General features: G+C 31.5%; 3 protein-coding genes across 4 annotated transcripts in view; 1 reads left to right on the forward strand and 2 right to left on the reverse strand.

Annotated features, from left to right (window-relative positions):
- LOC127735034 (uncharacterized) overlaps window positions 1–701 on the reverse strand; it is a 13,733-nt gene extending 13,032 nt beyond the window's left edge. Inside the window, exon 1 of the mRNA XM_052245120.1 lies at window positions 72–701. Within this exon, the coding sequence (XP_052101080.1) occupies window positions 72–329 (258 nt within the window). The 5' untranslated portion in view covers window positions 330–701. The remainder of the gene's footprint in view (window positions 1–71) is intronic.
- A 6,574-nt stretch (window positions 702–7,275) lies between these two features.
- On the reverse strand, window positions 7,276–17,024 carry LOC127735035 (uncharacterized). Its single transcript, XM_052245122.1, has 6 exons — window positions 16,942–17,024; window positions 14,794–14,893; window positions 14,194–14,402; window positions 12,569–12,695; window positions 10,097–10,303; window positions 7,276–8,235 (listed from the first exon to the last, which is right to left on the reverse strand). Exons 2-6 carry the CDS (start codon window positions 14,885–14,887, stop codon window positions 8,096–8,098), a joined length of 777 nt encoding a protein of 258 aa, XP_052101082.1. The 5' UTR covers window positions 14,888–14,893; window positions 16,942–17,024; the 3' UTR covers window positions 7,276–8,095.
- A 3,591-nt stretch (window positions 17,025–20,615) lies between these two features.
- LOC127735036 (condensin complex subunit 2-like) lies at window positions 20,616–43,665 on the forward strand. 2 transcript variants are annotated; one of them, XM_052245124.1, is made up of 17 exons: window positions 20,616–20,734; window positions 25,504–25,745; window positions 26,798–26,885; window positions 27,762–27,848; window positions 28,479–28,608; window positions 29,455–29,528; window positions 30,886–31,141; window positions 31,889–31,977; window positions 32,429–32,567; window positions 32,735–32,831; window positions 33,826–33,953; window positions 35,523–35,755; window positions 36,962–37,072; window positions 38,343–38,507; window positions 39,344–39,448; window positions 39,787–39,960; window positions 40,480–43,665. In XM_052245124.1, the coding sequence occupies exons 2-17, from the start codon at window positions 25,504–25,506 to the stop codon at window positions 40,534–40,536; spliced, it is 2,175 nt and encodes a 724-aa protein (XP_052101084.1). In that variant the 5' UTR covers window positions 20,616–20,734; the 3' UTR covers window positions 40,537–43,665. The 2 variants fall into 2 exon arrangements, with proteins under 2 accessions (XP_052101084.1, XP_052101083.1); XM_052245123.1 differs by lacking the exon at window positions 20,616–20,734 and adding an exon at window positions 21,082–21,225.
- The last annotated feature ends 28,424 nt before the right edge of the window (window positions 43,666–72,089 follow it).

Consider the following 72,089-nt stretch of genomic DNA (forward strand, 5'->3'; position numbering starts at 1 on the left):
CATAAATAAAGATCTGAAGAATGCAGGTTAATATGAGACAAATCAAATGTGCATTTTGCTTAAATATATACCTGGTTTTCATCTCCTGAGAAATTAACTACGTCCTCCTGTGCGTCGGATTCCAATAACAAAATAGTACAGGAACCAAAGGAATGCAATGATAGTTCTGACTTCTTCCTCCTAAAAAGATGAACTTTTGATTTCTTTGGTACAGGAACAAGCACTGTACACTCATGACATGTTGCTATCTGCGGCAATTCAGAGAAAAAATACACTCGACTCGATCGAGGCCTTGGATTTTTCTCTGAGGAATTAGTCTCTTTGCTCATTTTATCAATCTCCCTTTCACAATTTATTATTCCTACTTGTGTTTTGGATCACTGTTAAATAAACCAAAAAGAGAAGTTCAAAAATCAAACTTATATTTAACAAGCTAATTAACAAATGTCACTTTTTCCTGTCGTATTTACTTCCTGTTTTTTTTTTGTATATGTCAATGTTCCGCAACGCTTCTTTCATTTATTATCAATTTTGTAATTAACAATACTATTTGTTTAGTAAATCGTCATCACATAATCTAAAAAAAACTCTAAACAGCAGTACAAGAAAATGTTGATAAATTATGTTGAAATAAGCCAAAAATAAATTCAATTTTGTTAAAACAAAAGTTCATCAACAAGTTACATCCATTTTATATGTATTACTTCCTTATCTACAGTCAAACAGTCTGATCAAAATCACACTTCTCACTTGGTATCTTTTTATATGTCGCGCGTGGGCCCCACGCAACATATCAGAAAACGAGAGCGCTTAGAGGTTTGATTTTAATCCAAATGACAGTCAACCAGTGTCTTCCTGGAATGCCTACCCTACATTTTATGAAATTAATATCTATTCATCGAATGCCGACAAAAAATAAATTGAATAAATGTTTGTTTTAGTGAATGGGGGTGTTTTAGAACAAAATTTAATTATTAGGAAAAAAGTAGATTAAAGATAAAATGTTAAATAGCACTATGGCGCGGAATCAAGGTCATAGTTAATGATTTTAGCATATGCTTAATCGTATTTCAGCATATGCTAAATTCATTTTATCACATACTAAATTCGTTTTAGCATGTGCTGAATTATTCAGCATATACAGAAATATTCAATTCGGCTAAAATAAATTCAGCATATGCGAACGTGGATTCAGCATTGAATAATTATGACCTTGATTCCGCGCCAAAAAGCACCTTATAAATTTCACCTTTTTCAATAAAAATGAAACTGAAATGGAATGGAATAATAAAGAAAATGGTATACAATTCAAATTTTAAAAAACCCATAAAATTGAAACAACTTAATGAAATAAGTGCATATATAGATGTTTTCAAAATGTAATAATCGAAATGAAGGCTATTACTGTTATAAAAAAAAGTAAAAAAAAATTTTCTGAAATGTGATTCATGTACATTTTAAATATATGTGTGTTTTATTTATTTATGATTGTGACACGTTCTTTGTTACACCACATATAGAGGCCCTACTGGTTATTGTATCTGATAAATAGACCAAACCACAAAAACTAAACATTGTCCACTGAACCATGAAAATGAGGTCACGGTCAGATGAAACCTGCCAGTCAGAATTGTACACCTTACAAACATTCCATACACTAAATGTAGTTATTTCATATCGGTTAAGAATTAGCTTCTCTTATTGGATAACAAGAGGCCACATGACATTCTTTATTCTTCAGTAATAATTTCTATCGGTCTTTAACAGACTTTTACATGTTAATGACCGATGGGGCGTGGTTTCTCTGTTGATAGAGATGTCCCTATAATAAAACATTTTTCTGTTTTCAATTTTATATTGAAGTTGTTGAATTGTTTACCATATGTTTTCGTTAATTATAAAATTATAGAAAAATTTTGTTTTCATATACAAAAAAAAAAACTAACGGTATAATTTATAACAAAACAATTTACGAAAAACAAATATGACAGAATGAATCAACAACAACCACTGTACTACAGGCTTCTGACTTGGAACAGGCATATAATGTAGCGGGGTTAAAAATGTTTGTGAGCGCTCAACCCTCCCCTAACCTGGGACAGTGGCGTAGCAGCACAACATAAGAACAAACTGTAAGTTCAATTGCAGTTGCAATTGGCTAAACTCAAAGATCGGAATGAGGGACAAAACCCACTAACAATAAAACAATAGACGCAAGGCACCGAAATAAGAGTACTCGCAGTTACTGAAAGCTAGTTCAAAGCAGATTACTAGTACAACTAATAAATAATCATGTTCTCCCAGGCTAAAGTATCAATCAGTACACATCCAACGGACCATTACCAGTCTGAGAAATGCATGGCTTTTGAATAAAGTATTATATATACATCCGATTCTCTTTTTCTCAATCCACGTACCTACACAAGCAACTACTGTCATTTTCATTCTGGAGTCAAGGGCCTTTTAAATTCACCATTTTTTTGTTTTTTGATTGATAAATAAACCGCCAAGTTCCGTATTCGTGTTTGCTGCATTTGTAAATTTAAGATCTGGTAAATCACCGTCACAAATTGAACATATATGACAGCTATGATACATGCACTAGTAATTAGATTTACATAACACTAAACTTAGTTAATAATAGACTCCTTTTAACAAACACCTGTGAAACAAGTGGTCTGCCAATAGACCAATTATAAGATGACGCGAGTTGTGAATATGTGCTTAACTGCTTTTAAATTAGGTGCTCTGACAGAGCCCATCGCACTAATTTTATAGTATATACCTTTCCATTGACTAACCGTTACGTATATCAGACTTCTCCAATATATATTAAAATTACATTGTCCCTAGGAGTAAAGCTGTTTTTAATCTATTAGGTGTTCAAACAAGGAATTGTATATTTAAATTTAAATATACAATTCCTTGGTTAAAACAAGTAAAAATGTGAGCTACTGCTCATTTATGATACCCCTCCCCCCCTTAAAAAATGTACACAGGAAATTGATTGGTCATAAATCTAAAAAAGCATAACACAATAAAACATGCTCACATGAAACTTGACATCAACTTTAAGGAAGCTCTTATTTGTAGTTCCCTAGAAAAATGCAACGAAAAACTCATGCACATGACTATTATGTATTCGAATTTCAAAATATTCAGTAAACCGGAAATTGACGATCGATTAATCTGAAACATGGTATATAGCATGATCATATGATAACTGATATCAAATTTCAAGAAGATCTTATTTGTAGTTCCCTACAAAAAAACGAGGAAAATTCATACATGGCCATTATATATAAGAATATATTGAGACTACTATAAGTCGCAGGAATATATCAGTATTCGGAAAACAGGAAGTTGACGATTGATGAATCTAAAACCGCATCATACTGTATAGAGTGATCATATCAGGACTGATAACAAATTACAGGAAGATCTGATTTTGAGTTCCCTAGAACTAGAGACTCTTAAGAGCCTGTGTCACTCACCTAGGTCTATGTACATCTTCACTAATAGACACTCTCCCAAGATTGTAAACTAGATTATAATTGCTGACTAAAATCTCTTTTTTGTCGTTCTTGTATTGCTGATAATTTTTTCGGTTCAGTTTCTCTCCATCTTCGACAATTTTTGCCTAAATCACAAAAAGGGGTACAAAAATCCTTAATTAAGGGCAATAACTCCTATAAGAAACAGCTGACAATTTCATCTATGCTGTCCTTTCTGAAGATCTTGTAAAGTTGATTTTTTTTAATAAATTTACGGGCCAGGTGAGCTTTCTATTGGACCTATGGGGCAGGTGAGCTTAAAATGTGACAAAAAAATTCGTACACGGCCATTATATGTAAGAAAATAAGTATTTGGTTAATAGGTTTACGATTGATTAATCTGAAACTGCATCACACGGTATAGCATGTTCATAAGAAGATTGAACAAACATTTTAGGAAGATCTTATATGTAGATCCTGAGAAAATTGCAAATGTTCATTGGTCCAACAGACAGATGGACGACAAACAGAGGTAAATCTGTATAACCCCTTACCTCCTTTGGAACGGGGGTATAGATATCAAATGATCAAAGGATTAAATATAGGTCACCAGTCTGTCTTGATTTCAATAAGCCAAAAAAATCATTGTTTCCTAATTCCATACCTACCCTCAATTTGTATGTCTATACTAACACATATTATGGACACAGTTGAAGTCAGACATTTTTATTAAGAGACCTTAAAGCCCAGAACATTTCCCTATGTACATGTAGTCTGGCTTGAAATATTTTGAAAAGGAAATCATCTTATCTACCAACATGTAGCTATCTATTTTTTTTTTCTGAAAGAAACCAGGAAACAAGTATATATATATATACATTGTTGGGCTGATGTTTAGACGAGTTGAATATACAGAATGTACACAGCCATGTATCACCATCACTGCTGGTGATCCGATGGATAAATCTGTTGTAGAGTTGTCACTGGTTCAGACGTACTTATATATATATATATATATATATATTTATAAACAAGTCTAAATTGAAAACGACGTTCAAACCTATATATTTATATATATATATATAAATTGCCTAACAATGTAATTTTAACACACTATTTAGAATGTAAATATTAAATGATTAAAATATTTGCAATGCGATAAAAAGCAAAGGCAATATTTCGCTAGACAAACTAGCTTCATCGAGCGTGCATCTATCCAGGTGAAATCGGATGCAGATAAGAAACTTTTGCAGCTCATTGTAGTGATTTTTTGCTGCTTAAGAAGGGAGCATCTTTTTACTACAGAACACCCAAAAAATACCACAGAACTTAGAAATGTTAATATTTCAGACATTGTTATTCGTCAATAAATATTTGGATAACAGATAGCATTCATGAGGGGCCTGATAGGGGGGTCTCATCACGATTCACGAGTTGATTTTTTTGTCAATCACGATTCACAGAAAATAAATTTCCATGATCACGGATCACGAAAATATAAAAAAAAAAATCTGTAGAAAAACGGATCACGATAGCGAAAATGCGCCGATCACGAAGCACGAAAATAACCCATCAGGCCCCTCATTCATCATTCAGTATAATGTAAAATGAATCTTGTCAATTTATTCGACCACGGTGCAGGCGTTGTTGCCACAATGTCACAGAAGCAAGGGTTTGAAACCCGCTGAGGAAAGAACAAAAATTTGCTAACGCAAATTTAAAGATCTAATATTGTGTTAAATTTGAGACGAGTTATATACAGTGTATATATATACATCCATTGGATCACCAGTGAAGGTGATACACGGCTGAAAACACATATTATATTCATAATAACTATAAATATCAGCACAACATTGTTAAATCTGCAAATTTCCGGAAGCAAATTTTTGTTCTCACCTCACCGGGATTCGAACTCATGCTATTGGGATATCGAGACAACACCGCCTACACTGTGCCCAGCACTCTAGACCACTCGGCCACCTAGACTGAACTAAAAATTCAGCTTTCGATGGCCTAGTGTTACTTTTCCACGTCAGTAGAATCTAGAACTGTAACACAGTACATGATATATAAGGCATGAAGATGGAATATATAATTATATATAAGTACATCTAAACAAGTGACAACAGATCCATCCATTGGATCACCAGTGAAGGTGAAACACGGCTGAAAACACATATTATATTCATAATTACTCTAAATATCAGCTCAACAATGTTAAATCTGCAAATTTGCAGAACACTTGTTTAGAAGTGGAAAGGTAACACTAGGCCATTGAAAGCTGAATTTTTAGTTCAGTCTAGGTGGCCGAGTGGTCTAGAGTGCTGGGCACAGTGTAGGGGGTGTTGTCTCGATATCCCAATAGCATGAGTTCGAATCCCGGTGAGGTGAGAACAAAAATTTGCCACCCCTAACCTAAAATCCTGGATCTGCCCCTGTGGACCAAACCAATTTTAACTGGTTTTTGTCCAATGTCTGGCGACTTTGGGAATGACTGTCAAATCAAAATTGCAGTATAATATGGTCAACTACACATGATGGCAAACAATCCTATGAGGTATGAGCGCTTTCTGTCAAATGGTCTCGGAGGAGTAACATTCACAAGGTTACACTATTACAATTCACCAAAAAAAGTCAAAGTCCCACAACTCCTGTTTAAATGGTCAGATCAAAATATGATCAACTGCACATGATGACAAACAATCCTACAAAGTGTGAGAGCTTTCTGTCAAAAGATCTGAGGAGTTGTGTTTACAAAATGACACTTTACAATTTAAAAAAAGTCCCATAACTCCTGTATAAATAGTTTGATCAAAATGACAGTATATGGTCAACTACACATGACAGTAAGGTGTCACTCCTTCAACCCTTTATTCATGTAATTTGTCATATTCTATTATAACAAAGGTATTTTTTTCTGAAGTTAATTTAATAATGGATAAGCTTATGACAAAGTATCAAAAGGCTTGCACATTTCATGGCATTCTGTTTGGAAATCTGTAAAATAGATATAAATATGGCGACCATACCCCTTCCAGCTTTCCTTCGTAAAAAAATCCCTAAAGCAAAGCTTTTGTCCACGCTAGATACAAATCATAGGCAATAACTGAACTTGCCCAGGTTGTAAAATTCCTGAAAGACTTCAACTGAAGTACAAAGCTGGATTATGGCAACCCAGCCCATCCTCCCGTCTATTTCGTAAATAATTACCTACAGCAAAGTTTTTGTCCACATTCGATACAAATGAAAGGCAATGACCTAAGGCTGCCATGGCAAAAAGGCCCAAGTGGGCAATTCAAAGAGGGAGTATAAATGAGTTCAAAGTTGATGTATGGTTACACTTCCTGCTCCCAGCTTCAATTTGTAAAAAAAATCCCTAACCGGTTTGTGAAATAAATACAGTTAAGTTGGCCATACATCTGGTCTTTTTATGAAAAAGGATCATCTTACAAATTTTTCAAGCTTTTCACCAAGTTTGTGATAGAAAAAATATTTTCACAGATCTTTCAATCTTATCAAAATATATAACAAGTTCATCTTACAATTCACTTAGTTGATAAGTTTTGTCTGATTAACTGTGTTGAAGTTTCAAAATGGTAAATACAATAAATCAGCTTTATTTTCATAATTTATTACTAATTTACATACTATATACAATTTTTACAAGTGTATTAAAAATAAACACATGAAACACAAATAAATGATAGAAAGTGAAAATAAAACCATTTAAAAGTAATTTTTACAAATCCTTATTTCACCTGATACCAAAGAGATCATCTTTTAAATAAAAAAAGTTTTTTTCTAAAAAGAAAATTTTAAATTTTGGCCTGATTTACCACTCAACTAGCTATAGAAGTTTTGTAATTAAGTAGATTACATCTACTGGTTCAAGATTATGCTAACAATAAAACAATTAAATTTATGTTGTCCTGTCTGTGATAACTCCAAACAAATCATGAGATGCCAACTTTCTGGTGGCAAGTCACTATGTGTCTGGAAAATCATAAACTGACTGCTCTAGATATGAAAGTTTCCTATTATCAAACAGTAATAGAGCAGAATTTGCATATAAATTGGGTTTACTAACTTACGATCTTTATTTTATTTCATTTATCTATCAAAAAAGGGGAGGGGAGTTTTTTTTTAAATTATTCAAAACTGTAAATGCAAAATTTGTGCTCTCTACAAGTTACAAGCTAGAGATAGCCATTTATCTACCAAAGCATAATCAGTTGATAAACTATAAAAAAATAAAAATAAATGAACAGTCTCAAAATGTCACAAAGGACAGAATTTTGACAGCAGTAATACACACATCATAATTAAAGCTTTATAAAATAATCTTCTTTCATTCCTTTTCCCTAACAAAACTCACTTTCTCACTTAGACACAGCTATACACATTCATTAAATATTTACATTGCAGAAATGTTTGTAGAAATATAAAATTTCAATCTATCATAGCAACCTTATTACATCACGACTAACAGATAAGTTGAGTATTGCAAAACAAATGCCCAAGTTCAGATTTAATATTCTGTTGTTATATTTAAATCGTGGATCCCGTAGCAATTCATGAAAGAAAATGTATATGCATGTTCACATTCCTTCCTTGAGTTGAAGAGGTCCAATGTTCGGCAGTAAGTCTATAGAATTGTCTAGAGATATTGAGGGGAGAGGTACATCTTCAAAATCTTCTGGTTCTAATAAATCTTCAAATCTAATTTCATCTGAATAATCTGAAACAGAAGATTAAACAGAACATTTAAATTTTGCACATCTGCAATTCAACTGATGATTCTTAAATATTTTGTCTACAAGTTGTTTTTCTTTCCAATGTCACAGATGCAATGAATCAACCAACACCAACTATCCCCAACTTATCAAATTTAGTTCATCAAGTTAATTTTTCTTTAAAAAATAGGTTTTGAGGTAAATATTACACAGCTATCAATACCAGTCATCAATGTACTTACATATTCAATAAACAAATTTAGTGATGTTGAAAATGAGATGACAACAAGAAAATAAACTGTTGACACACAGACTGTCTTGCCTGTATATAATTTTGATAGTAAAATACAAATGTTGAAATTAAAAAAGCAATACTTTTACATGTAAATTATGCAAAATACTAAAAGTCAAAGAACAATGACTTGAAGGAACAGAGAATTAAATTCTGAGTTATAATATATGTCAATGCCAATACAACTACCGATATATACTAAATATCATTGACTCATCATTAGTGGTTCCCCATAATAGAATAGAGAATGGAAACTGGGAATATGTCAAGAGAGGCAACAACCCGACCAAAGAGCAGAAACAACATAAACTGACCTAATCAAAAACTATACAAAAGTTTTAAAGTCACTAGACCATAACTAAGGGGCAGGGGCCAAATAGTCTCCATGGAAATGAGATGTACCAAAGCTTATACAACTGCATATAAAATAGAAATGACTTTATCATAAGTGATTCCCCTTAAGGATGCATTCTTCTGACGTTTCAGTCTCGTTGAAATCTCGTTCTGGAATTATTTCCAAAACATGTGATACAAGTGGAAAATATCAATGAATTTAAAAAATATTATAATCAAACTTAACTCTGTGAAAAAATTGTGTATTTACAATAAGTAGTTTTTGAGTAATAAAATTTTAAAATTTTATAACCAATCAAGTCAGTCTCATTAGCCAAAATGTTGAGAAAATGGGTGAGGGGTACAAGAAATGATTTTACCAGATACATGTACATCCCATATAATTTTTTTCTTTTCAAATTTCTTAGATATGTATTTTTTCAATCATTTATAACAAAGAAGTTGAAATAATATGCTTTTTGTTCTAGAAAAAAAGAGAAAAATCCCAAATTTACAAAATTGACAATATGGTAAATTTGACACGAAAAATCAACAAAATTTTATAAAACTTTCTTATATTAACACCTACCCATAGTTTTTTTAAGTTAAATTTATTCAGATTGGTCCACTTCATCTTTAGTGAAAGTATGAAAAAAAGTTTAATTGTGAAACTGTGATTTTTGTCATGATAATAGCCCAAAAATGGATGAAAAATGTGAAAATCATCAAAATTGGGTCCTTTCAAATGGCTGTAACAAAAAAGGAAGTACACCACCATATGATTTTTTCTCCACTCATTATTTTTTTACAGTCATATTAACCCAAAAATCAGGTTAAGAAAAAAAGTTTAATTCTAGACATTTTTGGCTCCTCAGAGGTGTACATCCTTAAGCTGACCCAATAACAAACTTTAACATGTAAACTATACAAAAGTTTCAAAGTCAATAATAGACCATGACTGAGCCAAATAATATCCATGGAAATGAGATGTGACAATGCTTATAGTTATACAACTGCATACCAAATATCATTGATTTACCCTTAGTGGTTCCTCTTAAACTGACCTAACTTTTTCAAATTGTTTATTGCTACCGATGGAAACAGCATACCTAAGTCACGCTTTTTGACCGTGTCAAGGTGAAACAAAAATTGATGGTAAAAATTCAGTTTTTTTATTCATGATCCCACACCATATAATAAGCCATATATAGCTCTAAAAGTTTAAGAAAAATGTCCGATACCTGATTTTTCTGTTGAATATTTAGCTAAAGATGCTACCATCATTCTATCTTCTTCCTCCCTCATCCTTTGCCTCTCTAACTTCTCTTCTTCCTCATCACTTGAGTCAGGCAGTTCCCCAAACAAACAAGGTGGTCTCCAACGTACTAACTTATTAATGTATGTACTAATTCTGTCAGCTTTTGGCCAAATGTCCTCAAAATCATCCTCTAAATACAAATGATATAACAATGTAATAATTCACTTTTCAATCTTTCAGATCACTGTCTTAAATATCAATTGGATGACAATGTATTTCTTAATTTCTTCAGATTAAAATCAGAGACATAAAAAAAATGAAGCATTGTCATTGTTGTCATCCAGCCAAATTTTTAGCTACTAGTCACATTTATTCTGATCTCATTTGTAATGTTTTTTTCTTTATACAAACTCTGCAAGACATTTCATGACTACCATTAAAACTTTGTGTGATTTTGGCCCAACAAGAAATTAGGTGGTAGGATAAAGTGTCTATAAATAAAAAAGAGAGAAAAGATACAATGGCACAATCTAAAATCATGTCTAATAAAATAGACAACATAAGAATTGAAGTGTAGAATTTTTCATTATTATAACTAACCAAGAGTGCACATGCTGAAATGTCTCGCCTGCTTTACTTGAATTTTTTTTATAGTCTGTAAATGAAGATTTTACTTCAAGTATCACATACAGTAATCATTGTCAAGGATCCATGAAAATGAGGTCACGGTTAGATGAACTATTCCAGACAGACATGTACACCTTACAATAATACCATACACCAAATATAGTTGACCTATTGCTTATAGGAGAAATTAAACAAACATACCGTATATACTTAACCAGGAAGGTCAGATGAAACCTGCCAGTCGGACATGTACACCTTACAATCAGTTAACACACCAAAACTAGAGGCTCTAAAAGGCCTGTGTCGCTCACCTTGGTCTATGTGCATATTAAACAAAGGACACAGATGGATTCATGAAAAATTGTGTTTTGGTGATGGTGATGTGTTTGTAGATCTTACTTTATTGAACATTCTTGCTGCTTACAATTATCTCTATCTATAATGAACTTGGCCCAGTAGTTACAGTGGAAAATCTTTTGTAAAAATTTACAAAATTTATGAAAATTGTAAAAAATTGACTATAAAGGGCAATAACTCCTAAAGGGGTCAATTGACAATTTTGGTCATGTTGACTTATTTGTAGATCTTACTTTGCTGTACATTATTGCTGTTTACAGTTTATCTCTATCTATAATAATATTCAAGATAATAACCAAAAGCTGCCAAATTTTCTTAAAATTACCAATTCAGGGGCAGCAACCCAACAATGTGTTGCCTGATTGGTCTGAAAATTTCAGGGCAGATAGATCTTGACCTAATGAACAATTTTATCCTGTCAGATTTGCTCTAAATGCTTTGGTTTCAGAGATATGAGCCAAAAACTGCATTTTACCCTATGTACTATTTTTTAGCCATGTAGGCCATCTTGGTTCGCGGGCGGGGTCATCGGACACATTTTGAAAACTAGATACCCTAATGATGATTGTGGACAATATTGGTAAAATTTGTCTTAGAAGTTTCAGAGGAGAAGATTTTTGTAAAAGATTACAAAAATTTACGAAAAATGGTTAAAAATTTATTATAAAGGGCAATCACTCCTTAAGGGGTCAACTGACCATTTTACCCAGTTGACTTATTTGTAGATCTTACTTTGCTGAACATTATTGCTGTTTACAGTTTATCTCTATCTATAATAATATTCCCGATAATAACCAAAAACGACAAAATTTCCTTAAAATTACAGATTCAGGGGCAGCAACCCAACAACGTGTTGCCTGATTGGTCTGAAAATTTCAGGGCAGATAGATCTTGACCTGATAAACAATTTTACCCCATGTCAGATTTGGTCTAAATGCTTTGGTTTCAGAGATATTAGCCAAAATCTACATTTTACCCCTATGTTCTATTTTTAGCCATGGCGGCCATCTTGGTTGGTTGGCCGGGTCACCGGACACATTTTTTAAACTAGATACCCCAATAATGATTGTGGCCAAGTTTGGTCAAATTTGGCCCAGTAGTTTCAGAGGAGAAGATTTTTGTAAAAGTTTACGGACAAGGGAAGCAGGACGACAGATGCCAAGTGATGAGAAAAGCTCACTTGGCCCTTTGGGACATGTGAGCTAAAAAGGTGACCATTGTATTGATCCCATATACCAAATACATTTATCCTATTACTTATTATAAGTGAGTATTTCATATGAGAAAAAAACTCAATTTTTTTCAAGCAGTCACAGAACCATGAAAATGGACAAATGGACACATTGTTACAGAAGGCATCTGCATACAAGGTATGAAGCATCCAGTTCTCTAACTTCTAAAATATAAATCTGTAAACCAATTGTTTACACCGTTTACACCTGATTTGTCGCAGGCAAGACAAAATACCAACCTTCTTCTTTAGGAATGTGCATATGTTCTATATCCTCAACCAGTCTTTTGTGTACAGGCTCTGTCTTTACTGTAACTTTATTGGTACTTATCGACTTTTTCCTCAGGTTTTCATTCACTGACGGTTTCTGAAATATATTTCAAGCATTAATATTTTTTCCTCAGGTTTTGATTCACTGACAGTTTCTGAAATATATTTCAAGCATTAATAATACCTGTATGTATACATATCATTTATGATAATCTACCTGCCAGATAAACTACAATATATTAATTATGCATGCATTAATGTTATTTAAAATAAACTACGAAAACAATCAGATGTCAACGAAAGGTCTGTTGAAACAAACTGGAAATCTGCAAGTCATTTTGTTTTTTTTAACAATTTCCTTGCATAGACTTTTTAATCTTGTCTCATTTACTATTTCAAAAATACTGAGCTTTATAGGGCTAAAAATCTTTGCTATTCAAGAGACCAATGATGTATTTTGCCATACATAAAAATTAGTTTACTGTAGTATATTGTAGTAAATATCTTGGTAAACCTCATCACGGTTAAGAAATATTGATGAATTGATTATTTGCTTATTGTATAGTAGCAAATATACTTGAATTATTGAATGGGGGTTGGGGGATTTGATGGGTGGTGGTTATTTTAGACATATAGCCTTAATAATTATATGAAATAATCACTTTAAATTTTATGCATGGCGGGGTTAAATAAAAAATGCCTTCAAACACCCCACTACATTTATTTCTGGAATAGCCCTCTGCATATTCAGGACAAGCAAACATCCCCCTACATTTATTTCTGGAATAGCTCTCTGCATATTCAGGACAAGCAAACATCCCCTACATTTATTTCTGGAATAGCTCTCTGCATATTCAGGACAAGCAAACATCCCCCTACATTTATTTCTGGAATAGCCCTCTGCATATTCAGGACAAGCAAACATCCCCCTACATTTATTTCTGGAATAGCCCTCTGAATATTCAGGACAAGCAAACATCCCCCTACATTTATTTCTGGAATAGCCCTCTGCATATTCAGGACAAGCAAACATCCCCCTACATTTATTTCTGGAATTTTACAGGAGTTCTTTTGATTGCAGAGATTTTTCACAACATGGAGTATCATATCCAAACAGTTACAGTTCAAAAAACATGTCATAAAACTAGATAGTTCTGTGTAAAACCAGGGTTCTCATTAAGTATTTTTGTATGTAGCTTCCTGTTGCTCAGTCTTTAGTTTTCTATATTGTGTTTGGTATACTGTTGTTTGTCTTTTGGCCGTTTTTCATATTTTGCCATGGCGTTGTCAGTTTGTTTTCGACTTATGAGATTGGATGTTCCTTTTGGTATCTTTCCCCTCTCTTTCATAGAAGTGAAAATATAAGGGTAAGGAAATAAAACAAAATTTAGATTAATTCTTTTAATTTTGGCTTTGAGGAAATGATGATAACTGGACTCATACAACAATGTACAAACTTCAAGCATCTCTGACTCATCAAGTCAGAAAATAATGAGTGCTGACAGATTTTCATGAGTCCAGGACTCATAGACTCCTCTTAGTGAGAACCCTATATAACTGTTGCGCCTGATCCTTATCTACGTATCTACCATTACCTGCATTATATTACCAGATCGACCAGTCAGGGGCTGTATGTTAGTTGATTTCATTTGCAGCCCTTTGTTCTGTAGTGGAAGTACTGAAGGTTTCTGCATAGGTTTAAGACCAGGTCCATTATTTACTGCCTTCAGATCTCTGTTTACATCACCTAGGGCACGTCTAGGTGTGACAAGACTCTGCTCATTACCTTTATTGAACACCTTCCCTAAAAAATGTTATGACAAGTCATCAGTTAATTTCATATATAAATTTTTCAGACTAAATTTCTTCAATTTATTCATAAAAATTAGGTTCAATAAAAAATATTTTGCAAATATTTGTGTATTCATGTTTATATGATTTGTGCAGTATATTTTTTGTTTAATACAAAAATCCTCTTAGAACTGAAACTGCACATAATGTTGAAGTACCATATCAAATACAATGTTCTCAAAAAGAAAATTGTCATACAGACAGACACTTTTCAAAACTCTGTAAAATTTTACCATTCCATTTTTTGCCTTTTTTATTCATAAACCATGCAAATGATGTTAGGTACTTTTGTTTATCAATATTCGACTTAACCCATCACTTAATCTCTCTTTTATAATTCTTACCTAGTCCACCACCTATCTGTCCTTTATTGGGTCGGACTCCAAATGATCCTGCATTCTCTTTATCAACATATGGTTGGAAGGCAAGGGATGCCATAATAATCTGAAACACGTAAATTTATTACATTATCATATTTGCAAAATTAACAATAAAAGAAGAATGTGTATGAGGACACGAATGCCCCCGCTCAAGCCTTGCAATTTTCCAAGTTAAAAAGGGGCATAAATCTAGAACAGTAAATAACAAGCTGCCCAAATTCCAACTCTGTCTGCATGTTGTGGTTCTTAGCATTGTGTATGAGTTTCATAAAATTTGGATGAAACAAACTTGTTAGAGTGCGGAAACTGAAAAAATTGCAATTTTCCAATTCATAAAGGGGCATAAATCTAGAACGGTTAATGACATACTGCCAATATTCAAACTCTGTCTGTGTGTTGTGATTCTTAGCATTATGTATGAGTTTAATAAAATTTTGTTGAAGAAAACTTAAATTAGAGTGTCGAAACGAAAACATTTGCAATTTTCCAAGTTATAATGGGACATAACTCTAAAACTAACAAAATATGAACTCTATCTGTGAGCATGGTGAGTTTTAGTTCTCAGCATTATGTATGAGTTTCATAAATATGGATGAGGAAAACTTGTTAGAGTGCAGAAACGAAAACATTTGCAATTTTCAAAGTTATAAAGGGGCATAACTCTAGTACAGTTAAGTGACTCACTGCCCATATTTGAACTCTGTCTGCAAGTTTTAGAGCATTGTGTATGATTTCATAAAATTTGGATGAGTAAAACTTATGTTAAGAGTACGGAATGAAAATGTGAGGGAATGAAGAATGGAAAGACAGATGGTCAAGGGTAACACTTAATGATCCTGTTGTCTATGGCGAGGGGCACATTAAAAAAAAATAAATGCACTTAGTGCCACAAACCATTTGATTATGACTGCTATATTATGTGTGTTTATAGATATAAGAAGATGTGGTATGAGTGCCACAATTTGTAAAAGAAAACCATTATAGGTCAAAGTATGGCCTTCAACATGGAGCCTTGGCTCACACCGAACAGCAAGCTATAAAGGGCCACAAAAATTACTAGTGTAAAACCATTCAAACAGGAAACCAATTATATTATATTATACATTATAACTGAATTCAAACATCTCTTTCCATTATATAATAAGTACAGGTGATAACTGTATGTTTGTACTCAGACACTGATAAACCCACTAGTGATGTCACGTGGTAACATAAAACTCTAAAATATACTTATTCCCCTTTTGCCCCTAAGCAATAACTTTTTTATACATAAAAACTTGTTAGTTATTCATTTTATAAATAATCAAGAATAAATGAGATTTACTTCCATTGCGATTGATATAAAAATAAACGGAAAAGGTGTCCATGTGACACAGATGATGCTCTCACTTGCATATATATATATATATATAACGTTACAAAGGGACATAACTGAAGAACTGTAAAAGTGATGCAACCCAAATTTGATCTGTGTTTTGTGGTAATAAACATTGTGTTTAAGTTTCATAACATTAGGTTGAGGCAAACTTAAGTTAGAGAACGGAAACTTATTTTGGGACGTACTGACAAAGGTAACACTAAATGCCCCCTGTGCAGCTGAGGGGGTAGTCCAAATAATTATGACGTCTTGAAAGGCTATTTTAATTTATTCTGTGACGCCTTCCTACGTCGTCCAAATAATTATGACGTCTTGAAAGGCTATTTTAATTTTTTCCATGATGCCTTCCTAAGGCTTTTTTAATTTTTTCTGTGAGCCACCTTCCTACTCTGGACAGTAGGAGGGCATCACAGAAAAAATTAAAATAGCCTTTCAAGACGTCATAATTATTCGGACTATAGAGGGGGCATACAAACATTTCTGAGAAAAAGCACCAATTTGGAAGATCACATATCTTGAATATGTGAAACACTTTTGTCCTTAGACTAAAATACGTACAATAAATGGTATACAAGTTAAAAAAAAATATAAGTGTATGATGAAAAGCACCATTACTGGTCTTTACACTTAATAATCTATATTGTCCGAGTTGTAAACACAAATGTCATTTCCCAGTATTAAAAAATTAAGAAATATTCAGCATTTGCTGTTAAAATCAAATTAAAATACTGTACAATCACTGATTTTTTCGATCTTCAATTTTTGTCCTACTGATCCGCTAAGCTTGTTGTTTTTGAAGATGGCGCTGCTAAAAATATCAACCAATGAAATCAACGGTTTTGAAACAGAAGGTAAAATAATTTATGTACTGCATAACTCGAAGTCGGGCCCATATCGCGGAATAAAAAATTGTTATGTCGGATTGAAATTCATACCACAGGAGAAGTAGATCTGATAATACAGATTGCGTTTTACATGTTTTTTTAGAAGAAAATCACACAAAAAAGTGGACAAGTGTTTTGATACCTTATTGAAGAAAGCCATGTGGTTTCCTCAAGGATTTGTATAGTAAGAAGGTCTTACTATACAAATCCTTGCTTTCCTAGACTGTTTATGACGTCTTTACACTTAATCCATTGAATAATGTATACCGATTGATATTTTGCTGTAGATACATGATTATTTTATTAGTTGTTATTTACTTTCAAATAGCTTTCAGTAACTACGAGCATTATCCGATCGATACTTTGTGTCTTAGTAGTTTGTGTTCTGTATCGGCGATCTAATGAGTCAGGCCCTTTTCAAATGAGTTTCATACTTTGTTCTTTGTTGCCCACGCCTCTGTTGTGCTATTTCCAATAATATACTCATTACTGAAACGAATTTTATTGTTATCGGTGATTTTTTTATGTATCTTTTTAAATATTTGATTAAAAATTAAATAATTTGGATTGGATAACAGATACAGCGCATACATTATTACTACCCATTGTCAGTATCCAATTATATTTTTATAACAGTGTCAACCATGACGGGAAAGGGTCGGTATTACTTATTTTTTTGCATGATTGAAATATGATTTGTTTAAGAACATTGCCGTGAACAGCATTAAATTGAATAATATTAATCTTTATTTAAAGAGGATAAACCAATTAATTTTCACTAATCTTAATTACTTGGGGACCTCGTAAAGTAAGTACAAAATGCTATATACATTACACAAATAATAGATATAAGAAGATGTGGTATGAGTGCCAATGAGACAACTCTCTATACAAGTCAAAATTTATAAAAGGTCAAAGTTCGGTCTTCAACACGGAGCCTTGGCTCACACGGAACAGCAAGTTATAAAGGGCCCCCAAAATTACTAGTGTAAAACCATTCAAACGGGAAAACCAACGGTCTAATCTATATAAAAAACGAGAAACGAGAAACACTTATGAACCACATCAACGACAACTACTGAACATCAGATTCCTGACTTAGGACAAGTGTAAACAATTGCAGCGGGTTTAAACGTTTTAATGGTACCAAACCTTCACCCTTATTTGAAACAATAGTGTACGTAACGTTAAACATAGAAAAACACACTATAAAATATCACTTGAAATGGCTTAACTCAATCAAAAGACATATATTAACACCAGTGAATATACACCGAACAAATAAATTTGATCTATGATACAATGCAAATACAAAATAAATAAACTAATTAGGGAAGAATATTTAAAGTAACATGTTATACCGCTGTGAAATGTTAAACAATCTAAAAAAAAACAATATACTTTAACAAAAATATCAGCCATTTGCAATTACTTTTTAAACACAGGTAAATAAAAATAATTTTGTTGTTAGGTATACGTGTACAGTTCAAATAGAGAAAGGAAATATTTTTACAAAATAAATAATTTTGATGCTCATAGTACGAAGAAGTGAAAAATGATAGTAATACCAAACACTTATCAAAGCTGGTATATAGACCAGATATAACCCTGAATAACATTAAATAACAAAAAAGCATTACAATTAGTATCAGCAGGTCATAAACAAGAAAGTACAATTTGAGAGTACTCGCAGTTACTGACAGCTAGTTAAAAGCCAAAAACAATTAATAATAAAAAAATCATGCATCAGAGAATCTTTGTATCTATGAAAGAATTTATTAAAAGTTTTACGTAATTTATGGTTACGAAATCCCTGACTTCATAATTTACCAGTGATTATGTTCGTTAAAATCTATGACATCACTACACACACGGGCATAACGAACGAGTTGGGATTTATAAACACCGTATGATGGAGCCAAAGGAACATCGCCGTCTAAAAAAGGAAAATTAACAATAGGGAATGAAAAGTCGTCTCTTTTGTCGTAAATTTTAGTATGGAGTTTTCCTTTAGAGATTGAAATATCCAAATCTAGAAAAAGACAACTACTGCTGTTTATGTTAGATTTAGTTAAAGTAAGTTCTTTTGGGTAAATTTCTGTAGCATATTTAGAAGACTCTGGATTATTTAACGAAAAAATATCATCTAGATAACGGAAGGTATTGTTGAATGTATCAACCAAATGTAACAATGACGTGTCTTTACTGAGTTTGATCATAAACTGAGATTCATAGCAATACAGAAATAAATCTGCTATTAAAGGGGCGCAGTTAGTGCCCATAGGAATACCTACTACTTGTCGATACACTTTATCGCCGAAACGTACATATATGTTGTCCAGGAGAAAATTTAAAGCTTCAATCATATCTTCACATTTCCAGTAAGTGTATCGAGCATACTTTCCTTTTTCGTTACAGAAAAAAGCTTTAAACGAGTTAAAGCAAATAAATTTGTAATGATATTTTTCAAAATGCATGGATATTGAGAATCAATGATAAAAAAGTAACTACGTCTATATATTTATTCAAGATAAAAGGCATGAATTTGACAGGTACAATATATTACAATAGCGCTAGACATAGTTTATAGACACTAACTGATTTACATGTTTACTAAAAAATTGAATTTAAAAAATAAAATTATGAAAATTGTCATGATATTTTGATAATACGTCACATTAAATTATATCACGTCAACACATAAAATTAGAAAACAGCAAAAAGCAGAACAGACTCCCGATTAGAATAAAGATGTCATCAGAAACTTATATTCTACACGAAACAAATAATGAGAACAGCTTACAATCAGAATAATTTATGTCCAACTTTTAAACCGTTGCGTCACCAGCCGACTAAAAAACTTTATCACACTCCATATTTTTTGTTGTTGATAAGCCTAAAAGAAAGTCAGAGCAACAATTTAAAGTAATACATGTATTATTAATAGATATAATGAGCTTTTTTTGCTATGTCGTATACTATATATATAACACACAGCTAGATATTATACAATTTATTATAAATTCATTACACTATGCTGCGTGCAAATGATGATTGAGAAATAGATAAAAAAAAAACACTTAAATAAATCCCTGAGTAGTCAACTCATTAATAACCGCAAGAGATTGATGCTTGCAAGAATGTTAGCTAAGATGGAGGAAGAGGATGAACAATCACGAAAGATCGCATTGGAAATGTGGTTATAGCCTAGACACATGCAACTTTTTATCTGTTTACAGAGACTTGTGTTACCTTTTACAGCAAAATTTGATCTGGAACTAGTGAATATATTTTTATATAAAAATGTACATGATACGTGATGTGTAAATTTACTATTGTGGATTTTCTTTAGTAACCTTTACTCCGAATAAGGAGTTGTGCAATTACTTGCAAAATGTCATTGAATACTTATACAGATACAGATATTGTTATTGTCAGACGTTTCCTTTTGTTTGTTGGTCGAATTTGTATCGTTTTGAACCGTAAAAAATATAATTATGTTTTTCATCTTTCAGAGGCTTATACGGAAATGTCGAGACTGTCTTAGTGTGTCCCGGTATCTCGCAATATCTCGTACACAAACGAGACCAATTCGGATGGCGGAAACTTCAAAACAATAGATTAGTTCTAAACAACACAAAAGGTGACTTTTATAGTTTAACTGGCAAAATACCCAAACAAAATTACAAAAATCCCCACTGGTTCTATGTTATACCACTCTGTGCACCCTTAATGATTGTGTTAAGCCAAATGAGAACGGGTTCATTTCATAATTTTCTGTCAAATTCTGATGAATACCAAAATAGAACCGATTTATGGCGATTACTATAATCATACACATATTCTAGTTAAGACAAAAAATAGGAACACACAAAAATATGAAAACTAAGGTTTATAAAGCTACAGAAGCAGCTGGACACAAATCATGCATGTTAATTCCAAATGTTCAAAATCTTAGTCCCAGTTGTCTCCCTTTTGATGATTCTTCAGTGTTGATTATTGTCTGCACATGTACTGATGCAAAACAGAACTTTTCTTGATCAAAGTCGCAAGTTATATTTTGAATAATGGTTACCTAATGCTTAATATGAGGAATAACCACACATCAGTATTTACTAATTGTTGGGTTGTTCAGTAAGTACATGTGACACTAGTCCCTACATACATGAAACAGGAATACAAAATGTAACCATCAACTATTCCCAAAGAAAAAAGTGCTTTTGTAGTACAGTAATTGTTAAAAATGATTCTGAAATACTGTGAGTTTAAGATTTGTCAGTTGTTTTTACAGTCAACATAATGGGTATAGCCTAGGATTGCAACTTTACAAGTATATTCATATTGATTTCCTTGAATCATTCAGGCTTTTTTTTCATACTTTGAGATTTAAGTCCTGCCTGGGCTGCCACTACAAAATACCATGGCCTGTCACCATGACAAACAAGGAAAAGGATTTATTTGCCATGATACGAAAGTGGAAAGTCCTTTAGCCAATTTGTTACAAATGTATAACTCACATTGGATCATTATTAAATAGTAACTTCCTTGATGCCTTCTCTGGCTCCCCACAACTTCAAATCCAAGAAATTTTATTTCTAGGGACAGGATATGAAACATTTTGAAAATATTTTCTCAGTTGTACGTAGTCATGGTAGTAAACTAAACATGCTAGAAAATATCCACAAGGAATGCATTTTTTAAACATTGTACAATTATGTCTAATATTAAATGCATGTCACAATTTTTAATAATCACACCTTTTCAGTGCATTTTCCTTTGCCATGAATGTAATTTGAACTTTTCAAAATTTGTTTATAAATAAATTAGTTCCTGAACTTGTTTAATATTTGAAATTTTCTACATCAGGGCATTGCCAATTTATCACCAAATGCGATTTTATATTTTATCTGTCAACATTTCATTGGCAAATAATGCATATCAGCATTTGAAACATTTGAGACATGGACATGAAGAATCAAGATCTTATTCATGTGCATAGGTGATAATAAGCATTTAATTAAAAATTGTTTAATTTATTTATGGCTTCCATTTCTTAAAACAATTTTACACTGTCAGCTATAGCCATTAATGGCTGAAATAAACTATTAGCTGATTACCCCAATCAGCACCTGTAGGTCATCAGGTCAAGTGTTTATATGACCTTCAGGAATAGAATTTGACTTTTCTTCACTGGTAAAAAGCTAGGTCGTTTTCACAGGGCGGTCTGCCCGCCCTTTCCCGAGTGCCACCCTGTGCCCTTTTTACAGTTTGCAGGGCGCCCTGCCTTTTTTGAAGATCGATTGGTATATTATTTTGTTCGTATTGATATGATCAGCCAATTACGAAAATTTACCTGGCGACAAGTATATGACTTTGTTTACGACCCCAAGCTAATCAACGGTTACAACAGGTGTCATAATCTGTTGTTATAGGTAATCCGTTTATCGGATGGGTCATTTAATGATCATCAACATTAATTCATTCAAACAGAATCGGTCAGTCGGCATTTGTCTTTGAACTTGAAGAAATGTTCATACAACTTGGGCACAATTAGCAATGTTTACCGTAGTTTCATGGAGAAAACGTCATTGACAGAAAGTCGAAAACCATAATCAACTTGTTAAAAACATTGCTCTTATTGTTTTCCGTGAAATAAATAGCAAATTAAGACGTATTTTTCATTGACTGCCTTCATTTTTTATAAGAAAATAACAAAATCGGCCGCCATATTGTTGATCGTATTTACATCTTCTACGTACTGTTTATTATCCTCCAAAGAAGGAGCACACCCAAATAAAGAAAGATAACTCAATCTTATTTTTTCCTAGCATTGAGTAACCTACTAAGATATTATAAAATATGTCTTCATACTTCTGGCTTTAGAATTTATATGTTTAGGTGTTTTGAGTTATGGGAAAAGTTAAAGAGGGTCTTATTAGCAGGGTTTGTAGGGTGCCTTGGTCATTTTATGTATTTTTTATTTTCAATCCAAATTTTCACTGTTCACTATATCCTAACATTGTGCATTTACAGCTGTTTTGTGCTGTATTGCCATTAAGCACAGAAAAGGCAGAAAGGTGAAACTTGTAAAGTGTGTCAGACCATAGAAACAGAATGAAGCAGGACATTTTTCAAAAAATACTGCATATAAAGCTTAACTGTGCCAAGCAATGATTTAAAACTTGTCTGACAAGCTGCTTGACAAGTTTTCAGCCTAAAAAGTAGAAAGATAGTTTTTCTCTGGGCTAATGATGTTGTTCTTGTATATATATAACCAGTGATTCAATGAACAAACAATGTTTTATTATAATCTTTATTAAAACATGCCTTTTTCATATTATCATATCACACGTTAAATGCCCTTTTTCAGGATTGGCACCCTGCCCTTTTTAAATCCTAGTTGGAACACTGGCTTGTATAATTTTTTTCCACTACATGTAACTGAAATAAATTGCTACTACATGTACGTATACTTGTACATGTAGCTAAAACTTTCAAAATCAATTTCTTATCCTATCATTCATAATTAGACATTGTAGGTAAGATTTCTTTAAAGCATATCATGTCAATTCATATACTGTAGTCTGTGGTTCAGTAACTTCACTGTTGATGCCCATAGATTTTGCTGACAATCTCTCCTTCGGACTTTGTAAACTTTTTAACAATCATTTGAATGCTTTAATTTATAAAACAAAGTTTAAACATAAGGGGCCAAAACGTGTGATCAGGGTTTCCTTCTTTAAAAGTAAAGGGTCAGTAGTCGATAAATTTGTTTTAAAATTACTTTTGGTTGGAATAAGGAAAATAATGCATTATCAGTTGATCCGGTTCCGATATTATACATACCCCTTACCAGTAGTCTGTTGTTTAAAGTGTCAATGGTCATAGTCATGTGGCCACATTTTTGATCATTTCTGTCTCGTATTTTGATGACATTCATTGTAAGTTAGCGGTTGCGCAACAATAACTAATTTGTTGATAAAAAGTCTTTGAATAAATCATCATAAGAACATTGGGGACTCTCAGGAAACCCTGAACAACACATGAAATATATATTTTTTGGCCTCAGTTAGAAGCTACAAATGTATAATTTAACAAAGATTTTAATAAATAAAAGCTGAAAGTAGGATAAAATAAAAGATATTTTTGAATATAATTTTTTTGTTACATACTGTACATGTGGATTCATTTGATTCCTGGGATTTTTGATTTCCTTGAATAATTTGGGTCACCGCTAATAACAAATTTAAGAATTCAAAGAAGAATAACTACACACTAGTGTTGTAATTGTGTAAAGAATGAATGAATTACGAATACAGAACAGCCCAGGGATTTTCCAACCCTCATTTTGGGTCCGAATTTGGGCCTCAATCCCAAAGAGAAATATGCACTTTTTTTCCCAATTTTCAGTCTTTAAACTCCCAATCACATATAGACATCCACGAGAGATTTTGTTGGTGTCGTATCATGTTTTTTGTTTGCAAATCTCTTGAATCTTGTTTGCAATTCATGCAGTTATTCCTTCTCAGAATGCAGGATTTTGCACCTAATTTTTCAAAATTTTCTTTGGGGGGCATGTCCCCAAACCCCCCTAGCCAGTTGCACACGGCCGTGTGCCCTCTGTATAAAGGGACTAATATATTTTCCCCAAAGCCAACAATCTTCCTGTTGTGAACTTCAATGCTTTCCCTCCAAGTCTGTTACCTGGAGAACATGGCTTTAATTATTCAAATCTGTGATTTACTATGTAGTTTTAATTATAAGCACATGAACTTTTACTTTTTTATGATCGGGAAACAGTGAAAATGGACAATCAAATGATTTACATAATGACAATTTTTCAAGATTTTCAATTCTGTGATATTGAAAACTAACATTTTGTTTTTTTAAACAGAAATACTATATAAAAAAACCAGCTGTACATATTTAAGCATTTTTTTTATCTAAGTTATTTGAGCGGTGATCCACAAGTTGACAAATCCCAAGAAATCTTTGTGTCTCTATCATGAAATATAGGATACCCAGAAAAATAATAAAAAAAATTATAGCAATGGTTATCAGGGTGTGAAAATATATTTAAGTTTCATTTGTACTGTCAGCGGCTTTCTTTGGACCATAAAAATGACCATGATTCTGTGCGTTTGATGAATTGATACCCACTACTCATCACATTTTTTTTCATTCAGTAGGGCAGGGTGTTGGACTTAACATATTTTGAGCTAGCTATGACACTGAATTATGTATATACACAACTTTAATAACAGTTGTGTTTGTTTGATACATGGATCAGACATGCAGTAAATAGTTAGATTACAAAAATTAATTGCCAACAAAGTATTAAAGAAAAACCAGAGATTGAAACCTCTTTACATTTACATGTATTATCAATTGAAAAATTTCTGCTTTCTATAGATGCCCAGCAGGTCAGATGTCCTCTCTCCTTTGACAACACCAGCCATACAGAAACGGTCTGGTATTAGCAATACAGTAGGTAGTTTTGTGTCTCCATCAACAAGCAGACATAAAGGAATGGATAGTCCGGTGACTATGTATATGGAAGAATATGATGCTGGTACTGAGAAGCGTGATCGACGTCGCTCCAGAGCATTAGAACTGAAACAAACTGTTGGGAGTCCTGCTTCACCTGCAGAAAGGTACATTGTTGTTTAATTTATATGTCGACATATACATGCCTAATGTATTCCACCTTTGCTATGACAAACCTTGGAACCACTAGTGTAAACTGAAAAGACTCTTATTTAAGGAATAATTGTAAACATTGACTTATAAGAGATTGAGCATGTATAATATGTTGGTTTTTTTTTTTAAATGTGTGCACAAAACAATGATGTTAGGTTTAAATCTTTATTGGTGGACCATGAAATCAATATTACTTTGATTTATTACATATTGATTGAGTAGCAATTATTATTAGTCTATCAACTCTTGAAGCAGATATCAAAATGATGATTGAAAAACCTGTTTGATCAGTTTCTGTTTATATCAAGAATTCATGGTTCATCTAACAGAAAAAGCAAACTAAAGTTTATGCAGTAACATAAAAATAAGGAGATGAGGTATGATTGCCAATTAGACAACTATCAACAAGAGTTCATGTGATGTGGATTTAAGCAATTATTGGCTCCTAACTTGGGACAGGCACTTAAAGAATGTGGCGGAGTTAAACATGTTTGAGCGCTCAACTCTCCCCTAACCTGGAACAGTGGTGTTACAGCACAACAAACAAAAAAATGCTCAAATAGTTAAGCTGTAATTGAAAGAAAGTTCACAGTGGTTGAGCTTTGGTAATTTTCCCTAGTTTTACAAAAGAAATTTGGGCTTGAGTTATCTTTCTTTGCATACAATTTTCATATTTAAAGAAAAATTGCATTGTATGGTAACACAAGAGTGTTTAATTTCATTTATAGTTCAAATTTAAAGCAATGCAAAGGTTATAATCACTTGATAAATGACAGTTTCTAGCTTGAATTATGACTCAATCTTTGTACACAAGATGTAAATAAAAAATTTTAAAAATGCAGACTGACCAACCCTATTTTATCAAAACTGTTGATGTAAACACATAAATTTTTTGGCATAAATAATTATCCATATAACTAGTTCTGTTGTTGTTGTGCAGTAATTGCTATACATAGGATGCATTTGCATTGTGTATTAAACAAATTTTTCTCCTTTATATTTTCAGGCCAAGTTCTGTTTCATCAAGCCATGGATTAACAGCTAATCAACTTTCCGAACATTATACCAACTGTATAAAGCTGTCAGCAGAAAATGTATGGCAATTTTATTTTTTGAATTATTTTCAACCTGAACTCAATGAATAAGTTTTTTTCAAACTATCTGGTTTAAGAAGTTAGTTGTAATTGTATGAAATGGACATATAGGTTTTATTTTTGCAGAAACTGCCTTTAAATTGATTGTGGCAACCCTTATATTGTATATGAATAAAATGATAATTTGGTAAAAATAAATATAACAGCAATCCAACAACACAATCAAACAAAAAAACAATTAGTGGTTGTCAGACATATTTTGGTATTCATTTATATACATGATATACAATGTAATTTACATACCAACATGAAGTGATTATTTTTTTTATACATTTTATTAAGCATGTAAAGAATGCTTTTAGAGTTATTTAATGGGACAAATATAAATGCTGGGGTTTTGTTTTTTCATTGAAAAAAAGAATCATGAACAAATCAAATGTGTTATTTTTAGTATTTGTTTACTGAAGAATCCATTCTTTTGTTAATTAATTTCTTTTCAGTTCTATGATGATTGTTATAGAACCTTTTTATATAATTGTTAGCCGTTCAAAATTGTCTTTTGGAAATAAAAATGTTCTTTGAGCTAAATATAATATCTACTTGATTTTATCCTGTAAGAGCAGTTATTGTGAACAGATATCATAATCATCAAATATTCATGTCACAGACTAAATTAAGTTGGAACATTTCCATAAACAAAATTTAGTTCATATATGAAAAATTTATGCTTTATTTCCGAGGTCAACTTACATAGTATTATTTCAATACCTATATTACCTGCAACAATGCATTTTATAGTTTATTTCTCATGCCCATAAAATGCCCCAAAATGTGATTGCTTTGTCATGAAGTTTTTATGAATACTTTCTTTTCCAGAAAATAAATTCCAAGAATGCCTTTGGATTACATTTAATAGATTATATGTCAGATTTGGTCAAGAAAAAAGAATTAGAAAACTTTCAGGTAACTCAGCTAATTTACAAATACAGAGCTGTTTCTCTAATGGTACCATTATTGATGTAAAACACTACAGATATTGTGATTTGTTCAAAGGTGATCTGGTTATTAGGTAAAGTCTAGAACATATTTAAGGGTTTAGTAGTAAAAATCCATTAGATGGTGTGGCGTCTTTTAAAGTTCCTTCAAAGTCCACCATGTCCTTTTTTTAACAGTCCTTATTGTAGAATGGCTTCTGTTGAGCAATATGCTTGGAAATGAAATGCATTATTATGGTCTTAACAGCAAAAAAATAAATTAAAGGCTGTTTGAATATGAGTGTGAATTATCTTTTTCTTTTACTCTCAGAAATGTTTATGGCAAATCTTGCTCCTATTATACGTTTCTAATATATATCTTGTGTCAAAAGGCTATTTTATGTCAGATATTGTATGGCAATTATTATACTTTTTATGTCACAGTAAATTTACAAATGATATATCTACATTATAATTAACCTTTTTAAACAATTATCAATAAAATTGGCATACATTTGAAAGGTTAAAAATTTTTACTACCGTTGGAATTTCAGGGGCCAAATGGTTGTTATTATCACACTATGGCCTGTTTTTTATTTTGTATTTACTTATTTTTTAGGTTGCCAGTACCACATTAGATGCTAGTGCTAAAATCTATGCAGGGAGAGTGGATGCTATACATGCTGAGACTTATAAAGTATTGTCTGGTTTAGGATCAAGTAAAGACAAATCCAAACAGGATGATGGAGGTTTGTAATATTTATAAATGAAATTTTGAAAAATGAACTGGACTCAAAATTACACTTCATCACAGTTATTTGTAAATAATTTAACTTATTAGGAGACCAGCAAAACATGAATTCAGAATGTTTTTGTGACATTTTTAATACTAAAATGCAATAGGGTTAGTATCACATTATTAGTATGCAGCTTCTCCTGAAATTACATTAATCAATTGCACATTTTTTGCATCAATCAACAATTGTGAAAATAAATGCATACAATAATTTCTGAATTGACAGTATTCAAGACAGTTATATTTTTAGTACAGGTACGGTATATCCGAAATGTGTGATACTGACATCAAATTGCATCTGTTGTCTGTCATTTACGTCTCTTATTTTTATATCTTGTCATGTTATCTGACCTGGGCTACCTAAACACATGTATTTCTCAAAACAAGAAAAATGACAATTGATGAAACACACGCTTTAACAAATGAAGTCATCTCTATCAGTTTGGCCAATACAAAACAATCATAACCTTAGAAGGTATAGGTCACTGTTATTTTGACATATAAATGATATAAAATTCAATGAGAGAGAGAAATTGACACAACATATATATTTATAGTAGAGCACGTTTTTGATGTGAGTGATTTTTTTGTTGTCCAAGGGGAACCTTTTATCTTACATTCGCCAAATAAGATCTAATATCTTAATGCCACTATAATCATTAGTTTCAGATATAAATACATTTTTATTGATAGCAGATTTTGCTATAACTTAATTTCAATATGAATTTTATTTTAGCCCTATCATTCCTTGGTAATTAAATTTCTTTGTAATTCCACACTGACACTTTTTTTCTTTCAGAGGAAGGAGCTGATGAAGAAATGGCAGATAATGAAGATACACCAGAAAATGAACAGATTAAGAAAAAGAAAAAAGTAAGACACACTCCCAACAGATTTTTGGTGGAAACTATAGTATTTTATTTAGATTTTTTTTAAAAATGCTTTATTATCAGTTTAATAGGAAGCATCTTGCCATACATATGGAATATGACCATTGACAGACATAATTTTTGAACAAAGCACTTTTTTTTATAATTTGCATTGTAAAGAACAAGCTTAAAATGCTTCTAAAATTACCGAAACAGAATGTAATCAGACCTAAGGTGATTGAAATTTGTAATCATTTTACAGACTACTTAAGGTTGGAAATTAAAAAAAAGTTAAGATGAAAGAACAACACAAAGACAGATTTGAAGATCAGACACGGATTACAATTCCCAAGATTTTTATTCTTGAGAAGATAAAGAATGAGAAATGAGGATTATATTTCTTAAATCCCTCAACAACTTTTTAGGTTTGAAGTTGTCTTTTACACTGTACGACTTGTTTTATATGTGTATAAACCTCACACTATTGTTTTTTTTGCTTCAAAAATGGTAATCAAGACAGCTGGCTTTGAACATGGTAAATTCAGAAATCATGTGCAATTGTTAATCAACAGACAAAAATATACGAGATTAGTAATTGTGATTTCTTTAAATGCTGCATAAAGATAAGATTGTGAGAATTAAGAATGCAAATTCTTAATAATGTTATGCTTATCCCTTCCATTTTTGATAATTTCTAAAACTAACGGTATGTAAAGTCAACAATATTGTTCATTTTACAGTTGACAGATCTACTTTGGTGTATCCTTCACTTTGTTTTAAAAAGGTGTTCCATTCTGCTGCTTGTTATTTTTGCTACATTTTTGGGTTCTGTCTTTATAATTAGCAGCATATCCTTTTACTAGCATACAACGTGGTGCACATATTCACTCTTAACAATGGACAAGTTTTACTTTGTCCTTTATAAACCCCTAGTGGAACAAGATATATTTATTTTATCAGTTTGATAACTTTCCATTGAACCATCAAAAATGAATTAGGGGCCTCGGTGGCTGAGTGGTCTAAGTAGTTACTACTATAATCACTAGCCAGTCAACACTGAGGTTGTGAGTTCGAACCCCGCTTGTGCGGGTGCACTCGACTCCAATTTTAATTGACTAGAATTGTCAGTTTTCCTATCGAAGGTCAGTGGTTTTCTCCGGGCACTCTATGGCTTCCTCCACCAATAAAAACTGGCCGCCACGAAATAGCCCAAAAGCGGTGCTTAAAAGTGGCTTTAAAACACCAAAAATCAAAAAATCAAATCAAAAATGAATTGAAAGCTTCAGATTTTTTTTACTCATGGAGCATTTGTTTCTTACTAGAAGTACCAAAATGATCACTTACATAAATGTTATTTTCAGAAAAAACATACAACAGTGGAAACAAATCTAAAGAACATTACAGCTGCTAAAGTAGACTTGGCATTTGAAGTAGATCCTATGTTTCAACTGATGTCAGAGGCCTTTGATGAAGGAGGAACCATGGGATTGCTACATAATACGTTAAGGTGTTTTAATGATGATCAGGAACTGGTCTTAGATTCAAGTACTGTTGTAAATGCTGATGATGAAATTCAACCATCACAAAATAAACCTATAGATTTAAGTGATATAAAAGGTTTGTACAATTTAGTTATTGCTTTACTTTATAAGTCTCAATAGAAATACAAAAAGAGTACTGAAATAAAAAGATCCAAATCTGTCCATATAGTTATACTGGTTCACCCCGTCTATGTCCCATAATATTTTCATTGCATCTTTCTCAGATCTACAAATCAGAGCTCCCTGAGAATGGGTAGCAATGTTAATGTGAGCAAGCTATACCCTGTGATAATTTTCACATTCATAGCTCATCAATTTCCTGTTCACAGAGTACTCTCATATTCTGACACATTATGGCCATGTATGAAATTTTCTTCATATTGTTCTCAGGAACAATGAATCGAAAATCCCCAAAATTTGGTTTCGAGCTTCATTTGAACATGCTATACTGTGTGAAGCCTTTTCACAATCATTGTTCATCCACTTTCTGTATACTGAAAATTCTTACACATGATAGTTATGTATGAAATTATTGTTGCATTGTTCTTCGGAACTATAAATCATAACTCCCACACATAAGTAAGCATGCTTAAAATATTGTGATGTGTTTTTACATTCATTGCTTTTTAACTTACTGTTTACTAAACACTTATAAAAAAGGGTATCATGACTGCTCACAGTTCAATGGATTTATACAGAAAAAACCACACTTTGTTGATTTGATCACAATATATAAAAAATTACAGAATACAGTCACATATATGTTTACATGATATATTCTTTTTGGGATGATCCTAATTCAACTTCTCATTTTATTTTATAGAAATGTTTAGAGGTATAAATTTAGAGTCAAAAGAAGTTTGTCCATCATTTTCAAGTTTTACTTTCATGGATTGGGATGAAAATGCTGAGGTAAAGTTGTTTATTCATCTGTTATATTCTCAAGTCTATATATTTTTTATTCAAACTTAAACTATAAATTATGTTGCTGTGACTGTAAAGAAATACATGCTTAATCTTACTGAAATAATTTTTGCAGTAGGTCCACATTTTATATAATCTATTTTTCTATTAGCCAAACCATATGCCATTTAGTGTTGTTACAAACTTTTTTACTGCATGAAAACCATATAATACTTTAAGGCACATATCACCATGGATTATTCATTATTTATCATAATAATTCAAATTATATGATGGAAAAGAAAAGGATATGGTGTATCAGTTCATGAAACATAATCACTATACTCACATGTAAATCTAAAAGCAAAGGACTATAATTCATATTTACTGTGAATATTAGAATAAATTGCAAATTATCCTCAAACTATGAAATTATTATCAATGAAAAACGTTTTTTCAGGACACCACAGTGCACTCACAAGACAATGGAGACCATGCATTTGACATGAATGCTGAACATGAACCCATACCTGAGGCTGACAATGATAATGATGATATGCCTGATATGGCTGGAGATTTTCCTGATAATGATTATGCAGGTAGAATATACATTTACTTAATATTGACACACATACTATTTTAATGAACCAATAAGAACCATCACAGTGCTTGTAAACCTCTTTGTTTTTAACAATTTTACTAATATGTTAAAATCATAAGCCATATACGTTAGATTAAGAGTCATTGCACTTTTATAATATTTCAGAATCAGATACCAGTGTACATGATGAGAACCAAAATAATGGAATCACAATAGGTGATGGTAAAGCTGCTGAAATGGCTGAAACCATTGAAAGTATCAAGTAAGTAGGTTGTATTCATGTCCATTATAGGAATGTACCATGGCATATTAAATTACCGTTAATGATTGAGTTTTGTGTAAACATCTAGCTATAAAACCAGGTTCAATCCACCATTTTCTACATAAGAAAATGCCTGTACCAAGTCAGGAATATGACAGTTGTTATCCATTCGTTTGGTGTGTTTGAGCTTTTGATTTTGCCATTTGATTAGGGACTTTCCTTTTTGAATTTTCCTCGGAGTTCAGTATTTTTGTGATTTTACTTTTTATCCATAATGATATATGAACAAGCAGTAATGTTATTTTTGAAGATTCACAAAATATGGTATAGCTTGTTTTTGAGAAAATTCAATCTGAATATGAAGATTGGTGATTTTTGTATATTTTGTTAAAATATGACATCTATTAAATTCTCTAAGGACTGTTCCAGATTAAACTCATGGGCTGGGGGATGGGAGGCACTTTTTATAGACCCGAACTACCCATAATATAGAGTTTTCATTTTACAAATAATTCTTAATACAAAATTCTAAAGAAAATTCAACCACCCACAATTTAATAATTTGAGTGCCTCCCATCCCCTGCAACAGCCCTTAATGGTAAATATGGTGTGAAAGTAATAAAATTGATGTTAATTTAAATGCTCTGAAAAAGTAGCCTTTGTACAAGCAAGTGATAAAATTTCATTCTAAATGTTTTGATGTAGTCACTATTAACATATTTAAAAAAAAAATGGTTTCATAGTGCAGTTTGGATGAATTTATTAAAAAATATTTACATACTTATTTTAAAGAAAAAATACATTTAAATTTTGTGAAAATTCTATTGATTTTTTATTTCAAATTTTTCACCCATAGCAGATTATTGTAGAGAAGTTAAAGTTTTTATGATACAACAGAGGAGGGGAGGTGACTCATCAGGTTCATATGAGATATAATAGGATGTACCCCTAGATTATAATAAATTCACAGTATTACATTATATTTTTTTTTCAGACATGGAACAACAGGAACCCTGCTGTCAGTTTTAGCTTCGGAACCTTCTGATTACTCATATTTCAATAATACTCTGATGAGAGCTTGGGCAGGACCCTCACATTGGAAAATAAAACCATTATCAAAAGGTATTTATAATCATTATTGTAAGTTGCTTTTATTATTTTAACATTAAAATTGATGTAAAATAACAATGTTCAAATATCAGTTGCACAAAATTCAGGAGTTGATGGTAATAAATGGTTCACTATGAAATAAGTACAACCACCTAGTTCAAAAGGTAAACAGTCAGGGGACTTATTAAAATAAGTGATTTTTAAATCACTTATTTAAGTATCAAATTTGAAGTTTTGTCACAAATTGTGATTTTGTAGTTTAACCAAAATTTTAAACACATAGGTTTAGATAATATCTTTTCATTAGTAAAATTGAAAAAAATGAACTTTTTGCTTCTTTTAAGCAGCAAGGTTTATGCCTTTGATGCAATCATTTAGCTGTAAATTCTATTTTAGTTGAAAAAATGCTATAAAAATGGCTTTACATAATGAACTGATACTTTCTTAACAGATTTTTCCCAGCAGTGGGAGTATTTTTCCTGTAAAATTCAAGGTTTCATCTTATAGATTATGTAATAAAATTCTACTGTTCGTGATAAAAATTTCACTGTTCGGGGGTGTTGAAATTAGTGGGGGTTATTAAAATAATGAAACTTAAAGAAGTGATTTTTTGGAAGAAAATTGAGGTATGATACTTAAACAAGTGATTTTTATGTCATTATCCTAGATTTAGTACAAGGTCATCACCTGACATGACCTGGTCATCCTATCAACACAGATGTTGGTTCTGATAATTTTAGCAACATAATTAGTCCCTGGATCATTAGTATTCTATATTTAAAGCTACAATAAAATTAAATCACTTAGTCTAGTGATTAATTTGTACTACTTAAATAGGTGATTATTAAAGAAAGACAACCCTTACTTCCAACCTTTATGGACATAATGTTACTTGAATCAGTGATTTAGAAAATCACTCATTTAAGTAAGTCCCCTGACTGGTAAAAAAACACTAAAAAAATGATGATAAAAAACACAAATTAATAAAAGCTTGTGAACATTTTTTCCCTTGCAGGGTTTAAGCAAGGTTTATCGAACAAAGAATAAAATATAACATGATGAGAGATAATGACTTGCTAAGAAGTGTTCATTAACTATTTTTGAGTAGCTCCATTTTCTTGTCATCATAGTTATACACTTGTAATATATTACCTGATGATTGAAATGACCCCGATTTTTTTGTAAACTTCCTTACCATGAGTATATTGCAGACTGTATTTTTTTAATGATTTAGTACCAAAAGTGCCTTAAAAATCTGTGGGGTATGCATATTGAAGTAAATTAGGGAACCCTACACACAGGTAATTTTTATACACTAACTGTTGGAGTTGGGGCTGTATTGTATCCTTCCATCTGTAAGTCCAACAGATTTTTTTTTGTCACACTTCACCAAGGAACTATTAAACAGAATGACTTTATATTTAATCAACATTTTACAGTAATGAGTTGAAATGCGGTGAAGCTTGTCAGATATCTGCTTCCTGTTTGCAGATTTTAAAGAAAACAAATATTAACATTTATGTCCACATCTTTCATGCAGCTTGCAATACATATATGTTGTAGCAACACTATTCTTTTCAGATAAAAGATTGAACAACCAAACAGAACAAGGAAAGAAGAAATTAAAGAAAGAACCATTTAAAATGGACTATGAACAACAGATAGACTTTGATAGTTACTTCAAATCGTCTAGAGCAACAATGTTAACAAAAGCAACAATGATAAAACATAGTAAAAAGAAGAACACACTCCCAAAAGATTTACATTATGATGCTGATAAGTTGTTTAGATTATTTCAGAAAGCCAAAGTTATGGTAAGAATATTATGCCCCTACAATGAAAAGATCCGATATGGTGTAGATGCTTATGAAACAAAATTATATAAACTTACTAGAACTGGGAGACATTATCTTCCTGTGGCATAAGTATCTCTTAATGCAGTGATGTCATCTCCTTCATTAAAAAAAAAAGTTTTTGAATGTCTCTATTTTTCTCACAAAGATATATTTAATCCCCTATAAAAGTTTAGTGATATGTAAGTAAAGACTTCCCCTTTCTTATCACTTCAGTAGGTTATATATTTGAAATTCATAAAGATCTTACAGGTTGCACTTCTGTAAATATAGACAATGCAATTTCCCATATGAACTCCTTTTACAGCTAAAACTACCACTTTTACTATGAAGTTTCATAAAAAATTATATCCTAGAATGGAAAGCTCATATGCACTGCTATTTTTTTTAAAGGTCAAAATAAAGGGCTGTGCGGCATATTTTCAACATTTATATGCCCCGAACTTCTTAGAGTTTAAACTTCTACTAAAATTCTGTTCTACCCCTCACTTCACTTTGTGTCTTCCTCAGAATTCAATTTTGCCACTATTCATGTGTATTTATACTGGTAACCACCCCAAGTTATGTCTCTACGAGATGAAACATAGAGATCATATCTGGGAACCAGTAGGTAAGCAAAACAAAATATCTATGAATATTATATATCTCCCCAAAAGAGGCTTGGTTTGTGAAACTGCTGTATTTACAAAGTACAACCTACATAACTCTGTGTCTGCTCTTTGTAAAAAGAATCATCAAAGATATCAGGCTTATGATTTTGTATGTCAAACACGTTTTTCATCTTCAAAAGACTCATCAGTGACCCTCGAATTAAAAGAGTTAAAAGGCCAAATAAAGTTTGAAGTTAAAGGGCATTGAGGACCTAAAATTCCAAAAAGTTTTGCCAAATTCATCAAAGATATGCATTTAGGAAGGTGATAGCTAAAAAAATTATTCTTTTAAAAAACTAATGTATAAAACACAAATTTTTTTTAATGGAGAATTAGCGTTTAATAGACACATCTGGATTCTTCCTGAAGTGATTTTCTATAATGAATGAAAACATAATGAATATCACGACACTGGATTATGGCGATTATCAGAAGCAGTTCCTTAAATTTGGAAAGAATCAAATAGACTCTTATCTCAACACTTGATTATTAATTTATTTCTTCTCTTTTGTTTCAGATAAAGCGACAGAACAATACAAATGACAATGTTGATGTTGATGGGGAAATAGACAACTACAATTTTGATAATTCAAATGATATGGAAAATTATTGTCCGAGGGGTGACGAGGTAAAGTTCAATAAATTTTTGTATTTTTGACATTCCTTAAATTATTGTCACCTTTTAATTCTTCTAGATCAGTGTTCTTATGAAATATCCTAGAACACAGTAGATGCTGTTTCTACTATTTTATTGTTATTATTTGAAGAAGTTTTAGATTGTTTGAATAAATTTACCCTGAAATTTTATGAATTGCATGATTAATAAAATTAAAAAAAAGTTAGTACATAACAAAATGCTGTTATCAAAAAACGCTGAAGGAAAGGGAAAGATGACGGTCACATTGAATGAATTGTAGTGATCAAAAAGAATTCCATAAGGTTATAAGTAGATACATGCTTTATAAACATGATACATAAACATGATACACCATATAATGTTGTGTATATTGAATTAGTTGCTAAAATAAAATGGGATATTTAAAAGGCATTTAATCAGAAGCATATAAAATTGCTCTGAACAAAAACATGCCTGAGGATACCCAAAGACGTATAAATATTGTGTCAAATATGACTTAAAAGACTCATAACTTTGGAATGATATATCAGAACATTTTCAAAATAAAATATGCAAGTGTATATTTACCAATCCCCAAAACAGTGTTGAGTTAGTAAAAATTTGATCCAAGCATACTATAGCTTGTGCATGACATTTAAAAAATGCCTTTTTTTACCTGACTGTCTGGAATGACACATCAGAATCTTTTTAAAATCAAACAGTGTGTTTGTTATATTCAGGAATTCCAACAGTTATGTAAAGTTTTCAGTTATTCAATCCAAATAAACTCAAGTTATTGTACAAAGTGTAAAAAATTTACTAATATCAGACAATCAAAGTCCTGTAATTCTGGAAAGAAAAACTAGAAAATTACAAAAATCGAAAGGGAACCTAGCTTTATCAATCCATCAATAATGTAAATTTTTGAAGAAATCAATCCAGGCATGCTGGAGTTAGTGCACCTGGATGAATATTGACAAAACTTTACACAGTTGTTGAACACTAATTTAGGTGTACATTAAGGAATATAATCCGGATCCTACCTGTTGAATTGGAAATAATTGAGCTTAATGACTTCAACATTGCAATATGTGGTAATAGTCTCTCATAAGTGCAACTCCTCTTAAAGACTGGATGTATATTGATGAAACTTCACACAGTTGTAGAACCTACTTAAGGATGTACATAACAAAAACAAAATCCTTACAAAAAAATCAGAAATCTCATATATTTTATAAATTTCTTCGAATGTTTCAATTATAAATTTTGTGATTATTGATAGCCATGTGATGACGATGATGACGAGAATGGTGAGTTTGGATTCAACTTCACAGCAGATGTCTGCTCTCAGGAAACCAATGATTCCCAGCAAGGAGTAGTGGTCAATGACACTATTTTAGATGGAACAATGTTAACTGGTGATAAGTTACTAGATGTTCCAAGAAAAGTAAGATGTATTCTTATTTATAAAGATATTTCAGATGTTTTTCTAATTACAAATTAACTCATCCCTTTCTGCAGGCACTATAAGTTTAAAGAATACCCTCAGCAACATTTATTCCTAATGATATATCCCCATTTGATTTACAAAAGGGGTAATTGCAGTAAGGGCCTTATTTGGCCCCTAATAACAAGTCCATTATTTCAAGATGAAAATGTTTCAATATAATAAATAAACATTTGAGAAAGTGAACTAGAATGATTAAAGTAGAATTTTTCAAATGAAATGTTGACATTGACACCCAGAAGTGGCAAAAAATTGAGAGTTATGTGAAATTTATAAAATCTGTTGGAATTTCAACCAATTGAGACAGAGGTAACCTAATGCACAGGGTTTTGACAAACTCAGATATGTTATTTGTTATAACAAACATAAGTTAAAATATTTTTTTGTCAACACATCAGCTATATGCTTCAGGTCCTGACAACCAATTCATTTAGCCTGTTTTAATTGAATTTGGACGAAAATTGAAATTGATTCTTCTTGTGATGTCATAAAGAGAATGTGATCCTTAAATTAAAAAAAAATTTCTATCTTATCATTGTTATAACTTTGATTCATCCTGATATAGGTATTAAATAGTAACTTGAAATTTATACTAGAAAGTGGGGCCATTTTTGGGCTTTATCAAACTTAACAGTGTTTTATTTTGCTGGGTTAAATTTTGGCACTGTCAGTTAAACAAAAACATTCCAAATATGGTATGTCATTCAATATAATGTTCTGGTGGCTGTATGATAGATAAAAGATTAAACTTCATTGAATGACATTGAATATTGCAGGTTGCAAAGATCGATATTGGGTACGCAAAAACAGCAAAGAAGTTAGATGTGAAAAGACTGAAGAAAACAATATGGAACATTTTAACAGAAGCGGAAGAAGAAAAGGTAATAATAATACATTCTCATTGTTGTAGCTGGAATTATACTACTAAGCTGTCATTTGTCTTTGTCTACTTGTCCATCATCTGGAATATGTGTCATTGAATTATTTTTGAAGTATGAATTGTATTGTGTAATTTATTTTAGATCTTCCTATCGCTAAATTACAATTAAACAATAATTTGATTTTTATTTATACCATTTAAGCATGAAATTTTTGTTGATGATAAATGACAAACGGAGATATACTTTTTTGTGACAGTGCATGCAACTGTTTGTTCTTTTATCGTTTAATATGTAACATATTTTTCCACAAAGTTATAATGTGAATTTTTTCATTACAGGACAAACCAGGAACAAGTGCAATGCAAACAGATCAACTAAATAAAACCATGGATAAGACAATATCCTTTACCAGTCTGTTAGCAGAACTACCAAAAAGAGTGTCTGGCCAGACAGCAGAGAATCTTAGTGTTCCTATAGCATTTGTCTGTTTATTACATTTAGCTAATGAAAAGGTGATTAAACATTCGTTCTTCATTGCAGAATTAATCAAATAATCTCATAATCCCACAATTAGGGTTAATTTTATGACTTGGACACATCTGTAACCTTCATCCATGTACTTTATGCCAATTTTATCTTAGGTCAGTCAAATATTTTCATAACAAACCTGCAATCTAACTTGTATAATAAACTCATCATAGATACCAGGATTCAAATTTTTTATGCCGGACACACGTTTCTTCATCAAAAGACTCATCAGTGACCAAATAAAGTACGAAGTCGAAGCGCATTGAGGACCCAAAATTCCAAAATGTTTTGCCAAAGACAGCTATGGTAATATATTCATGGGGTAGAAAATCCTCAAGTTTGAAATACCAAAGAGTTTTTTAGTTGAACAAGTTAAAATGTTTGTTTGGATGTTGCTACTCATTATAAAGTTTGGTGTCAATCAATATGATATGTTCATGCGATGTACAATGTATCTTATATTTTGAATCATTGATATTAATTTTTTTATTTATATTTTGCAGAATTTGAAAATTGAAGATAGTGATATGAAAGACTTGATAATTTCTCAGGATGTATGAAAGTGTTTTAAGAAAACACTCAGGATGTATGAAAGTGTTTGAAAAAAAAAACAAATGTGCAGTAACAATTAATTTTGTACAGAAAATAGTGTACCGCTTTGGATTCATCAATTGCAAAGAAAGGCAGCTGACATGTAAAATTAAGTTGCAATTGAAAAGTGAATATCACCAGATTAACTGAATATTTATCAAAGATAGAAAAAAGAAGAATATAAAATATCATGTGATTGGGGGGAGATAACTCAAGGTTCTCCTGAACAATGCTGATCAACTGTGAAAATATACCTACTTTTTTACTGTTTCAAAAAATATATTGTGTAATGATGTAAATGAAAAGTAAATATACCAGAAGCTGATTGTATAAAATTAAGGAAATATTTTGTCATTTTTTTTAAATCTCAGGTGAATCTGCAAACCACTATTTAATGTTAAGATATTTTATGAATAATGTTATTACTTTTTAAATGTAGAATGTTTTTATTTATTTTAGATAATTGAATCATTTTAGATGTATGTCCATTGCATTTAATAGAACTTTCGTATACAGAACTTCTTCCTGTACTATATAGAGATAAATTACTTTTAAAGGGTGGCTTGTATTAGTCATGGATTTGATTGTTATATATTGAATTAGTTATGGTGATGCATCAGCACAGCTAGTATGAAGACAAATATAGTCATTAGCTAATAACTTCGAGTAGTTAAATGAAAATATGCATGTGCTATTGATCACCAAATAGATAAGAAGGGGTCTTTTTAATTATGAAATATATCCCCCCCCCCCCTCCCCCCCAAAAAAAAGTGAAAAAAAAAACTCATCTTTGAAAATGTTGTCATCAGTTTGAGGTCAATAGATTTTAAAAAATGTTATACAATATTTTTTTTTGTTGAATGAGGGAATTATTTTTACAACTGGGAAGTGGGGAGTCATTAATAAGAGATGTAGCAATTTTCATTATGATGTCAAATACAATACATATACATTCATATTTTCACATTAAAAACCCTTCTTTTTAAAATATTTGTTTATAGCATAGTATTTCTTGGTACTTTTCACTCAAGTTCATAAATGGTCCTTCTTCTCGTATAAGTTTACATTCCTCTGATAGTGGAAAATATATTACTGCGGTTCTCAGGTAGATCGTAAGATATTTATAAATTGAAAAATACATGGAATCTTGTGTTTGTTCTTTTTTTTTTAATCTGTTCATATTTTTTTTGTGATATCAAACTGCAGTACAAATGTTATCTAATTTGTTATCATCTAGATCATCCTGTGCTAATACAATCATCAGAGTTATTTTGTCATGGACTATTTTTTCCGTTATCTTTTCTGAATCTATTTGTCATTCAGTGTTCTTCCTCATCTGCATATATTTTACTGTTCATTTTTATATATATTTTAACATTGTATTGCTTGTAAATATCTGTATAGATCTAATTTTGAATGTCAGTGGAGGTAAAATGAATTCCTGTTATCATAATTAGTTCCCATAATTTTGAAATGGCTACATCTTCAGCCAATACTTTTTTTATCTGAGGAGCCAATATATGTTTGACTTGAAAAAACACTTAATGCTTGTATAAGACTGTGTAACACTCTATGCCTGTATATTTATTTTAAATGATAAAATTATTGTTAAAAGTCATTGATTCCCTTTGTTTGACATTAGTCTGGTCTTGTTTCTACTGTTTTGTTTAATACAAAAAAGACTTGAATTACTTTTGAAATCATGACAGTAAAATAAACCGCTCTTATATCAGTACAGGAAAAAAGTATTTTAAAGATTTTTGGTGAAAAAAAAATTGTTTGAATTTACAAAAAATAGGGAAAAAAATTTTAGCTTGTAATTTCTTCAAATTATATGTGTTTTCAGCAATTAATAAAAGTAGGAAAATGTTCTTTTTTCTTCTTTTTCAAATGCACTTCTATCCAAATTGTAATTGACTCCCTGAATTTGAACAAACTGCTGACGTCCGTTAGTTTTTATGTTACGGGTATCAACATTTTGAGGCATTTAGCACGTATTTCCTCTTTCTATACCATTATGGCAACTGTTCTGTTTTTACCAGACTTGGGTCATTGCTTTGACACCAAAACTAGACCCTATTAGCGCATAAAAATGTCTTTATACAACTGTTTCCGCAAGAATTTTGTATTTTTTGACATTTTTCCTGCAAGTCATGTGACTTCAAAAGACTAATTCTCTTCGTATTAAATTTTTCGAAATATTCAATCAATTATCTTTCATATGGATCCAAAATGAGTTTTGGTGCGAATGCTATATTCGATTGAATTTGGATAGTGCCTTTTCCATAAGTTTAGGTCCAATTTGGCGGAACGTGAAAGGGTTAACTCCTTACATGTCATCTTTAACTTAACTTAATAATCTTCTGAGCAGCAATGAGAAGGGAGTTTTTTTTGTATATCACTGTTTTGAAACGATTTGATTGATTAAATGTTGTTTTGTAATCAAATCAGTTAAACAGTTTGATTGATTTAATGTTGTCTTGTACTTAAATCAGTTGAACAATTTGACTACACTTTGTATTGGAATTAGTCGATCAATTTTTTACAACTATGCATTCAAATCAGTTGATCAGCTAGATTAAAAGTTTGAGCATTTTTTGTATGAAACAGACCATTGGTATTTTCATTACCCTTCACCTGCTTTGAAAGAAAGATTGTTACATTGAATGTATTAAGCGATATCATTCAGTGTTAAAAGGTTTTTGTACTTTCTACTTCTAAGTATAGCAAATTTTGTTTTATGTTTTATGATTTAGAAATTGTCATATGACTTCATAGTATCTTACAGAAAATATTGCATTTAGTGTATTCATTTGTAAATAAATGCATATAATCAGTATGTATTACATTCTTAACTTAAAAATAGCTTCATGTGTTTTGCTATCTATATGTATAGATATCAGAGACAATTGTATACAGAAATTAAAATGTGTTTAAAATAAGATATTCTTAACCTAAAATTGTTATCAACCAGAGTACATCATACTCATCACAAAATTATGCAATACATTTGTTTTGGTTGTAAATACATCTTAATATATAAATGTAGGTGCAAAAATAAAAAAAATCTTAAAAATAAAGTGACTAAAAAAGGTGAATATCTGGGTTTTTTTTGTTTTACACCCACTCTTATAGTGAATATAACTCTCACACGTGCTGCTTTATTAATCTTGTCAGTCCTGTCTGTTTGTCAGTACATACTGATACATTGTGCTACATAGTATACAGCTTTGTACTGAAGAAAGATTTTCTAATTGATTTTCAGATATGCTGTACCATAATTTATTTATGGCCAATTTCACCTAATTATACCTACTTAACATGAAATGTTGCTACAACGGTTTGTCACCCTGAATGAGTGGGAATTATTTTATAATTTTTATTAAGCTTTTGGATGAGTTGATTTATACCCTGTTAGAAAATTCAGATCTGCCAGGGAGACACTTAGTGATAAGATCAGTGGGAAAACCACTAATGGTAGGTCAATAATATTTAGTATGCAGTTGTAATGGAATTTACACATCTCTTTTTCATGGAGGTTAATTGGCTTCATTCCTCAGTCATGGTTCATTGACTTGGAATCTTTTGCATAGTTCACTTGTTAAAGTTTGTGTTTGGGTCAATTGAAGGGGACCACTTATGATGGTATTTGGTATGTTGTTGTCTTAGCATTGGCAGATCTCATTTCCATGTAGATCATTTGGCCATGCACCTTCAGTAATTGATCATTGTCTTTCAATGTTTTGCATAGTTGACATGTCAAAGCATAGCTATTAAAATTACATACAGGCGAGACAACATATCTCTGTGTCAACAGTTTATGTGCTTCTACAGTGAATGTTATGTAAATTGTTTCTCCCATGAACACACTCTAAATGGCAAATCATGAGTAAGTTATGATGTACAAAACGTGTTTTTGATTTTCAAGCAATACATGCTGCGTTGAAGACCCATTGGTGGCCTTCGGCTGTTGTCTGCTCTTTGGTCGGGTTATTGTCTCTTTGACATATTCCCCATTTCCATTCTCAGTTTTAATCAAAGTAACACAAACAAAAAATAAGCTTTTCAATGCTTCATCCACTTGCTAACTTTTCAAAGGTGTGCTAAGTTTAGAAAAAATGTAGGAAAGAGACATGACAGCATATGTCATAGCATCAGATCCTAAACTGTAATTGGGAAGAACACTAGAAGTTGCAAATAGAGCATTTATAATAAAACCCTTAGTTCTTGAGAACTATCCTTTAAAGAAATTCTTAAATTTTAGAGTTTATTTTCTCTCTTATGATTTTTCCTTTCCACTTTTTACTCTGTGGAATATGAAGAGAGACTTCAGTGGAATTTTAAAGTGTATATGTTGTACTACTGTGTAGATTATTTGCTGATCTAATACTCCTTCAAGAATTACATGAACATTTCAGCTGTCTGGAGAAAAGTAAGTACAATGATATGCCTTGTTGAGATTTCAACTGTCACTAGGAGGAAAACAATGGGAGATAATAAACCAGCTTAGATTCTTCACCGAAATCAGATTTGCGTTAGGTCGCTTAACAGGTCATTGATGAAGTGTCATTTCGGAAGGCAATTTTTGCAAATATAAAACATACATCCTTTGTTTTTCTTTTATATTTTGGATATTTTTGGTGCAAAATGTTGAAGTAATCATTTAGGTAACATTTAAAATAGTAGTTGTAGTGTGTCATTTGTTTATATAGGTACCTAAGAAAATAATATTTTACAAATTTTCAAACACAGCCTAAACCTTTATGAACCATTCTACTATATTTAAACAAATGGGCATACAAGATTGATTGGTGATAAACGCTAGTTTCAACACTATTGTGCTATTTCATGGCAGTCAGTTTTTATTGGTGGAGGAAGCCGGAGTGCCTGGAGAGAACCATCGACCTTCAGTAGGAAAACTGATAATCCTAGTCAATAAAGATGAGTCGAGTGCAGTTGCGGGGATTCGAACTCACAACCTCAGTGTTGGCAGTCTAGTGATACAGTAGTTCAACTGAGGCCACCGAGGCCCTGCATAAAAGAACAGGACCAGACTGACGAGTATTTTTTTCAAAATCAAAAATTCCTTCCCTTTTATACTATAGTTTGTATTGTTTATGAGCAATTTAAAGCTTCATGAAAACTGGAAAATAAACTAAACAATTTTTATAATATACAACATTTAAGAGTAAGAAAAATATTATATGTTATTCAGGATCTTCACAGATGATATGTGCTTTATTTCTCATGCTGTGTGGAATCGTGGAAAGTTTTCCAGTGCTTGAGGTGTATGCTCTTCTGTATTTTTAAAGTTATTGTGCATTTATTCTTGAGATAACTTCTCTTATGCGTGCCACATTATTCTCTCAATATTGAAAAGATGACACCAATTATTCTTGGCCCCCATTCCTTACCAATTTACATTTTTACTTTCGAACATTTATGGGTGTGCAGGATCAATATACCGTTATTTACACATCAGACTGTACTGGTTACCGGATCTTTAAATACACCAAACCAGGTACTTCATAGAGAAATATATCTGAGAAACGGGCAATATATGCCCTCAATTTTAGAATTCATTCATACATTTTTGTATTATTCAAATTATTAGTCAAAATGTTTTCTTACAGGATCACCAGTCCTTTGCCTTTCCTTTGATACTTAAATTACCAAGATATATTCTACATACTTTGATATTTACACCTATGCGTAGGAACTATTTTGTTTTAAAACTGTCCTACTTTTCAGTATTTTCTTTTTGATCTGATTTGGTGGTGTTACATCTTACAAAGTCGTTCCAAATTATTTTGCAAAGAATTCCGTTCATACCGGTGCTAGGGGCCGTCTCAAACTTTCAGTGATGTGAGAGTTTTTTTGCTCCGTGTTGCAGGCCTCATTGACTTTAAGAAGAAGTAATATATGTCCCAATTATGGCCCCTTTTCAAGTTATATAAGTTCAAATTGTAAAAAAAATGGCCATCATCAGAATGCATCATAGCTAAAACCAGATAGGAAATAGGACTTTATGTCAGCTTTCATGTATGGATAAAAAAATAAGCATACATTTCAATTTTCCTGAGTACTGTAAATTCAGAAATTATTGTGTGCATTTATTATTGCGATTTTGTCATTTTAGACTAATTAGATTAATTTTTGCGATATTGAGAAAAATCCTGTTTAATTCATATAAAAAATTTCAAAATGCGAATTTAAATCATTGTGATTATAACCCTGTTGCATTTTTAGCAATAATAAAAACATCACAATAATTTCTGAATTTACAGTATATAAAAAACAGGCCAATTTCTATTGGTATTTAGGACTGGAAACACATTAAGTGTATGCTTGACCATTAAGGTCTTTTAACAATATTTGTTATTACAAGTAACTACCTTACTAAAATATTTGGTTTGTCAAACTTGTGCACTCTATGATTGCTAGATCTTATTGTGGTTGAAATCCAGTAGATTTTGTCATCTTTCTATAAAACCTCTATAATTGGCTTAATTGGGGTGTTATCATGTACCTGAATGGTTTTCTGGAAATGCTTGACAAAATTCATATAAACTGATTTCTGATATGTTTATGCAGTAACATTAAACACTTTTTATCTTGAAATAATGGGCTTCATATTTATAGCCAATTATAGGACCTTTATAGAACCTACACCTTTGGCTGAAAACTTTTGTTTCCAGGTGCTATCTCTTGAACTACATTTATATGTCAAACTGATATAAAACTTGGTTTGATAATAGCCTATCTGATGAAGAACACCCCTATTGGTTTTGAGTTCACTGGGGTCAAAGGTCAAAAGCAATGTGTATGCTGAAATTGGAGCAAAATTTTGGTATCTTGAAGATAATGACCATTTGTCCAACTTTCACTTAACTTCACTTGAAATTCATCCTCAACAACAAGACCCCCTATTGATTTTTTGACAATAGGTCAAAGTTCAAGGTTGCATTGCCTATGAATAAAGTGAAATTTAGGGAATTATTTTTCTAGAAAATATATTAGTGCTGTAAATCAGATGTTTAGAAATTTTTGAAAATAGATATGAAATTTGTTTGCTCATCTGATTGAAAAGACCCCTGCCAAGTTGTCTAAAATATATCATGATATACCCTGTATAAATTTTTGCATTGTTTATATTTTACAGTTTGATTGTCTGGCAATTTATGACAGTATTTGTTATATTTCTTTGCCAGAAGTGATTTATCATGTGTGGATATAACCCTGCAGCAGTGTTCCTTAGAAAAATGCAAACATCATCGTTACATGTATCTTGATCAACATCAAGGAAAGAATTTCCCTCAAACTGAGACTAGGTGCCATCTTGAACTTGCAGTGCCATAAAGGCTGTTCCTCCATTGTTGGCTATGACCTTGAGATAAAGAACAGCATTGTTTATTTGCTTTTGGTATGTGAAGTGATTTTGTGTCATGAATTAATAAACCATATCTTTTCCACCCTATTGATTTTTAGTTAACTTGGATAAAGGTCATGGTCAAAGCAGCAATTGGAATAGGATCCCAGTTACGGCAACCAGTCCGGTACCCACGAATGTAGTTCTTAAAAAAAATATATAACTTTTATTTAAAATGGTGTAGTTTTATTATTACACAAGTTCTGTAACTGAATGTAGATTTATTTGAATGGGTAGGCTTTCTAGCTTGAATTTCTGTAAAAATTTTGATTGATTTAAATGTAATCTGGCGTCGGTACATAGAGTAAATTGCCTAAATTCTAGCCTTTATTCTTCCCCGGAAGTAGACCGACCTACCCTGTTGTCAATCAAAACAAAATTGTGCAACGGAATGCCGGTCATGAGGCACTGAGATTGCACTTAGAAACTTTGAAACAAATGCCTAACGTGAAACAGAAGTCCCAAGGTGGCTATCAAAATTATTTATTGGACAGCACCCCATTTATTTACTATGATTTTCAATGCGTTTCAATGGGGGAAATAACTGGGTCCCCGTTCCTGTCAGAGGGCATATTTTGAACACTTCAATCTGCAATTGTAAGCTTATTTGTGGAGTTACATAGATGAAATTTGGCCAGCAACTTCAAAATTCAATAAGGAAAACAATGGTGTAATTATTTTTAAAATTTGAATTAAACTTTTTAAATTAAATTGAAATTTAAATTTATGAAATTTTTAAAAAGTTTGTTTTTCAATTTAAAGTTTCAAAAGGGGTTACAGTAAGGTCATTTTGATGGTATTATGTATTCATACACTTGTAAGTTAAAATGGAGGGATTTTTCGAAAAATATCAGCAAAGAATATTAGAAAAGAGCCACCTGGCAAGAAATAACAAATGTCTTATATGGGATTAGGGGACAACAAAAGATGGAAAATATGGGCTTATTTCTTTCCAGTATCCTATTTCTGGGACCTGGAAAAAGAAAAAAGCCCATAGATTCAGTTTTATGGTTTTTAATTAGTTTTTGATAAGTTTTAAAAATTAAATAAAACACTTTATGCCATTTTATGTGTCATAAAAGTTTGTGTGGGAATGCGGCTCACATTACTGAAGAGCCGCATCACATAAATAACGACAGAATATTTTGTAAACTCAGAAAATTTTGCCAGGGGCTCTCCAATTTTAAAGATTTGGGCCTGGATTTTTTTTGAAGATATATAAGGGGTAGGGCTATAGCTTATATAAACAATTTTAACTGAATGTACAACAATTTTAGACTCCTTTTTAAAGATTTTGGTGGTCCTTAAAAGGACCGTTAATTTGGCTGTATCTTTTTCAGCAGTAGATGAATGCAGCTATATCTTCCTTGATTTTGGAACTTTTGAAGAACAGCTTCTGGTATGTATATTCTTCTTAGCAGGTATTACTCTACCATATGAATGATCGTCCATTATGCTTTTACAAATGCAGCATCAAGTTTTGGATCAGGTTGCCCTTTTTTATATCTATCTGTACGTTTACTTCGATCCTTTTCTTCCACATGAACCTTAGTCTTCTGTCCGGTGCGTTGTAAATTTTTCTTTTTCCTTTCTGGAGTATTTTGGTTTACTTTGTTCCGTTCACACTCCCTTTACATCTGGTCGAAGTGTTTTAATGAACCTTTTGAGATTTTAAAACCAATACATTCTGCTTTTTGTCACAAGGAATAAGCTGTACCATTATTCAAAGTGTGAATTATTGATGATGCCCTCCCTCCCTTCAAATTTCTAGAAAAGTTCATATTCTTTGGTAAGGAAACACTTAGTGCTCTGTTAACAGATTCACCTTTTTGAGTGTTATGATTAAATTTCATTTTCATTAATGCTTCTTCGCTAAGTTTCATTTTTTAAAAGTTCCTGCATTATTAACTTGTCTTTGTTATCCATATTCAGGTTGGTTAACTTGTTTGGACCCAAGTACATGGATCTCCTATGAGCCACCAACAGTTTGAGTGTCCACCACCACACACGGATGAACTAGTGGGACATTTAGAGCAGTCACAAGTATAACAACGCACAGTAGCATTAAGCATTCAGGCAGATCCAGGATTTCCCTCGACATTTGTTAAACTGTAGGAGGTGCCGTCTTGACTGGTTTTAGCTACAAGTGAGAACTTCTCTGCATCTAGCCTTTTCCATTGTATATTAAATGAACTTAGCTGACTGTTTGAAGACTAGTCTCATGATTTATACCCTTGTTATGGGGTATGCTTCTTTGCATATGTAATTCTTATAAGATTTTTTTTTTAATTAAAAAAATAATTATAATTAATTTTTTTTCAGCAGAATTTCTTTTTTAACTAGATTTCCATATCAAAAATGAATTTATCTACCATGTGTAATTTACAGAATGTAAATATCTTTTAAAATAAAAAAGTTTTGCTGATTTTAAGCATATTTTCTTCATGAATTTATGATTTTATCCGATCAATTTTCTGGTATTTGAGATGTCATAGATAAGGATCAATAACTCTGTAACTGTTGGATCAAATCTATTGAAACTTTGCACAATAACTACTGAGATGTATATCTTTATTTTAAAAGTGCAGTTTAAAGTCTGACAGGAATAGGATCCCAGTTACGGTAACCAGTCCGGTACCCACGAATGTAGTTCTTAAAAAAAATATATAACTTTTATTTAAAATGGTGTAGTTTTATTATTACACAAGTTCTGTAACTGAATGTAGATTTATTTGAATGGGTAGGCTTTCTAGCTTGAATTTCTGTAAAAATTTTTATTGATTTAAATGTAATCTGGCGTCGGTACATAGAGTAAATTGCCTAAATTCTAGCCTTTATTCTTCCCCGGAAGTAGACCGACCTACCCTGTTGTCAATCAAAACAAAATTGTGCAACAGAATGCCGGTCATGAGGCACTGAGATTGCACTTAGAAACTTTGAAACAAATGCCTAACATGAAACAGAAGTCCCAAGGTGGCTATCAAAATTATTTATTGGACAGCACCCCATTTATTTACTATGATTTTCAAAGCGTTTCAATGGGGGAAATAACTGGGTCCCCGTTCCAATTAATAAATTCAAATTTAAGCAAATTTTTGGTTTTCTCCAGCATTTGACAAATTGTCAGCAGACTTTAGAGACTTCATCACCAAATCCAAAAAACAATGTACCTGACATTAAAAAAAGTTTCTTCTACAAATTCATAGAGACCCCAACTCAGTTATACACCAATGGTGCTTCTGTAATTTTACCAATTGTTGCTAGTATATTTTCAGAAGATTGAAAAATAAGAAATTATACTTTGTTTTGATGTGTTCCTATCCAATTTCATATATGATCCTATTTTGATTTTACTTTCAGTTTTATTGAGTATTTCTTCGGTTTTATTGACTGGAGGTTTGATGCAGTAAAGGCCTTGATTGGCAATTTTTTTTTATCCCACATGGAATTTTAATAACATTGACCTCCTTTAGAGTCTTGCACAGTCAGTATAAAAATAGAAAAGTAAGGATTTTTTTAAAACACCAATAATTGCTGTTCAGCCCAAACTGTTGATGAAATGACAATCTTGTTTAATCCACTGACCAACCAAGAATGGAAATAAATATTGTTTTATACCATTATGTATCAAATTACTTTACAGAATTACTCTTAAGTATCCTGTTCAGAGTAAACCTTGAAAAAAATTAAAAGATAAAGTTTAAGAAGTTAGCAGTATCCTTTAACTTTACTTTCAGCTATATAGATATGTTCTCACACTAAATAATTCAAAATTTAGTGACTATGTTGAACACATCTATCCCATCGAACTTGAGATAAAGGATACAACAGATACAGTTAAGTCTGCCTCATATCTTGACTTACATCTAGAAATTGACAATGAGGGTTGTTTGAAAACAAAACTTTACAACAAAAGTGATGATTTCAGCTTCCCAATTGTGAACTTTCCACTTTTGTGTAGCAACATTCCAGCAGCGCCTGCATACGGAGTATATATCTCCGAGTTGATATGATATTCCAGGGCTTGTATTTCCTATCATGATTTCCTTGATAGAGGGTGGCTTTTGACAAGGTAGTTATTAAACCAAGAGTTCCAAGTGGTGAAGTTGAAATCGTCCCTTTTGTAAATTTACGGACGCCATCACAAGTTGGCTGACCATTATAAAATATACATTTCACAGATGACAGCAGATATGTTCCAATTGTTGTAACTACAGTCCCGTCCAATTTTCCCCGAAAGTGACTTACAGAATTAGACTTATTACTGTGGATTCATTATTATTCATTGGATACCAATTTTTGTAGATTTCGTGGTTACCCCAAAATTGGTACCCACAAAAATAAATGAATCCACAGTAACTGGTTCGTACTACCATGAGTAACACGATGGGTGCCACGTGTGGAGCAGGATCTGCTTACCCTTCTGGAGCATCTGAGATCACCCTCAGTTTTTGGTGGGGTTTGTGTTGCTCAGTCTTTAGTTTTCTATGTTGTGTTTTGTGTACTGTTGTTTGTCTGATTGTCTTTTTCTTTTTTTAGCCATGGCATTGTCAGTTTATTTTCTACTTATGAGTTTGAATGTCTCTTTGGTATCTTTCACTTCTCATTTTTTAGCCAGCCTCAAAAGCAGTTCAGATGAATAGATTGATCCTTCATCTTTCAAGTTAAATGTTTAAGTCTATTTCTCAGAAAGCAATTATTAGATGTGAATGACATTTGTTATATGTTATATATTACTACATTGATAAATATGTATTTAAGAAAATGGACATTAAATCATTAATTTTCATGAAGAGGAATGACTTATTTAATCTGTATAGATACTGACGTAAAATATATTTGTAAAATCTTAATAGCATCTTTCTTATTGATCAAGTTTAGATTTGTTGTTTTTTTATTTGTTTGGTTTTTTTTTAACTAAAGTTTTAAAGTAATGGTTTTAAGTTGAGTACTGAAATCTAATTTTATCTAACTCCTGGACCCTCACCACACAACCACAAATGAATTACAATAAAAAAAATCTAAGTACAAAAAAATTTTATTCAACAGATGTTTCCTTCTTGATGATAGTCAAATAGAAATAATGAAATCTACATAATTAATAAAAATACAGTTTAGTTGACAAAAGTGCAGATGACCTAGAAAAGTATTTCTAGATGAAATGTGCATCTTGTTACTCAAAATAGATTCACTGTTGTTACAGCTTGTGCAGAGCATGCATGATGTGGGATTGAGCAAAGAGTCAGGTGACTTTAAGATTTACTTTTATCCAATTATTTTTTGTTACAGCTGTGATTGACAGATTCCTAAGCACTCCTGCACTGAAAAAGGCAGTGACTTTAATTGACAATTCAGAACAGCAGAAGACACTTGAAAGTAACAGAGAAAGTTCTTTTCATTGAAAATTTTGAAGAATGGTAGGTAAAATAAGTAGCAGGTGATACACAAAACTTGGATGTAGGCCTCTGGCTTTTTCTTTAAAGTTCTTGATAACTGGGTAATATGATTCATGTTTTGTAAAATATTATTCTTGTCCATGATAATTTCACAGAAAATTTTACTAAAAATAGTTTTGAATATTCAATATTCTAAATAATTATGTTAGAATTTATGAAGATAAGCTTTCTCCATTGTTAATTCTAGGCAGATTGGAAGGGGGCAGGGAGCCCAGTTAATACATACAGGTTCTGTTTCTACGCTTTGCTTACAAGTATCTGATAACACTCTGTTCTAATATCTGTTTTAGTATTTATAACATTAGCCAATGAAATATCTACCTTCAAATTTTTGGAAGTGTAAAATTGAGAATGGAAATGGGGAATATGTCAAAGAGACAACAACCCGACCAAAGAGCAGACAACAGCCGAAGGCCACCAATGGGTCTTCAACGCAGTGAGAAAATCCCGCACCTGGAGGTGGTCCTCAGCTGGCCCCTAAGTAAAATTGTGTATCATTAAGACCAATATAAATCCCAGAGGATCCCAAAAGGTCTTTAAAACAGAAAGTAGAATGTATCACTGTCAGATCCTTGTAAGCAAAGCGTGGACACAGGATATGTATTTCAATCAGATTGCTTTTGGATTTTCTTTGATGTGTGGATAGTGACTTGTGTCATGAAAATTCTTTTCCATTACAACCATGTAAACAAGGTTTTTAGGCTTAGTATGAGATGGATTTTCTTCATTTTCAGGGCCTGTTGAGCTGCCAAATCATTGATATGAATAAGAGAGAAGCGATATTATAATTGCTGATGTGACCATTATCAACAAAAAGACCTAAGGTAAAAAGATACAAAAAATTACAGGTAATACTCCTTTTAAAAACTAGAAAAATATCAAATATGCATACACATTGAAACCAGATGAATATTAAGGCTTCTATGGATGATCAATGGATAATCACATGGTGATGAACATCTTTTTAAAAGTCATTTAGAAGATAACTATTGTATTTTAAGCTACACGTTGCTAGGTAAACTCAATTTGTGACAGTAAAATCAAGTTTTACGAAAGCCAAGCTTAAAATACAAGACAGTTGTCTCCATTCTTATGCCACATATTAAAATAAATTCCATTTTAGTAAATATTTTGGCTTAAAAATGCCATAAATGAAAATCTGCAAAACTGTTACATTGTCTTTGGCATCTAAACAGTCATAGGTTGTCAAACATAATCACTAGACGTTTTTATGCTGTTTGTACGCTTCTGAATGGGTTAAATATGAACAAAATGAAAATTTTGAGTCACAAAAAGTGATTTTTTTGTTTATTTTTTAGCTCACCTGGCCCAAAAAAAGTGAGCTTTTCTCATCACTTGGGCTCCGCCGTCCGCCGTCGTCTGTTACCTTCACAAATATCTTCTCCTCTAAAACTACAGTGCCAAATTTAACCAAACTTGCTCACAATCATCATTAGGGTATCTAGTTTAAAAAATGTGTCTGATGACCCCGCCTGCCAACTAAGATGACCGACATGGCTAAAAGTTGAACATAGGGGTAAAATGCAAGTTTTGTCTATTATTTTGAAACCCATCAGAAATAGAGAAAATCTGACAGAAGCAAAAATGTTCCGAATGTTGAGCTCTACCTATTTTTCATATACACCAAAACTGTCAGACGACTTCTTATAGGAGTTATTGCCCTTAAATGACAATTTACCAATATTTTTTATTTCATTTTGGCTATTGTCTTAAAACTATAATAGATAGAGGAAAACTTTAAAATGCAAAAATGATTAACAAGACAAGTTCTACAATAAGTGTACATGGCTGAAATCCTCAGTCGACTCCTTATAGGAGTTATTGCCCTTTGATGATGGTTTTTACCAATTTTTTGCTTTTTTGCTTTATATCTTAAAAATTACAATAGATGGATAGAAACTTAAATAAGCAAAAATGATCACCAAGACAAGACCTACAATTAAGTTAATTATAGAGGAAATTGTCCAATGACACCTTATAGGATTTATTGCCTTAAATGACAATTTACCAATATTTTTTTTTCATTTTGGCTATTGTCTTAAAACTATAATAGATAGAGGAAAACTTTAAAATGCAAAAATGATTAACAAGACAAGTTCTACAATAAGTGTACATGGTTGAAATCCTCAGTCGACTCCTTATAGGAGTTATTGCCCTTTGATGATGGTTTTTACCAATTTTTTGCTTTTTGCTTTATATCTTAAAAATTACAATAGATGGATAGAAACTTAAATAAGCAAAAATGATCACCAAGACAAGACCTACAATTAAGTTAATTATAGAGGAAATTGTCCAATGACACCTTATTGGAGTTATTGCCCTTTAATGACGATTTTTACCATTTTTTTCGTTAAGCCTTATATGATAAAAATTATAATAGATAAATAGACACTTTAAATCACAAAAATGATCAGCAAGGCAAGATCTACTAACAAGTCAAATTTTGCCAATATAGTTAATAGACTGTCACTCTTTATAGGAGTGATTGCCCTTAAATTAGGATTTTTTTATCCTTTTTTGTGTTTTGAGAAAAAACTAAAGAAGATAGAGAGAAACTAAACAGACTAAATGATCAGCAATTCAAGATCAACAAAACAGATATTTTTGTCATGAATTCCACTCTCGTCTACAATGTTGGAGCGTGTCCTTTGTTGAATATGCACATAGATCAAGGTGAGCGACACATGCTCTTTAGAGTCTCTAGTTGAGAAATTACATACAAAAAAAAATTGGAATTCAAAATGGTGGATTTTCTTAGTTATGGACTGGTAGAACGTGGAATCTTACCCTTCAAAATATTTGTATACGTCCAAAGAAAATTATTGTTTCAAACGAATTGCATTAGAATTTTAAACATACTGTAATTATAAAAATAGTGTCACAGACTATATTTGTAAATAGTTGAAAATAGTATCACAGACTATATTTGATGAACTTTGGTTTTCTTTGTGTTATTGACTGAATGCTCAGTATTTCCTTTTATTCATATGATATCAGTATTCATGCAAGTACTATTAGATGGTACTTTATGTCAGTAGTTTTTAATGCTTTGAACCAATCAGATGCTTTCGATCCATTTCAAACTGATTTTTTATGCCCCACCAATGATAGCAGAGGGGCATTATGTTTTTCAGTCTGCGTCCGTTCGTTCGTCCGTCCATCCTTTTGTCCGTCTGTCCTGCTTCAGGTTAAAGTTTTTGGTCAAGGTAGTTTTTGATGAAGTTGAAGTCCAATCAACTTGAAACTTAGTACACATGTTCCCTATGATATGGTCTTTCTAATTTTAATGCCAAATTAGAGTTTTGACCCCAATTTCACAGTCCACTGAACATAGAAAATGATAGCGTGAGTGGTGCATCCGTGTACTATGGACACATTCTTGTTACAGTTTGTTCTTATGTTTTGCTGTTACACCATTGTTCCAGGTTAGGTTGAGCGCTCCTAAACATGTTTAACCCAACTACATTCTTTATGGCCTGTACCAAGTCCGTCACCTATTATTCAGTAGTTGTTGTGTGTTGCTGTCTGTTATATTTGTTTTTAGTTTATTGTATTGTCATAAATCAGACTTAGTTTTTTTAGTTTGCATTGTTTCACATTTTGTCATGTTGGGGCCTTCCATAGCTGACTATTGTATGGGTTTTGCTCATTGTTGAAGGCTGTACAGTGACCTTGTCATTTGAATTCTGGTGTATTACTGTATCATTGGCAATCATACCACATCTCCTTATTTTGTATGATAAAACATTGTTGCCTATCGCTATTCTTTCATCCTTTTTGGAATACCAGTCCCACATCCATCACTGTGCTTTGATTACATCAATAACATTTGATTCTGTCATTGAAGAAAAAATAATTCATTTTCCTTGATTTAACATGAAATTGAGAATGGAAATGGGGAATGTGTCAAAGAGACAACAGCCCGACCATAGAACAGACAACAGCAGAAGGTCACCAACAGGTCTTCAATGCAGCGAGAAATTCCCGCACCCGGAGGCGTCCTTCAGCTGGCCCCTAAACAAATATATATACTAGTTCAATGATAATGAACGCCATACTAAACTCCAAATTGTACACAAGAAACTAAAATTAAAAATAATACAAGACTAACAAAGGCTAGAGGCTCCTGACTTGGGACAGGCGCAAAAATGCGGCTGGGTCAAACATGTTTATGAGATCTCAACCCTCCCCCTATACCTCTAGCCAATGTAGAAAAGTAAACGCATAACAATACGCACATTAAAATTCAGTTCAAGAGAAGTCCGAGTCTGATGTCTGAAGATGTAACCAAAGAAAATAAACAAAATGACAATAATACATAAATAACAACAGACTACTAGCAGTTAACTGACATGCCAGCTCCAGACTTCAATTAAACTGATTGAAAGATTATGTCTTCATCATATGAATATCAGGCACAATCCTTCCCGTTAGGGGTTTAGTATCATACCATCATAACATATATGAGAAGAACATAACCCGTGTCATGCCAACAACTGGTTTTTAAATAAATGTGTTTAGTGCCGATGCAAAGACCCTATAAGTGAATCAATATTAACGCCAAAATATGCAATCTTTAATGACCTGACAACAGTATCGTAACTATATCCCTTCTTAATAAGTCTATTTAAAGGTTTTGTTAGCTTCAGAGGTGAATACTGACATTTTTGTGCTTTATAAAGAATATTTCCATAAAAAATTGGATGTGAAATACCTGAACGTATAAGAAGTCTGCATGTTGAGCTATATTTACGAATGATGTCCTTATACCGATGATAAAATTTAGTAAATGTTTTGACTAGTTTGTGATATCGAAAACCCTGGTGTAATAATTTTTCAGTAATACATAAATTTCTCTCGTTAAAATCTAAAACATTGTTACATACACGAGCGAATCGTACAAGTTGAGATATATAAACACCGTAAGATGGTGACAAGGGAACGTCACCATCTAAAAATGGATAATTAACGATAGGAAATGAAAAATCATCTCTTTTATCATATATTTTAGTATTAAGATGAACACATTCTAAAAACTGTATATTTGAAATGAGAAAATAAGTAATTTGTATCCTATTTTTTAAATCCTAAAAAAGGTAAAAAATATTTTAAAATGCTGTAATTTTTCCTGGTGAGCAATTCAAGCTCTAAGAAGCCTCTAGTTATTATAACTGGCATGAGTTCAAAAAGTTTATTATGCTGTTGAATATTAGATAAAAAGTTAACCATTGTAATGTCTACTGTCAGTATATGAATTATCACTTTCAAATTCGTGGAACATTAAGTTATGAATTATTTTTTACAGTTTAGATTTACATTTACAAAAGATAAAAATTAAACATCTTTTATTTTATCTTGCTTTCAGAATATGTTAACTCATAGGAATATTTCAACAGCAGAATGTAGTGATGCTGTTATCATGGCTTGGCAATATTTTATACAGGTATGTTATTTCATCTTACACCTTGTAAAAGTAGCTTTTGTGTTAATTTGAGATTAAACCAGGTGTTGTTGGCATTTTAGACAAATTTGATTGACTTGAGTATAGTTTTATTTCCAAACTGAAAAATATATGAGTTCTGTTAAAGACATTTTACCTGATAAAATGGAGTTATCTCCCATTAGCTGTTATAAATCCTGACCTTTTCACAGTATCTTCTTGATAATGTTGCAACATTCTGTTTTAATGAAGTTTTAAAGGATCATTAGACAAAGGTCTATCTTTCTGTACAATATACTTTGTTTGATTTACAGATATATAAAAAATATACACAGTATTTTCTTGTTGAAATGTCAATCATCTATTTTCACTGATATATTTTCTAACTTTGCCTTTTTTAATGCTGAATTGAATCAAAATTAAGAAAAAAAACTTGAATCAGAAACAATTAATAACATTTCTCCAATTCTTGAAGGGGAGATATTATTAAATTATATTACTTCAAATCATCTTATTCTATCGCTTTTTTGTGAAATAGCAAGAAAACAAGAACAAGTTCAACCATTTTATTTTCATTTTTCTAATGATATTGATGTCTTCTAGTTTGTTGTTTGGATCCTGTTTCGTTGACATTTTCACACTTCTCTGTTAACTCATTCTAAACAATTTCCTTAAAAATTTCTTTCGATAATATTTTTATTCACAAAAGAATGTCATTTATCTTGAAAATAAGTTAAACTGTTTACTCTAATGGTTTTTCAGTTTGAGCATCACCGATGTTCTTAAAAATCTGTTATGACTTTGGCAACCATATTCATTCTTATAACTTTCTGCATATGAAAAATCCCCAATAAAGGAGGATAGGTGTTCCCATCACTTTTGATAGTGGACAATGCCATTATAAATGTGTTACAAACTAAGGAATGAACTAAGGAATTACCAGTATTTACTATTAAGATGAAGAACAGCAATACATTGGACTATTTCTAATTCTATTATTTCCAGTATATAAATATTGAAAAAGTTCGTTCATAAAATTGAGAATGGAAATGGGGAATATGTCAAAGAGTCAAAAACCCGACCAAAGAGCAGATAACAGCCGAAGGCCACCAATGGGTCTTCAACGCAGCGAGAAAATCCCGCACCTGGAGGTGGTCCTCAGCTGGCCCCTAAACAAAAATGTGTACAAGTTCAGTGAGAATGGACGTCATACTAAACTCCAAAACATATAAATGAACTAAAATAAAAAAACATACAAGACTAACAAAGGCCAGAGGCTCCTGACTTGGGACAGGCGCAAAAATAGGCGGGGTTGAACATGTGAGATCTCAACCCTCCCCCTATACCTCTAGCTAATGTAGAATAAAGAAACATGTACATAAATAATCATTTACTTTAATGGTTGCACCATATAAATATTTACTCTAGATGAAATAACCAAATTTTAAGTAATTTGGGTATCAATACTTTATTAAAATATAATAATTAATGACAGCATGTTATAGAAAGAAATGTAGTATACTTAGTTATGGATGCTATTGATTAAACTGGAGTTGACAAATTCAAACGTGACTAATGAAATTTCTTGTTATAATTTTTTTTTAAATCGGATGGTGTCTATTTCGTTTTATTTATTAGAGCTCTTTTTTAATTTTCTTTGTAATGTGTATAATTGTTTGTGTCAAACGAACATTGTATACAAAAAATGAGGGGATATCCATGTGATCATATTGATTCAGATATATAAATATGATCTCAACAATAGTGTAACTAAATGTAAAGTGATATCAGTTAATTGTCCATCATTTAATTACCACCACCGCTGAGCATATCTTTGGTATAGAATATTAATTGCATACAGAAAAATGATCAGCAATACAAGATCTTCAAAAATGTCAATATGACTGACACCATTAATTGATTCCTTGTAGGAATTCAAATGATGACTTTTAATAATTTTAGCATATTTTTTCTATTAACTTGAAATTCTAGGGACAGAAATTGTTTACATCAAATCTGATCTGATGCCTGCAATACAAGATATTCAGAAATGTTTTGCATGCATTTTTTATTGTGATTGTTGAACATATAATGGACAAAATTGTGAGATTAGTAATGAATAATGCTATCAAAATATAGAATACAAATTTTGATTTTTGTCAAGCCTACAACATTTATGTGGCGAAAGCGAGACATAGTGATCCTAGATTCTGTCTTCCGCAGTGTCAACATTTAGGTTCATTCAGGGTTTAAAGTTTTTAAAACATGAATAAATTTGTGAAACCTGTATGGAATGTTATAAAATTTGGACAGAGGCTTTTTTTATGACCAAAAGACATTATCCAGAGCAAAATTCTGAAAGTATTACAGATAGACTCTGTGAAACTTGAATAAGTTTACTAATTATAATGATATTTCAGGAAACTTCCACAGAACTCTCCTCATTAACAGACAGCAATGCAAAGTTTATAAATTATTACCGGTACATCTCATTTTACACTTGGACTTTATAATAACTGAAAACATAGACAACAGTGAAAGCAGGCGAGACACTGGGTTCCTCTGAACCCTTATGATTTTTTGCAAAACCTATCCTATATTTTAGAACTTTGAAAACAATAAAACAATAAAAATACTAGCAAAATAAGATATACGAAAATTTTGATATGAGTGAAACCATTTATTGACTTCTGAATTCTGATATAGTTTTCAAAACTATAATAGATAGACAGAAACTGTGCATAGTAAAATTGGTCAGCAATTCAAGATCTCACAAATGCAAATGTGACTGAAACAAAACAATCAATTGACTCCTGATAGGAGGTATTGCCCAGAAAAGATGATTTTTGACAGCCTATTTTCTTGAAAACTATTATAGATGGACTTTCACAACTGCAAAAAATTATGAAGTCAAGATTTATAAATCACATTCCCAAGACTATCAAATTACAGGTTTTTTAACTGACTTTTTACCCTTTTATTTGCATTTTCATTTCCAAGAAATCACTTCTGAACTACTAAACCAAGTTAAACATTTTAGCTATTGAACTATAGAACTGAAAATAGAACAAAGAGTTAAAAAAGTAAAGTAAAAGAATGTTTAAAATCTTGAAAACTGTACTAAATAGTGAAAAGACAGTGGCAAGAAAATCAGAAAGTCAAAATAATCAGAATTTTGGGTAAATTTGTTGTTTCTATACACTGAATCCATTCTTAATTTTGTCATAACTCCTCACAGATAAATCAACATGATACCATTACTGAAAATAAAAGTTTTTGTTAAATGTTACATTAGCAAAGGTTTCTTACTCTGTAATTACTGGACCAGTTCAGATCAAATATTGATGAAATATACTTTGATCACATTTTTTTTAATTTACAAATTCATAATTGATAGCTGAGTTTACACTAAAGTAATACTTATAAGGATTATGCAATTAGAAGTTAACCTTCTGATCCCACTTAACATTGAATATGGCTGCAAGTTACAGAAAAAAAGAGAAAAAATTATGCTGATTTTTAATTAAAGACCTTGTCAATTCTGTAACAATGTAGTAATACGAAGAACTCTCATCCCAGTGGTTTTTTAGTGTAAAATTTGATAAACTTGACTCCTTGTTCTTCTCAACAGACCTGCACCTGATGTAATTATTGATGTTTAAGATTTTTTACATTTATAAAAGGAAATGTTTCCCTGTTTGATTCAATTTTAAAGGTTAGATTTGAACTTCAAAATCATTTTAGATATTTGACAATTGTATGTAAAACAAAGGGTATTGCATACAATAAGTCAATTATTTCCTTTCCATCAAGATAATTACTGAACAGAATTATTAATAATTACTGAACAGAAAAGAAGAACAAAAAAAAATCAAATGGTTTAAAAAGTCTGGAAGGAACAAAAATTCAAGTCCTGGTGAAATGCCACAAAAATTTGTCTTCAATTTCATGCCTGAGCCATCAAAGGGATCAGTTTACAATTGAAATTTAAATCCTATACTTAAGTCTTTAAAAATTGACTTAACCTAGCTGTTCATATAAATATCTTACTTCATACATTGTTCAGATTGTTAGATATATTTTGTCAACATTTTTAATACATATATGCCTGATTACTTGAAGTATTTGTTCTGAAATCCACTTTCTGTGGATTAAATGTTCAACACCTTCAGGAGGATTAAGATTCTTATCCCCAGATAATATCTCTACAGAAGTGTGTATTTATTCGGCTTTCTTTATCACCAATCATGATCTGTTAAAATTTTAGAGACAATATGTATTTATTACACCTTTTGAGTGAAAAAGATTATTAAAATATTTAAGTTAGTTTGAGGAATTAAAATAAAATCATTTTCAGTTTTATTAGAAAATGTATTATCATCTTAATCTAAATGTGAAAAATCATTTATATTTCCCCAAGAGAATTTTCTTTTTATTACATGAGTGAAAATTTTGGGCAAACAATTGTTGGAAATTAGTGAAATTATTTAGATACTGTTTTGTTATCCCAGATGTATATGAATTTAACCATCAGATTAAGGCAATTGTGTATCCTGGTTTGTTCCGATCAAATTTCTTCAAACTTCCATATTTCCATATGTTCACAAGATGGATAAGAAGATGTTTTGTGTTTGAAATGTCCCTTTTCATATCTCACCAAATTTTTAATTTCAACAGTGAAATGAATGATATTGTATATTCTCATTCTTTATTTTGTCTGTATTTTACTGATAAATGGACTTAACAATTTTACAACGAATGGACCTAATATATAGATATAAGAAGATGTGGTATGAGTGCCAATGAGACATACTTGTTTCAAGAGTTATGTTAAGCAGCATGAGATTTTTTTTTCCTTATTCAGATTTCTTAATTATACAGATATATTTATATTCTTTGTCAGTCAACATTCCACTTTAACATTGACAGCAGTAGTTGCAGGAAAGACGAAGGCTTCTGTGGAACCCTTTATAATTTTGTTATATATTAACCTGGATCAGTATTGACTGAAGTATTGAATGATCTTCTATACTTTGATCTGTCTACTTGAGAGACCATATTATTTCATCAGTGAAATATTACTACACTGAAGAGCAATAAGTGTCCAATTCCTTTAATCAAGAGCTGACCAAGGTTATATTGACCATTGTCCAGGACCACTTAACACCTTTATATCAGTAATTTATATTATTTAGCTTCTTTTGCCAAATGTTCCTTTTATGCTTCTTCTGATTTACATATTATACAAATTTGGCCCTTGATATGTTATTTCACAATGTCATAATGACTATATAAGAGGTTTAAACAGTTTGAATCATTCCTTAAGAGTTCTTATTAGGATTATACTTATCATTGGTCATACCGACCACAAAGTGACCTGTTTGTCTTTCATATATGCCTAACATAATAGAAAATTACTGTAATAAGAAATATAGAGTCCATAGGTCAAGACACTGAAAAGAAAGTATACATGGGTTGTAAAAACTAAGGGTAATAAAGCATTGAATGATAAAAGATGGAATACCAATAGCTACTTAAAATGAAGATCATGTATTTTTAATACACAAAATATTATTATATCAAAACACCAGAGTTGTGTAAAATTCTGCTTACATATAACATGCTTGTCTTAAAAAATATAGGCCTTTTTGTGTTTATTAGCCAGGTTGCAACATTTTGGAACTCAGAATAATATAAGGACTAGCTCTAACTTTTTAACATTTTTCATTTTCTAGACATTATGTTTTTAGCCATGCTGCCATAGATTACGTCATGCCCAAACTTTGCATGTCCAAAATCTGTAATTAAGAGGAAGACCTTTCATTTTTCATGATTTTTAGGACACAAAGTCACAAATCAAAGTCACAACAGCTATATTGTAATGATGTGTGGATGTTGTATATTGTAATGATGTGTGGATGATCTTTATAGAATCAGAAGAAACCAATCTTGACAAAGTTTTAGTGGATAATGTGCCTTTAGGGAAGAAAAACTTCAATTCTTTTTAGTAGAATTGAAAAGTTCATTTGATTTTCAAAAGATAATGTCTGATAAAAACTGATTGAAATTTTGGCAATTATTTGCATCATTCCAATCTTTGTGGGTTATTCTACAGCATATCAGATGATGGTTACCAGTATTACAGAACCATGTCATATGTACTGAGATCAGCATCATATTTTTATGCAACACTTTTTGTTGTAACACAAAATGCAAGATCAAAACTGATATCACTTAAGGAGTACTCAAGCACTGCTTTGTATTTCTTCTTTTGCTCAATTAGAATTAAAATATCTCATGTCAGCAATGTTTTAGATTTTTATATTTAGATGAATTATATTTTGCTATATATACATGTATTGTTATGCAACTTCACTGTTTTTTTATCAATCAAATGTTTGTAAATAATTTTTCATATGTACAAAATTTAGTTACTTATCTAAAATTGTTATGTGTGAAAACAATGAAACCAGATAACACCTCATAAAAACTTTCTGTTTACAAGCCCTTTTAATAATAATTGAAACATTTATCTGATTTTCACCTTTGTAGAAAAAAGGTATGTTTTGAGCTATGGTGCCCCAAATGATGTGACACATCCTGACGTATGAAGATGCTATCACATAAGATAGATCTCTCATACAAATATTCTTCATTAAGCAGACTGCTGGGTTGACCACAATTTATGAGACATTTGAAGATCTTGGAGCAGTGATGAAATTAAGAATTTTTCCCCTTCAGATGATCTTGACTTGATAAATATGTAAATTGTGACTTTTCTCTCCCTTTGTATTATATTATATAGATGGGTTATATGACATAGTTTTATAAAATTCAGATTTTAATGAAAGATTTGTTGTGATTTATATCTAAGTATGATATCTGTTTAATGAAACCTCAGAACTGCAGACCTCACAATAAAATATAATTATGATTCTCCATATAGCTAATAAGTGAGAAATGGATAAAATCTATACTTATTTCTGAAGAAAAAATAAATTGAAAGCAATTTTTATACCTCGCTCATAGAAATTTTCAACACATTTTTCTCAGAAACAACAAATCAGAGCTTCCTGAAAGTTGGTATCAAGCTTCTTGTGAGCATGGTCTACTGTGTGATACATTTTCACATTTATCTCTCACCAACCTTCTGTTCACAGTGGATGTGAGGGTATCATTAGTGAGCAATATCTCACACTACATTCTGTCTAGATTAGTTGTTGTATCATATACATTTGTAAGTAAGGTAAGAATGTCTGATTGAACAGCATTATCAATATATTTCAATCAACAAATCAATTTGTTTTTGACCTGATAGTTCAATGACTCAAGATGGCTTGAAATTAGTTAAAACGTGAATAATCCTTTAGTGAAAATTTACCAATCAAACTTGAATGACTTTAAATTTCAAAAATACAGTTTGAAACAATCAAACAAGATATTACACATATAGTTATATACATTTAGCAATATTGAGTTTCTTCTTGTTGTTCAAGGACCTTTTTTATTGAATGGACATTAAAACATTATTTTGCATCAACCTTAAAGTGCAATTTATTGTCTCATATTTCTTCCTTTAATGTGGGTAAGGAGGTGATACAGTCTCAATCTGTCTGTCCACTTAACCATTAATTAAGGGTAAGGTTAGGTTTGGCCTCTACTTGTTGTGTGTATATTTCACAACTTGTTCACTATACCTGTGTCTATAGTGACATTTTAGATTTCAATGAACATTATCTTTGTATAACTGGTAAATTATGAAGTTAGGGATTTATTTACCACAAATTAATTGAAACTTTAACTAAATTTTTTCATAGATATAAAATTAGGTAAAGAAGTTTGTTGGTACCCGTAGAATTCTAATTAGAAATGGGATATCATGTCCATTTTTACAGTGATGTTGTTTATAGAGCCCAAAACTTTATATTCAACCCATGGAAGTATATTGATCATTTCATTAAATTCTTAAAGGATGTTGAATTAACACTGAAGTAAAATCTTATTTTTATAATTACTGACATTGATTTTGTTATGAAAAATTAAGCCATAACTAAATATATATTGCTATACAGTTATGAGTACTTATTATATTACATTCTGTGGATACTGTTAACTGTACTTATATTACATTGTTTCTAAGACTGTTTATGACGTCTTTACACTAAATCCATTGGATGTGTGATGATTGAAAACTTAGTCTGGGAGCACATAGTTTATTATTTAATCGTAATTGGCATTTGAACTAGCTTTCAGTAACTGTGAGTACTCTTATATCAGTGCTTTGTTTCTTTTGTTTTTACCTAAGTTGTTTTTTGTGTTTTTTTACCGATCTATATATTATATATATATATATATATATATATATTATTAATATCAACTTGACTTGTTTAAAACATTTATCATGTATTATGTTTCTTGTCACTTGTGTATACAATGTACTATGTTTGCATTTTAACCAACCAACCAGGGTTTCATGTTTTGCAATAAAGTAAAGTTATATATTTAAGTCATTTACAACTTATCTTATGATGTACTGTTTAAGCACTGTCTTGTGTTAGAGTTAGGGGGAGGGTTGGGGGCATAAAAACATGTTTAACCCTGACACATTCTTAAAATCAGGATCCTATAGTTTAATGGTTGTCATTGTATTGTTTGTATGCCCAATGCCACTCAACGAAGGGGGCATTAAGTGTTACCCTTGATCATCCGTCCCTAAGTTTTTTCACATATTATGAGCAAGTTTTAGCAGGAGCAATCTTGTCCTCAGACTCATTCTTCTTTTATTTGTAAACTGCTTGTAATAAACTATGCCCTTAGCTGTCTCTTTTGAATTTTTGGGAACCGGCTCTTGTGTTGTGGTAGTGTGTTTGCCTCCAGTGCGGGAGGAAGTGGGTCGAACCTTGCCCGGTCAAACCAAAGACTTTAAGAATAGGTATTTGCTGCTTCTTCGCTAAAGGAGTGAAAGCAAAGACTGGTCGACTCTGAATCAGAATAATGTGTCCGGGTAAGATGATGTGTCTTCCTGCAGACTGTTACCTGTTAACTAGCACTTTAAAAATTCTGGCTCAGCGGTATAGGTCTAGTTCAAAGCAGGGTTAATATTCATATAACATTAACATTTTCTCGTCCTGAATATGCATATTAATTTGCCGCTGGACGTTAAGCAGCCTTCTGTCACCATCTTGAATTTCTGGGCCTTTTATAGCTGATTATACTGTAGGGGTTTTGCTCATTGTTGAAGGTCATGTGATGATCTATAATTGCTGACATCCTCATAATTTGAACTCTGGTGGATTGTTTCTCATTTGCAATCATACCAAATCTCCTTATTTTTATATGTATGAATATGATTGTCATATGCATGGTCACAATGTGATAAAATTGGGTCATCTTGACCTACTTTAAGTATATTTTTGTACATCAAAATATTCTTATTGGAAACATAAAATCATATTTGAAAGGCCTTTGTTGGTAAGATACATCTTTGGCTAAAAAAGATTAGATGTTTGACCTCCCCTCAAGTAACTTGGGTTTTGGGTTCTGCTTTTAAATTTAAAAAAAAAATTTTTTTTTAAGTACTTGAAACACCCTCCAAAATCTAAAGGGAACCTGTATGAAGATTGGGATAAAATTGAGTGATATTGACCTACATTTTTATGCCCCGTAGCGGAGGGGGCATTAAGTTTTACCCTTGTCCGTCCGTACGTCCCAAAGTTGGTTTCTGTTATCTAACTGTAGTTTGCCTCAACCAAATGTTATAAAACTTATACACAATGATTATTACCACAAAACACAGATCAAGTTTGAATTTTGGTGGTGTCACTTTTACTGTTCTAGAGTTATGCCCCTTTACAAATGAAAAAATTGCTGAATTTTTCGTTTCCGTTCTCTAACTTAAGTTTGCCTCAACCAAATGTTATGGAATTTATGCACAATACTTATTACCACAAAACTCAGATCAAGCACAAATTTTGGTGGTGTCACTTTTACCGTTCTTCAGTTATGTCCCTTTATAACTTTATATGATATGCAAGTGGGGGCATCATCTGTGTCCCATGGACACATTCCCCATTTATATTCCTAAGATTAGAATATAGTGGAAACTGAAATCATATTTAAAAATACTTTTGTAGATACATCTTTGGCTTAGGAAGATGATATAAAATGAATATGTCAACTTTATTTATATGAATGACTGAGCTTACAGTTCTATATTAAGGTGCTTGATCAAGTCAAGATACAGTTTTAGGAAAATGAGGAGTGATGACGATGAGATGCCTTTCATAGGAATAAATACAGGCATTGGGATTAAATATCGTTTGTGACTCAAACAGCTCTTGTCTAATTTATGTCAAGAGATGACATTCCTTGTGTCTAAACTTATTGCCTTTATGTAAGCACGATGCACAGCATTTGATATTCGAAAAACACAAATCAGAGGAAATGCATCATTTTTATTTAACATTGTTTAATTATCTTATTCTTTAATTAAGCTCATGGTCTAACCCTTTATAGTCAAATAATAAGTTAATTGCTATAATCATTCATTGATTTGGTCAAAAGTTTATGCCATAAAAACTCTACTATCTGAAATAATTGTACAAGCAATTTAAAAAGTCTGTTGAACGTTTATTACTAATGCAAGTCTGGGCTTTAATTGCTTGATGCCATGACACATAACAATAAATATCTGTAAATGTGTTATTATTTATATTTCAGAATCTTAAGCACTGCTGTTAAAGGTACCTGTAGCTAAGAAGTATTGCTAGTTAGACAACACCAGTACCATCAACCACCATGTACCATGATTTACGCGACAGGATTTCATGTATATCATATTAGATGGACAAATCAGTTGATTCAAAGTACTGGGTATTTTCCTTAATTATATCACCATTTGAAAAAAAACAAACTTTGCTCTCAAATGCACAATACAAGTCATAAAGTAGAAGGTATAATAAGGCTACTTTTTTGGCCCTTGAATTCAAACATCAAAAAGTGTAATAAATCTATCAAATAAAGTACCTTAGATAAAGTCAGATAAGACATTATTTTGTTTGAAAATCATTATTTATATTTTTGAATTTCGTCTAACATATTGGCATTAGGGCTTCAAACTTTTTGTCCAAAACAGCAAAAAAAAATGCCAAAATAGCCTCATTTTGAGATCTTGTCATTACTATTAAGAAATATACCCAAAAAGATATTTTGCTAACAATGATGTTTATGTATATAAAATATCTTTTTGGGTGAACTTTTAGCTCATATATATATGTATATTGACCATTCTAAATCAAAAACATAAATATCAACATGTTAATGAGTCATAGTCACATCACAAGTGGCCTTTCTACACTATAGTTTCCAAATTGAAACAACTAGTTCATTTAGATATAGAATTATCATAATTATGAAAGGCTTGATTAAGTTTACTGTTCTGCAATTTCAGGGGCCAAATAGCAGTTAACATTCATGAATTTGATTGGGTTGTGGTCTTATTAAACGGATACCCCTCATATCATTTCCATCAAATTAATCAAGACAAGACCTAAGGTCCAACAAATTTGAAATATTTTTGTGGTTTATATTACACCTAGTATTATTACTAGTTAAATGACTCGACTCTTTTCACTGCAGTTGATACAAATACAAAATGTTTCCTATTATTAATTGTTTTTTTAAATTATTTTATTTATTAAATGCTATGCAATACTTTAAATAGTCTACTATCAGATATATTTCACTTAATGCCCCGCCAAGACAAAAAGACAATCACAATGAAACATATTCCATTTAGGCTTTCTTTTATTTCCTTCGTGTGAAAATCAATATATTGATAACTGCACAATGAAATGCAAGTTACATACTTTTTGATTTGAGTATTGTATTTTGGACCCCCTGTAAACTATATTGCTCTGCAGGAGATATTCTATACCAGAACAGTGTCTCAACCCCAACACCTCCTAAGTGGAGGGAATCCGTTTACACACCTGTCAAAACTTTCACCTTAAGACAATGACTTTGGTAAGGGGTGGATAAGTCTATTTAGAAGAGTATCTATAATTGCTGTCTTGTTTGTCAAGTTGTAAATATTATAATTGACTTGTGTGACAATGGGAAAGAATGCAAGTATACATTTGAGGGTTCTTTGAGGAAGGGAGTTCTGTATGATCTTTTGATCATTTTCATAAGTTTATGACTTGCAGTTTCTCATCTTACTTTAATCAAAGTTTGCATCTTGTCATTAATTGATGTAAAAACGACAAAAGAAAATGTCCCCGAGATTGGTTATTTCTAAATTGGCAAATAATGATATGTCAAATTTTCAAAAAACTGAGATGTTTGAAATACTTGTATTATGTTGGAAAAATTGAACTATTGTTTGCTGTTACATACATGTTGTAAATTTTCATGTTTGTATTATGTCACATGTCATCCATTCTTTGAATGAATCATGTTTAAATCAACCACAATTGTATCTCAAATATCCATAATTATTTACATTGTGATTAAAGTACATGTATTGACCAAAAATTATTCTTCAGTTTTTTTTTCGAAATAAAATTAAATCTGCCCTTCATTGACATAATAACATTTTTTGATTTTGATTTTTATTATACTTTTATTGGTCCAATTTCAAACCTTATATTTCCATTTCAGGATGACACAAAAGATGAAATAGAGAAAAGAGTGGAAGTAAGTTGTACTGTAATTAAGATCCTCCAAGTAAACCAACTTATTTTCGCGGATACTTTGTTTCGCATTTAGCCCTTTCTAGTCCACTTCGAGGCGATTTAATTACTTAACAAACTTGCATTAAACAAAGAGTTTTAACATTGCAAAGTGGAATTTGGCAATCATATTCTTATTAGTTTTTGTTTTCCCTTTTGCAACCTCATGCTTTTTTGGACCTTTAGTATTGCCATTTGGTTTGATTTTAAATCACCTTGTCAATTTGTCATACCTGTTAAATGACACTTTGCACTTGATATCTTTGAAATCAATTAAGTGTTAATTACAGATATGTAAAGGACAAGGTCACTGATTTGTTGATAATCAAATATTTTCTGTATAGATTTCTCTGTGTGATTTAACAGATTTATGTTGTTTGTATGGGCTGAACAATATGTCTTAAAAAGATACAAACATTTTCAATTTTTATCCTTTTTTTAAAGA

The sequence above is a fragment of the Mytilus californianus genome, unplaced genomic scaffold (genome assembly GCF_021869535.1).
Source record: "Mytilus californianus isolate M0D057914Y unplaced genomic scaffold, xbMytCali1.0.p SCAF_3, whole genome shotgun sequence".
Lineage (NCBI taxonomy): Eukaryota > Metazoa > Mollusca > Bivalvia > Mytilida > Mytilidae > Mytilus > Mytilus californianus.

Coding starts and splice junctions, on each gene's coding strand:
- LOC127735036 (XM_052245124.1), top strand. CDS start 25,504: ATGCCCAGCAGGTCAGATGTCCTCTCTCCTTTGACAACACCAGCCATA. Junction 26,886..27,761: donor TAAAGCTGTCAGCAGAAAAT/GTATGGCAATTT, acceptor TTTCTTTTCCAG/AAAATAAATTCCAAGAATGC. Junction 39,449..39,786: donor CAGAAGCGGAAGAAGAAAAG/GTAATAATAATA, acceptor TTTTCATTACAG/GACAAACCAGGAACAAGTGC.
- LOC127735035 (XM_052245122.1), bottom strand. CDS start 14,887: ATGGCATCCCTTGCCTTCCAACCATATGTTGATAAAGAGAATGCAGGA. Junction 12,696..14,193: donor GATCTGGTAATATAATGCAG/GTAATGGTAGAT, acceptor AATATATTTCAG/AAACCGTCAGTGAATGAAAA. Junction 10,304..12,568: donor GCACATTCCTAAAGAAGAAG/GTTGGTATTTTG, acceptor ATTTGTATTTAG/AGGATGATTTTGAGGACATT.